The sequence below is a fragment of the Bos mutus genome, chromosome 27 (assembly GCF_027580195.1).
Source record: "Bos mutus isolate GX-2022 chromosome 27, NWIPB_WYAK_1.1, whole genome shotgun sequence".
Lineage (NCBI taxonomy): Eukaryota > Metazoa > Chordata > Mammalia > Artiodactyla > Bovidae > Bos > Bos mutus.
Genome location: NC_091643.1, coordinates 28,538,962 through 28,611,050, shown reverse-complemented (window position 1 = coordinate 28,611,050; position 72,089 = coordinate 28,538,962).

Genomic DNA, 72,089 nt, shown 5'->3' with positions numbered 1-72,089 from the left:
AGAATGGTAAAGAATCTGCCTGCCAAGCAGGAGACCTGGTTTGATCCCTGGATCAGGAAGATTCCTTGGAGAAGGAAATGGCAGCCCCCTCCATTATTCTTGCCTTGGATATCCCATGGACAGAGGAGCCTGGTGGGCTACAGTCCATGGGGGTTGTAAAAGAGCTGGACATGACCTAGTGACCAAACTTATCCTGATGTGTTTAAGAATTTGCATTAAACACATCAGGATATTTCCAAACACAACATGCATATGCCATAGCTCTGGATATGTATTAATTTCTTTAGCACAAGGTTTTCAGTAAAAACCTCATAGCATTTGTCTTCCCATTTTTAAGTCACTAAAATCTCATTGTTTTTACAGCCGTTGTCCACCCCAATCTTTTTCAATAAAAGATACAGATTTTGCTGCCTCATTCTGGAGGTACAATTATTACCATGTCCTTGAGCTCCCTGGGGCTTTGTTTTCAAAATTATTGTTTTAATTCTTAAGTAAATTGGTTTTCTCCTCCCGGTCTCCAGAAGGCATAATATAAAGAAATAGAAGTTTGGCTTCTACTTGAATAGGAGTAAATACTATGCTAATATAGCATGTGTCCACCTTCATAATGCTGCTTTAAGCTATCTAGAGGCATCTTTATTTCTCAATCCATGAATATCAAAGTTTGTTTTACAAAGTAATTTCTAAGTAACTCTAGAAACACATGTATCATGTTCCCATTTGGTCCTTGTTGGATATCTTTTTAATCCTAGTTTTGGAAACTTAAAATCATGTGTGAAGTGAAGTGAAGTTGCCCAGTCGTGTCTGACTCTTTGCAACCCCATGGACCATAGCCTACCAGGCTTCTCAGTCCATGGAATTTTTCAGGCAAGAATACTGGAGTGGGTTGCTATTTCCTTCTCCAGGGGATCTTCCTGACCCAGGGATAAAACCCGGGTCTTCCGCATTGCAGGCAGACGCTTTACCATCGGAGCCACCAGGGAAGCCAAGGGCTGATAATGGGTTGACATGTTTCTTTCGTCATATAAATGCTGGTTTTGTTTGCAGTGGAGAATTTACAAGTAGTATCAGATCTCTTTCTCACCCAAGTCTTGAGTTAGGATGTTTATCATTTTTCTAGCCAACTAATCATTTAGAAATAAAGCTTTTTAAACCACAAAAATGAAATTTACTGGACTTTCACCCACGATAGTGAACAGGTCACAGGGCACCAGTGAAAACTGCCATAGAAAGAACAACTGTAAGTGTTGCATATATTTTGATTAATGCCAAAGCAGTTGTGATCCAACCTATATTCACGTTTTAAGATGACAATAAAATGTTCAGAGATCTATTTCTCAATCAGTCACTGGGTAACTCATCTGTAACCCAGCCAATACGGGATATGAAGGAAATCTGTTGTAGCAAATGAGAATAATACCTGAGATTATTTAGACCCAGAAATGAAGAAACAATAACAACAATTGTACATATATTGTAAAAACCATTCCAAGAAAGAAGAGAACTCACATTTTACTCAACATTCACCTAATATTCTTCTAGGTGCTGCAGATGTTAAATAATTTAACCTTCACAGAACTAACGAGCAGGAATTCTTTGTTTTCTCAGCAGATAAAAAAACTGAGGACAGTAAGTCTGTTTTATCTAATTCTAAAACTTAACTTTGTTTCACCACACAATGGCAAGGATCATTTTGATCTTAAAATTGCTTCAAGATTTTTGGCATGTTGATCTTTACCTTCCTAAGTAAATGGAAAAATCTGATATTCTGTACATGTTCATCCCCACATAGCAGATAATAAAAGGTTTTAATTTGTCTATGAATTCCTTAATGGCAACACTTATAATAATAGTCTGGACGTAAGGAGGGATAACTCTTTTCAGCTCTCCGTGCAAAAATCCAGACAACGATTTCTCTTCCGTTTCTAATTCTTCATCTGTATGTGATATTTAAATTGAAGTCATCAGCAGATCATAGTGGAAATCAGTTTGTGCCACAAGGCAAAATCAATTGACCGTATTAGAAGAAAGGTTAAGTCACCTTCACAAACCGCAGCTTTGGTACCAGGTTTATTATCACCCTTGAAATAGAACCGGCATGATCAATTTCAAATATCAGAACATAACACACACTCTACGGGGAACCCATAAAAGAAAGCAGAGGAGGCAATAGCTCCACAGTTAGGAAAAACCACAGTTTTGATCGTGCATGGAAAACATCAAATTAAACCTGGAACTTGCTTTGACTCAGCATACCAGCTTCTCCCAGTGTTCCAGCTGAAGTTTAATCTTGGGCTAACTACCCAAAGTGAGGCCTCTGCTCCTGTGGCACCCTTGCTGGCAGTACAGAATTAAACAGGTGCCAGCTTCAGGGGAGGCTTATGATTAGTTTCTTCAAATGTGCAAAAATAATGCATATAGGAGAGCACTCATCAACAGCTTATCATCCAAAACAAAATCAAGGAGAATGAGGTTTTCAAGATTTCTCCTTTTCCTATGATTTGATCTCAGATTTGGTGAAAAGTTTGTTTTAGAAAGATTTTTTTTTTTCCTCTGCTCCCAGCTTGGTCTTCAGTCCTCTGTCAAAGTCTTGTACTCATCCACTTCCTTATCCCTTTTATTTCTGCACAGCTCTGTTTACTGAGGCCACAGAGGTCTGCTTTCATGACATCTAGACTGAGGCCGTGATAGACTTCTCTTTGTGTGCAGAGAGGCTGGAAGCAGAGAAGGTAATGTTGAAAGGGTCAAAGTGATCAGGGTGAGCTAGAGAAGGTGGCCAACTTACTTACGGCTGCCAGACCTCAGGTGTACCCTGGAAATCCAGGAGATAATATCATTGCACAGATGCCAAGAAATAGTGCATTCTCATACCATCGAGGGTCATTACTTCACCTTGTGGATGGTGTCAAGAATGTTTATTTTAGGTGAATAAGGTTGACACGTTCTACAGTATTTGAGGAAGGCAGACTTGTTGAATGAATGGATAAGAAAGACAGTGAATTCCGCAGATAAAGGCAGATGTCTACAGAAAGCACTGAGAGAGAATCTTCGATCACTAAATACATATTAAAAAAAAAAAAGCTCAGCGAAACCTGAGCAACCAAACAGAGCTGATATTTCCTAATAACTGTATACTTGGCACCATGCCATGTACTTGACATGTCTGATTTATTTAAATGCCAGCCACCATCCTGGTAAATATCTTCTGGTGGCCAGACTTGAAGATGATTCCCCCGTGATCCTCGCCTCCCGGTATTGGTGTCTCTGTGCAGTCTTGTCTTACAGTGAACAGGGCTGACCTGTGTAACTGGTAGGATACTGCAGAAAGGATGGTGTGTGGCTTTTGAGGCTAGGTGACACAAGCCACGTGGCTTCTGCCTTGCCCACTCTTGGGTCACTCTGAAGGAAGCCAGCTCCATGTCATTAGGACACTCCAGGCAGTTCTGTGAAAAGGACCACAAACTGAGGAACTGAGGCTTCCGATCAACAACCTGCATTATTTGCCCACAATGCAGAAATAAGCCCAGAAATAAAGCTTCAACCCTAGTTAAGCCTCCGATGAATGCAGCTCTAGCCAATTTCCTAAGTGCAACCTCATGAGAGCCTTTGGCTAGTAGACCCTGGTGCTACGAACCCAGCAAAGCCAATTCCAGATTCCTGGCACCTAAAAATTATATGAAATAATACACTTTTATTGTTTTTTATGGTTATATGCCACTAAATTGGGGGGTCATTTATTATACAGCAGTAGATAGCCAGTAAAAGCTTTTTTACTCTCAATTTACAGATGAAGAAATGAAAACTAAGAGAGCTACAGTTACAAAATGCTACTTCTCTTTTTTCAGTATATGCCAATACAGACAGATCATAGGGACTGCATAAAGTATGACATGGGAGCTGAGGAGGAGAGTAATCAGGAATGGACCAAGAGGCAAAGTTCAGTTATTTATTTATTCATTCATTCAACAAATAAATTCTTGAGAATCTACTATCTGCCAGACACTGTTCTGAGCCATGAAGATTCTGCTATGACCAACATCAAGGATATCCCCTGCCTGCTGTCTTGAAGCTTACGTTCTAGTGATGAGTGAGTATGTAAAACAATACACCAAAAGGTAAATTACAATAGGAATGGAAAGAGAAGCAGGTCTAGGGAAGAACAAGACCATGAGAAAGGCAGTCTGCCATTGTTTCCTTCCTGCGTTGTGGCTTCTTATGACAAAGTCCTGTATTTCCCAACCCAGGGATCGAACCCAGGTCTCCCGCATTGCAGGTGGGTTCTTTACTGTCTGAGCCACCAGGGAAGCCCCTTATCTGAGGTGGCCTGAGTGTGCTGCTCTGCTCTGTGACATGACACATGTTAGACGTGGGTCATTTTTCTCTTTTGTATACTCATGTATCCCATGTGCCTAGAGCTGAGCCTGGCTGTTAATAGGTGTTTAGTAAATATTTATTGCAATGATTTAATGTCTTAGAAGAATAAAAGTTTTAGGGAATTTAGTTGCCTAATAAGCTGTTCTAGGTTGAGCATGTTACTTAAGACAGAGTGAATTCTGCCAGTGTAACTCCTCTTCCATTTTCAATAGAACAAAATGCATTGTGTAATAAATATGATTTTCCTCTCAGTAGCCATGGCAATGGCACCCCACTCCAGTACTTTTGCCTGGAAAATCCTATGGATGGAGGAGCCTGGTGGGCTGCAGTCCATGAGATCGCTAAGAGTCGGACACGACTGAGCGACTTCACTTTCACTTTTCACTTTCATGCATTGGAGAAGGAAATGGCAACCCACTCCAGTGTTCTTTCCTGGAGAATCCCAGGGACGGGGGAGCCTGGTGGGCTGCCATCTATGGGGTCACACAGGGTTGGACACGACCGAAGCGACTTAGCAGCAGCAGCAGCAGCAGGCATGCCAGAAATTAATTTGAGTGCGCAAGATCTTACAATCTAACCCTAATGCCGTCAACACGCAGTCAGGATTCTAGGATCCTCCTAGAAATCAAAATACAATTCCTCAGAATGTGAGTCTACGCTTAGAGGTGAACCAGGATGTATGGTGTATGCCTACATTGCAAGGAGATGGGGGACTCAGACTTTGAATGCAGGTGTAACCATAGCCTTCTTAGAATTAGTCATCGTGGGATTAGAGTGGCTTCAGTCCTGGAAACATCATGGGAGTGGATTTCGCAACAGCCAACTGCAAGGTGAATCCTTGGAAATCAGGATGAAAAAGCTTTCCTTCCCTTAGACTGATTCAGAAACCTGATTAGGTGTGTGGATGTGTGCTCATAAGTGGGTTTGTATGTGTACATATGTGATTATATGCCTTTGTTTTTTGAAACAGAGGTGTGTGGTGAACACCTTATTAGAACAAGTAGGTGGATAAAGTATGACACAGCAGCCAAGGTAAAAACCAGGGAAGTGAAGCAGAAGAGCTTAGACTTAATTTTGTGCATTTAACACATGACTTGTTTTGTTTAGGAGTATTTATGAATTTGCCTGTACATTTATTATACAAAGTGGTAATTACTTGCATACATAGGTTATATAGTGCTCAAATATGCGTGGTTTATACATATTTAAATATGTCAAATCTTTGAGTGAAAATACTGGACTACTAAATATTTATACTTCTAATTGTATTAGAGTGGGGTATATCTGTGTCTGTGTGTGGTTGGCAGAACAATGGCCTCTTAGAAAAATGCCCTGACCTAATACTTGCAACCTTTGCATATGTTAAATTACTTGGTGAAAGAGGAGAGTGAAAAAGTTGGCTTAAAGCTCAACATTCAGAAAACTAGAATCATGGCATCTGGTCCCATCACTCCATGTCAAATAGGTGGGGAAACAGTGGCTGGCTTTATTTTTGGGGGCTCCAGAATCACTGCAGATGGTGATTTCAGCCATGAAATTAGAAGATGCTTACTCCTTAAGCATCTTACTCCTTAAGGAAAGTTATGACCAACCTAGACAGCATATTAAAAAGCAGAGACATTACTTTGTCATCAAAGGTCCATCTAGTCAAGGCTGTGGTTTTTCCAGTGGTCATGTCCGGATGTGAGAGTTGGACTATAAAGAAAGCTGAGTGCCGAAGAACTGATGGTTTTGAATTGTGGTGTTGGAGAAGACTCTTGAGAGTCCCTTGGACTGCAAGGAGATGCAACCAGTCCATCCTAAAGGAGATCAGTCCTGGGTGTTCATTGGAAGGACTGATGTTGAAGCTGAAACTCCAATACTTCAGCCACCTGATGCAAAGAGTTGACTCATTGGAAAAGACCCTGATGCTGGGAAGGATTGAGGGCAGGAGGAGAAAGGGACGACAGAGGATGAGATGGCTAGATGGCATCACTGACTTGATGGACATGGGTTTGGGTGGACTCCGGGAGTTGGTGATGGACAGGGAGGCTTGGCGTGCTGTGGTTCATGGGGTCGCAAAGAGTCAGTCATGACTGAGCGACTGAACTGAACTGAAATGGGAATTAAGGTAGCAGATGAAGTCATATTTGCTGATCTGCTGGTTTTGAGATAGATTATCCTGGATTGTCCATTTGGGGCCAGTGTAATCACCAAGGTCCATAATACAGAGGAAGGCAGAAGAGTCAGTGTCAGAGGAATAGGTTATGAGTGGACTGGCCATTGCTTGCTTTGTAGATGGAAGGGAGCCAAGCCATAAGGACAGCTTGCAGAAGCTAGAAAAGGCAAGGAGACAGATTCTCCTCCAGACCCTCCAGAGAGGAGCAAAATGCTTCCAACACTTTGTCTCTAGCCCAGAAAAACCATTTCAGACTTCTGACCTCCAGAACTCTTAATACATTAGTTGTATGCTGGGAACCACCAAGCTTGTGGTAACTTTCTATAGCAGCAATGGAAAAGTAACTCAATGCTATATGCATTTGTAAATTTTATGAAAACACACACGATTTCAAAAAGTGAAAGATTCAGGAGTTGCCTTGGCTTATAGACTGAAAAATTCCATCTGGAAGTCAGATCCCAGGAATAGTCCTTTTACTCTAACCAGTATCATAATCGATAATCCTTAACGTTATCTCGTGTGTACTTGTTGACGCCTTGCAAAGCTGCACACCACGCCATATATTTCCTAAACAGCAGCATTTAGAGCAATCGTTTCCATTTAAATGCTGCTTTCTACAACCATTTGTGTCTTTTTTCTTTCTTTAATGCATTTTAATTAAAGGTAAGAGAATAAAAAAGATGAGAGAACTAACACAGCTGCAGTGTGTAGGTGTAAGATATTGCCGCCCTAAGCCTTATGCTCAGTTTGAAGGTAGAAACACAGTGATTATAGATACATTTTTACATGAAATTCTACATAAATCCTTGCTTTGAACATGAGACTTTATGGAAGGCAAACCCACACTGCGTCTTTGTGAATGCACACTGATATTTTTTATGCCTAATTAATTCTAATGATGGAAATCTATATTGCAAGTACTCATTCAACAGAAAGGTATTTTTTGAAATATAAATAATTGCACAAATAATTGTTGGGTAAATTCTTGCAGTTACTGATAACTGTGCCAATTTCGAACATAGTATTTTAGCATACAGAATTACTTGCCCTTGCCAGGCAGTAAGAAAAATTGCAAAATCAAACAGTCAGTGTGAGAATTTAAAGCCATACAAAGGAGAGTTAATTTAAATATGGCTTCCTTCAGGGACTCTGCTGTATTTAGACCAGCTGAAATGTGCTTTAAAACAGGAAACTCGCTTTAACATTAGCATAAGTAAAACAAGTCTGCCTCAAAAACATTCTCCTGTGAAAGGTCTGTGGGTCACCCACTGTCTCCAGTAGATGGTGGTGTCTCTTATCACCATTTAGATGATCACAAGTGATACTGAAATCTGTTAAAATATATCACTAGTAAATGTAGAAGTCAATAGCAAAACTAGAATAAATAGTATCTTGTTTCCTACATCATTTAACTAACAGAAAAGACTTTGTAGGAATCTGCTGGTGTATTACTGTCATTCATTATTAATGGTAATAATTTTCTTGCCTTATAACTAGTAGCTGGTTTTGTCTTTTAAAACAAAGTAAGTCCCATGGCTCTCTATCTACTCGGTGTTCAACTCTACTATTTCCTTATGTTCTAGCCTCTTTCTTTTGTAAATTCTACTTAAGCCTTTCAGTATCTTTATGGAAATTAATATCTTACCAAATAGAGTTGAGGGAATTATTTTTATTTATCCCATAAATTTGTACACATACAAAGCTAAAACAAACATACTCATTTCAGTTAAATTATTTAACAGTCAAAGGGGACTTAATCCGTGAACTTGATATTAAGAATAAAACTATATCTAGCGAGAGAAACTTGAATTTCAATCCTGCTCCATTCCTATGTAGTCTTGTGGTCTATGACAAGTTACTTATTGTATTTGAAGCTCAGGGTTTTTGTTGCTGTTGTTAAAAAAATTAAAATCTTCCCCTACCTTGTTGTATTAAATATGTTCATCTAAATTAGGCACACTATATTGCCAATCTAAAATATCCTACCTCTGACCCCCTTCTTTCCCACCAAAACCCTGATTTGGTTCAGGTTACTTTGATCTTAGGGTACAGAGGTATGTTCAAGAAGTAGGTATAACCTCCACTGGACAATGAGATAAAACAGGAAGACTTCTAGGGCCTCCCTGCAAAGATAGAAGGGGCGAGGAGACTCTTTCTTCCATGCTGTCACCTGCTGGGTACCTTTGCGCACTATTGCATGGAAATACGGTACTTAGGGTTGCTCCCCCATCTAGTGACGGACAAGTCCTCGTGGCTGCTGGACTGATGGGACAATCCAGAGCACCCCAGTGCCAGGATGAGCCCATACCATCTTACAGGCTAGCCTCACACTGACTAAGGCGCATCTCGTTTCTCTTAGAAATGAGAGACACACCAAGCACCTTTAGGCCCAGCAACAGAGCTAGGGAATGTAAGATCACGTGAGCTGTTGACTCCATCCTGTCCCCTGGCTGGCTCTGAACAAAACCAGAAATAGAAAAGACAGGACTTACTCACTGTCACATAGTATGTCATAATCATGTCATCGATTTGGGAACATTTCAACTCTGTCAGATTTTCCAAACGTTTATCTTTTTTGGGTTTTTCCCATCCACATTTTTAGAATTTTTCTATTTTTTGGTGGAAGTCTATTTTTGATAAAAGCACATCTTTGATTACCTTGGATAATTAGAAATAAAAATAACATTGAAAAGAAATTACAGTGTACCTAAGAATAGGCAAGGATTGTGGAAGTTGTTAAACATGATGATGATGGGTAGTATTATGATTTTGTTAGGTGATGTTATAAGGGAACAATATTAGATCCTATTATTTTGCAAATGGGAAATTTGCTCAGAGTTACAGATTAGTGAGAAGTGAAGTTAGGATATACCTTGGTTCTGCTCTTTTTTTCTGTATGGGCAACTCTGTATAGATCAGTACTTACCACATTGGGTGGAAGATAAAGTAAAAACAGAGAAAGGGGGAAAAAAAACCCTACAGTTTAAATCCAATCAAATATTTGATTTTTAATCAAAGAGATTCAAAAGAGGTCAAGAACAGAGGTATCACTGGATTGCTGCCAAAGTAACTGATCCTATTTTTTTATTCTTCTTAAGCCTGTGCATTTTAAACACCCAGTGAAAGAGAAGTTTAGTGATATACTGGCATGAAAATAGAAAATATTCAAGGTCTAATATATTTACCTTTAGATAGAAAATATGGACAACAATTACTGGCTTCATGTCTACTATGAACCAGGTATATTGTTAGACAAGAGGATGAACATATGGTGCTTGCCTTTACTTGAGTATATCATGTCCCTACATTGTGAAGTATAATTTTTCACAGTATTTTCAAACAGGTGAAATAGATATTAACACCAGAAAATATATATTTGGGATCAATTCTCACTTGGTAACACTGACAATTAAGGCATGAGATAATTAATGATTTTAGAAGAATAATCAATGTTTAGTTTTAAAGGATTTTCGAGTAAAGACTATTTTAGGCTTTAAAAATTATTGTTTAAATTTTTTAAATTAAATGTGAACAGTGTGCTTATGCTTGTAGTTTTAGGATTATATGATTTTTGAATAGCCCCAATAACCAAAAATCAATCTCAGTTGATTTTAAATATTTGGCATAGTTTTTAGAGCAGCCAGTCATTTCATGACTTCATAAAATGGAAGTCATAAGTTTTCAGTAGCATGGTTTCAGGTCTGCAGTGTACATCTAAATTGCATTCACCCATGATTTACTATTTAAGTTTGATTAACTTAAGTGTGTGGTACATTCTTTTTGCAAAAGTAAATGCAACAAATTAGTGTTCTAAATAGAAGGGGAAATAAAATTAGAGGAAGCAACCCAAATATCTGAGGTTATCTGGGCCGTTTTTAAATGCTTTTTTTCTTCTGTTTAAGTGAAATCTCGTTTCTGTAATTGAATTTAAAAAGCTTGTACCTAAATAATTAAGTTTCCCCCAGTTTGTATGTTCCTTTAGTAACATCTAAATGTTAGTGTTTTATATATACATACATACATATATATATATATATATATATATATATAGTCAATGGGTGGTGTGAGAGTCTTTTAGAGCAAGTAAGATTTATGCTTTTAATCCCCTCCCTCATCCCATCAGATTTTGTTGCCATAATATAAAAGTAGAATTTCAGATTGCTCGAATTTTTTTATACTGTACTTTTTCTACTTCTGGAGGATGAACTTGCATCATTTTTCTTTGTTTTTTTTTTTATGAATTCTCTGAACATTTTAAACATAAAAATAAATAGATCCTTTAAAATCAGAAAAAAACTTCTTCGGTTTTGAAAACAATCATTTTATTATTAAAACTTATCAGAGTGATGTAGAACACTTATCCTTTTAATGTGGAGACACATTATTCATTGAGGATGACTTGTTAGGGAAGATTAAGTCCATTATCCTCTAGGGTTAACCACAGTGTTGTACTGGGTAGATCAGTGGATAAACTCTCACGCCCTGGCATGGATACTCTCAAGCTCTGCCACCTGTTATCTGTTTTACCTGGGGCAAAACAGATACTCAGTGCTTTTTCTCCTTAGCTTCCTCTTCTGTAAATGGTTATAAAAATAGTAGCTACTTGGTAGAGTCGGTGTGAGGATTCAGTGCATTAATCTATGCAAAGCCCATAGAACAAAACCTGACATTGTATCATGCTATATTCAATGTCATTAAGACCCTGATGCTGGGAAAGATTGAGGGCAGGAGGAGAAGGGGACGACAGAGGATGAGATGGTTGGATGGCATCACCAACTCGATGGACGTGGGTTTGGGTGAACTCCGGGAGTTGGTGATGGACAGGGAAGCCTGGCATGCTGCGGTTCATGGGTTCGCAAAGAGTCGGACACGACTAAGCGACTGAACTGAACTGATGCGCCATAATAGAGTATGAGGCTTCTTGGTGGTGCAGTGGTAAAGAATCCACCTGCAATGCAAGAAAAGAAAGAAAGAAAGTTGCTCAGTTGTGTCCGACTCTTTGTGATCCCATGGACTGTAGCTACCAGGCTCTTCCATCCATGGGATTTTCCAGGCAAGAATACTGGAGTGGGTTGCCATTTCCTTCTCCAATGCAATGCAAGAAACACAAGTTCAATTCCTGGTCAGGAAGACCCACTGGAGAAGAGAACGGCAACCTATTCCAGTACTCTTGCTTGGGAAATCCCTGAACAGAGGATCCAGGTGGGCTACAATCCATGGGGTTGCAAAAGAGTCAGACACAACTTAGTGACTAAACAACAACAACAGAGTATGAAACACTCTTGAAAAACTAAGTCCAAAAAAAGGTTATTCCGGAAATATTACGAATAATTGAAAACATTCTGTGGCATTTTCTCAGTCCCTCTTCTCTGTGGGATCACACAGCTCCAGAAGAGAGGGCAATTGAGTGTTTGCCCTAAGGATGAAGATGGATAATGCCAATGGATCCATGAACACCAGAAACATGCGGATAACTTAGAGGAAAGGAAATACAAATGGCCGATTAACAATGAAAAGTCTTCAACCTTAATAATAACCAAGGAACTGCAAATTAAAATAAGGACAAGATATGATTCACTTATCAAATTAGCAAAGATTATCAAATAACATCTAAAATCCAAGGTTTCAAGGGTCAGAAGCATATTTTTATACTCCATTGATGAGAGAAAAAGTTAATCAGCCCTTTGAGACCTATTTAGCAATATACTGCTAAATCGGCTTCCTTGGTGGCTCATATGGTAAAGAATCCACCTGCAATGAAGGAGACTTGGGTTCGATCCCTGTGTTGGGAAGATTCCCTGGAGAAGGGAATGATTACCCACTCCAGTATTCTTGCCTGATTCCAGGGACAGAGGAGCCTGGCTGGCTACAGCCCATGGGGTTGCATGGAGTTGAACAGGACTGAACAACTAACCCTAGGAATAGAGGAAACATTTAAATGCTCATAACCTGTGAATGACTTCCCTGGTGGCTCAGAGGGTAAAGTGTCTGCTTGCAATGTGGGAGACATGGGTTCAATCCCTGGGTCGGGAAGATCCCCTGGAGAAAGAAATGGCAACCCACTCCAGCACTCTTGCCTGAAAAATTCCACGGACAGAGAAGCCTGGTAGGCTACAGTCTATGGGGTCGCAAAGAGTCGGACACGACTGAGCAACTTCACTTTAACCTGTGAATTAACAGTGCTCTTTTTGGGGACTTATGCTAAGGAAATAAGAAAGATATTCACACCAGCAATACTTACAACACTAAAAACTTGAAATAATCTAAATTTCTAACAAGATGTGATTAGTTTAATAAGTTGGAGTACAACCACATGATGAATATGGTACAGTGATTATGGTGATTTTCATAAGTAGTTTGTAAAGGCTGAAATGAGACCAGGAGTGCTACTTAATCAATACTGATTAAGTTCCCTCTAGGTGCAGGGGACTCCATGGTTGTTGGCTCCTGGGTTTACTTGCCCTGTTCATTACCCATGCTGCTCCTAGTTACCTAGTAACTTGGAGTCATAAAACTGAGCATGATCTACTCAATCCTTTTTCCCTTTGGGTATCTGGCTGCTGGAAGACTTCTGTTTTCTTGTTTCTTCCCAGTAACAGAATCTTTCTCCAGAGTCCTGTTCTTTCCAGCTACATGAAAAAGCCTGTTTTATCCAGTACTGTCCAAGACAGGATTCTCCGTTTGCCTACCTCTGTGACTCAGTTGAAAGATTATGCAGCTATCATACCAAGCCACATACCAAAGCTTAGCTTTTATTAATAAAAAGGTATGTTGATTTCCCATCTCCCAGTCCTGTTTCCTATCTTTTTCAAAAACTTCGTGGGGAAGAAAAATGTTACTTTCCAGGGGACTCTCTACACTCTCCTATATTGAAATTTCATAACGACTTCCATCAAAATGTAGAAATTATTTTAAATCACAAACACTTTTTAATGTCATGGTTTCTGTGGATGAGGAAATTTAAAGTGAAAGTGAAGTAGCTCAGTCATGTCCAACTCTTCGTGACTGTAGCCCAGCAGGTTCCGCTGGCCATGGGATTTTCCAGGCAAGAATACTGGAGTGGGTTGCCATTTCCTTCTCCAGGGGATCTTCCCGACCCAGGGATTGAACCCAGATCTCCTGCATTGCAGGCAAATTACCGTCTGGGCTACCAGAGAATCCCTGTGGATGAGGAATCCAGGCACAGTTAATCTGAATGCCAATGCGACAAAGTCTCTCAAAAGGTTGCAATCCATTTGAACTGCATCTGTGGTCTTACGTGATGGTTCAACAGGTAAATTCATTTTCAAGCTCATTCATGTTGTCATCAGAATTCAGTATCTTGTTGGCTGTTGGCAAGAGGTCTCCCTCAGCTCCTTGCCACAAGGAACCTCACCTAACAGCTCACATGTGGCAGGCAGCTGGCTTGGCTCAGAGTTTAAGGAGAGAGCAAGAGTGTGGTCCCACACAGAAGCCACAGTCTCTTTGTAACCAGTTCTTGGAAGTAGCATCCCGATTACTTTTTGCTATATTCTTTTCTCTGGCAGTGAGTCACTAGTCACTTCTCTGGCATTGAGTCATGGTCCACACTCAAAGGTAGGAGATTACACAGGATGCAAATACCCGGAGGCTAGGATCACTGCAGACCATGTTAGAGGCTGTCCACGCCCCAAACTAACATTCACATACCACCAGCCAAGCGCATAGATTATCTCGCTTAATCTTTTTAACAGGCAGTTATGTGATTAGCCTATTTTTAAAATCAGGAAGCTGAGGCTCAAAGATGTTAAGTATGTGACTTAAGAGCTCACATTTCAGTAAGTGGCAGATCAGGGATTGGAACTGTGGCTGTCTGCTTTCAGATTGTATTCATTTAACTACTTAGAAACTATTAAGGAAAAACAAACTGCAGGCATAGGAGTTACATTTCATGCTCTTATTTATGTTAAAAAAAATACACAGAAAAGGGTGGAAGAAAACATGTTAAAATGTTTTTAAAAAACCATTTAACTTTTGGGTGAAGGGATTATGAATGGCTATTTTTAAATGTCAATATTTATTTTCCAATGCTTATACTGCCCTTAAATTTACCTAATGTAGGGGGAAAGCCATGAAAAAAAACCAAAAGCTATCTCTGTTCTAGTGGGGTTTGCATTGATGCACTAAGGGTGAAGCAGAGGGATCGTTCATCCTGAATGCAGGTAATAAAGGGTGCACTGTCTGTAGAGAATTAAAAAACAAACAAACCAACCACCAAAAGTCAATCATTTTTAATATCACTCAATTCTGAACAATTTCAGTGATACTCTTTCTTCCTGGAGCATACTGCCGCCACCATCACTTCCCTCTTACCCATTTTATTAGTCTGGGGATAAAGAAATAAACACACAATTAAGTTACACACAAGTAAGTCAGATAGAGGTAAGTTTTACAAAAAATAAAGCAGGGCCAAAGGGGAGAGCAGATAATGGGAAAGGGTACATTTTAGCATAGGCAGTCAATGAAGACCTTCTCCAAAGGTAATATATAGAGACCTGAATAAGTTGAGGGATGATGGCACCCCACTCCAGTACTCTTGCCTGGAAAATCCCATGGACGGAGGAGCCTGGTGGGCTGCAGTCCATGGGGTCGCGAAGAGTCAGACATGACTGAAAGACTTCACTTTCACTTTTCGCTTTCATGCATTGGAGAAGGAAATGGCAACCCACTCCAGTGTTCTTGCCTGGAGAATCCCAGGGACGGGGGAGCCTGGTGGGCTGCCGTCTATGGGGTCGCACAGAGTCGGACATGACTGAAGTGATTTAGCAGCAGCAGCAGCATTGTTTTTATAATCAGAGAAATAGAGAAAACACTGGCTGTTGTTCAGTTACTAGGTCGTGTCCAGCTCTTTGTGACTGCACCACGTCAGACATCCCCGTCCTTCGCTATCCCCTGGATTTTGCTCAGACTCACGTCCATGGAGTTGGTGATGCCATCCAGCCATCGTATTGTCTGTCACCCTCTTCTCCTCCTGCCTTCAGTCTTTCCCAGCATCGGGGTCTCTTCCAATGAGTAGGCTCTTTGCATCAGGTAGCCAAAGCATTGGAGCTTCAGCTTCAGTATCAGTCCTTCCAATGAATATCAGGGTTGATTTCCTTTAGGATTGATGTTGCTGTCCTACAATCTGTGGAAATTTTACCGTCCATTCATTTCTACACTCAGTCCCTTAATCATTTCAGTTAATCCATTTTTATGGAGTGCTTACTATGTGGCAAGAACTCTGCTAGACAAGGGGAGTTTAAGAATGAGTATAACAAATATGGTTTCTTCACCCACTAGTTTCGGAATAGAGTGGGGAGCACAGTTCATCAGTGGGTGACTGAGAAATATACACTGATGAATGAACACGAAAAAAAAAAAAAAAGATGTCCTTTTCATCATAGGGGACTGGAATGCAAAACTAGGAAGTCACGAGATACCTGGAGTAACAGGCAACTTTGGCCTTGGAGTGCAGAATGAAGCAGGGCAAAGGCTAAAAGAGTTTTGCAAGAGAATACACCAGTCATAGCAAACACCCTCTTCCAACAACACAAGAAAAGACTCTACACATGGACATCACCAGATGGTCAACACCAAAATCAGATTGATCATATTCTTTGCAGCCAAAGATGCAGAAGCTATATACAGTCAGCAAAAACAAGACTGGGAGATAACCCTGGCTCAAATCATGAACTCCTTATTGCCAAATTCAGACTTAAATTGAAGACAGTAGGGAAAATCACTAGACCATTCAGGTATGACCTAAATCAAATTCCTTATAATTATATACTGGAAGTGACAAATTCCACTGTGGAAGATTCAAGGGATTAGATCTGATAGACAGAGTGCCTAATGAACTATGGACAGAGGTTTGTGACATTGTACAGGAGGCAGTGATCAAGACCATCCCCAAGAAAAAGAAATGCAAAAAGGCGAAATGGTTGTCTGAGGGGGCTTTACAAACAACTGAGAAAAGAAGAGAAGCAAAAGGCAATGGAGAAAAGGAGAGATATACCCATCTGAATGCAGAGTTCCAAAGAATAGCAAAGAGAGATAAGAAAGCCTTCCTCAGTGATCAGTACAAAGAAATAGAGAGAAATGATAGAATGGGAAAGACTAGAGATCTCTTTAAGAAAATTAGAGACACCAAGGGAACATTTCATGCAAAAATGGGCACAATAAAGGACAGAAACAGTATGGACCTAACAGAAGCAGAAGACATTAAGAAGACGTGGCAAGAATATACAGAAGAACTGTACAAAGAAGATCTTTATGATCCAGATAATGACAGTGGTGCGATCACTCCCCTAGAGCCAGAGGTTCTGGAATGCGATGTCAAGTGGGTCTTAGTAAGCATCACTATAAACAAAGCTAGTGGAGGTTATGGAATTCCAGTTGAGCTATTTCAAATGCTAAAAGATGATGCTGTGAAAGTGCTGTACTCAATATGCCAGCAAATTTGGAAAATTCAGCAGTGGCCACAGGACTAGAAAAGATAAGTTTTCTTTCCAATCCCAAAGAAAAGCAATGCCAAAGAATGCTCAAACTGCTGCACAGTTGCACTCATCTCACACACTAGTAAAGTAATGCTCAAAATTCTTCCAGCCAGGCTTCAACAGTACGTGAACCGTGAACTTCCAGATGTTCAAACTGGTTTTAGCAAAGGTGGAGGAACCAGAGAGCAAATTGCCAACATCTGTTGGATCAAAGAGAAGGCAAGAGAGTTCCAGAAAAACATCTACTTCTGTTTTATTGACTATGCCGAAGTTTTTGACTGTGTGGATCACAACAGACTGTGGCAAATTCTTAAAGAGATGGGAATACTAGACCACCTGACCTGCCTCCTGAGAAATCTGTATGAGGGTTTAAAAGCAACAGTTAGAACCTGACATGGAGCAATGGACTGGTTCCAGATTGGGGAAGGAGTGCGTCAAGGCTGTATATTGTCACCCTGCTTATTTAACTTGTATGAAGAGTACATAATGCAAAATGCTGGGCTGGATGAAGCGCAAGCTGGAATCAAGACTTCCGGAAGAAATATAAAAGACCTCCTACATGCAAATGACATCACCCTTATGGCAGATGCGAAGAGGAACTGAAGAGCCTCTTGCTGAAGGTGAAAGAGGAGAGTGAAAAATCTGGCTTAAAACTCAACATTAAAAAAATGAAGATCATGGTATCTGGTCCCATCATTTCATGGCAAATAGATGGGGAAAAAATGGAAACAGTGAGATATTTTATTTGGGGGGACTCCAAAATCACTGCAGATGGTGACTGCAGCCATGAAATTAAAAGACACTTCTCCTTGGAAGAAAAGCTATGACCAACCTTGAAAGCATATTAAAAACCTTACCAACAAAAGTCTGCCTAGTCAAAGCTGTGGTTTTTCCAGTAGTCATGTATGGATTTGAGAGTTGGACCATAAAAAAATTGAGTGCTGAAGAATTAATGCTTTTGAACTGTGGTGTTAGAGAAGACTCTTGAGAGTCCCTTGGATTGCAAGGATATCAAACCTGTCAATCCTAAAGGAAATCAGTCCTGAATATTCATTGGAAGGACTGAGGCTGAAATTGAAACTCCAATACTTTGGCCACCTGATGCAAAGAGCCGACTCATTGGAAAAGACCCTGGTGCTGGGAAAGATTGAAAGCAGGAGGAGAAGGGGATGACAGAGGATGAGATGGTTGGATGGATGGTTGGATGACTTGATGGACATGAGTTTGAGTAGGCTCTGGGAGTTGGTGATGGACAGGGAAGCCTGGCGTGCTGAAGTACATGGGGTCACAAAGATTCGGACATGACCGAGCAACTAAACTGAGCCGAACCAGGTATTTCTTGACTTCCTATTTTTGCATTCCAGTCCCCTATAATTAAAAGGACATCTTTTTGGGGTGTTAGTTCTAGAAGGTCTTGAAGTTCTAGAAGGTCTAAGTTTTAAAAGCACTTTTATATGGTTTTATTATTTTTATCCCCATGACAAGCTGGTGAGGTTGTCAGAACATACGTCAATCAATTCCCGTGCTTTATCTATGGAAACACAGTGTCAGTCATGCTAATTCAGTTCAGTTCAGTTGCTGTGTTGTATCTGACTCTTTGCGACCCCATGGACTGCAACACACCAGGCTTCCCTGCCCATCACCAACCCCCGGAGCTTACCCAAACTCATGTCCATTGAGTCAGTGATGCCATCCAACCATCTCATCCTCTGTCATTCCCTTCTCCTCCTGCCCTCAATCTTTCCCAGCATCAGGGTCTTTTCAAATGAGTCAGTTCTTTGCATCAGGTGGCCAAAGTATTGGAGTTTCAGTTTCAGCATCAGTCCTTCCAGTGAATATTCAGGACTGATTTCCTTTAGGATGGACTGGTTGGATCTCCTTGCAGTCCAAGGGACTCTCAAAAGCCTTCTCCAACACCACAGTTCAAAAGCATCAGTTCTTCAGTGCTCAGCTTTCTTTATAGTTCAACTGTCACATCCATACATGACTACTGGAAAAACCATAGCTTTGACTCGATGAACCTTTGCTGGCAAAGTAATGTCTCTACTTTTTAATATGCTGTCTAGGTTGGTCATAGCTTTCCTTCTAAGGAGCAAGCATCTTTTAATTTCATGGCTGCAGTCACCATCTGCAGTGATTTTGGAGCCCCCCAAAATAAAGTCTGCCACTGTTTTCATTGTTTCCCCATCTATTTTCCATGAAGTGATGGGACTGGATGCCATGATCTTAGTTTTCTAAATGTTGAGTTTTAAACAAACTTTTTCACTCTCCTCTTTTACTTTCATCAAGAGGGTCTTTAGCTCTTCTTCGATTTCTGCCATCATGCTATGTAGAAAATATCAAGAGACCCAGATCTCTTGAGTATGGTGCCAGTGCATTTTTAATATCACACTATATCTCCCTAGTCTCCTAAATCCACTAGGTGTAATGATGGAGTTCATAGCTTTAAAAAGGGGTTGAAGACAGTGAAAATACACCAAGGGCAAGGTTTGGCTCTCTTACATCTTGAGGCCCGGTCAGATGTTTTCTTTACAGTCATGGAAAGGAAATTAAATATAATATACAAAGTATGCTTATAAAGTCCACTTGTAATGTCTTTTACGTGAATTGAAGAACACTGTAAATACCTGTCTGCTCTTAAACTTTTTTTCACTGGTCTGCCTTCTCAGTATAGTTCCCCTAAACCAGCTCTGTTCATGGAGTTCACTAGATAGCAAGGAGGTGAAACCAGTCAACCTAAAGGAAATCAGCACGAATATTCATTGGAAGGATTGATGCTGAAGCTGAAAGTCCAATACTTTGGCCACCTGATACGAAGAGTCAACTCACGGGAAAAAACTCTGATGCTGGGAAAGATTGAAGGCAAGAGGGAAAGGGGATGACGGAGGATGAGATGGTTGGATGGCATCACCAACTCGATGGACATGAGTTTGAGCAAACTCCTGGAGTTGGTGAGGGACAGGGAAGCCTGCCGTGCTACAGTCCATGGGGTTGCAAAGTCGGACACGACTGAGTGACTAAACAACGACAAACCAGCTCTGGATGTCAGAGCTTCTGGAATTCTGATACCCTCTGGCTCTGAATAGACCTCTGTGCCCCACCATGCATCTTGCTCAGTAAAATGAGCAGCACAGTTTAGACAGCATCTGCAGTTTGATGGGAAAAGGAAATGGCAACCCACTCCAGTGTTCTTGCCTGGAGAATCCCAGGGATGGGGGAGCCTGGTGGGCTGCCGTCTATGGGGTCGCACAGAGTCGGACACGACTGAAGCGACTTAGCAGCAGCAGTTTGATGAGATTATGTATATTTTTACTAGATGAGTGTGTAAGAATATTCTGGAGAGAAAAGTGCCAAGCTATATGGAGGTAAGAACACAAGTGAAATTAAATAATATTAATGCTTAACAGGCTGAGATGGTGCCATCCCAGTGCTTTTGTTTTTTAATGTAGTCAAGAACACAGCACTGATTCTGTTATCAAACAAACACCATGGCTGTTCCATATGTGTAGATATGGATTTCCTTGGAAGAACTTTTTCCAGCAGATAACGAGGGTCCTAGAAGATAACTGCACTTGTTTCCAGCTCATCACTTTGCTCAAAGACACACTGAGAAGCCAGTCAGTCCTTCCCCATCCTCTTCTCCAGTCTTGCTGATCTGTGCCACCTTCTCTTTTCATTCTTGGTATTTGTAAATCCTTTTTGCTCTTCATGGAAATCACTTCCTCTCTGCTCCGAAACCCGTCTTGCCCTCCATTAATCTGCTTAACTCCAGTTTACCCCTGCTCTGACCACATTTCCTCCCAAATCCAAGGCGGCATGCAGAGTCTCCCATGCCTTTCCATAGGGCTCTCTGTCTTCCTTCCCCCACCTTAGCTGGGAGTCAAAGTACTAGGAAGTTCTTGAGGACAAAATTATTATCTCAGTCCGTGTTCAATGTCCAGGGCCTAGAACAGTACCATTTAGCCTTTGAATCCAGGACTGTCGTCGGGCCTTAGACGATTGTTTGTTCCATCTCACACTAACTGCATTTCCCTTTAAAACAAACAAATAGTATCTACTTTTGAAGGCCCTGTAAGAGTTAGATAGTGCTCATAAAACACCAACTTGTCATCATTTCATTTGGAAATTGTTTTACTTAAACCAGTGGTTCTCAACCAGGACAGGGGCCTTTTGGCTGTGCCTGGAGATGTTTCTGATGGTCATAATTGGGGGATATTAGTATCATGTGAGTGAAGGCCAGGATGCTATTAAATATCTCACAATGCATAGGACAATGGCTCACAGCAAAAGATGTTAATCATGACCCAAAGTGTTAATAGTGTAGAGTTTAAGGAACCCTGCTTTAAGACTATTTTCAGTCTTCCTTTTTAATGTGGGCCCATCATTTTTTCTTTGCCACAACTCACCAGCTCTTTATGGCATGCACTGGCCTTATTTCACATTGCACCTACAAGCCTTGCTAGGGTAACAGGCCAGGTGTGGTTGGCAGTGAGATTTAGTGCATAAGACTAATGCACTTTGAACTGGGCTATAGATTCAAGCTTTTTTTTTTATGGATGGAGTAACTGTTAAACATGAGTATTCTAAAATAATCACATACAAAATGTTGCTGAAATTGATTGAAATAAACAGATGTTCTGTAAGAGTTAAATTAATTCTTTTCACTTACCTTGGATTGGGTAGGAAACAGAAGCAGCAGAAATAATAAGATTCAGTTTACACCTTCTTTCTATGTAGGCTGTAGGGTGGGGATTTACTTCTGAATGCTGTTGCTGTGCTAAATTTTCCAAACAAGCATGAGGAGAGCTTCTCAAAGCACTTGAAAAATATATTTTATTTGACTTCCAGTCGTATAAGGAATGCTGCTAACCCTTGTGCGCTGGCGGATAGGTCACTCTGTAGTAGATATGTTTGAATCCTGCCTCAAAAAGGTTTGGCTCCTAATCATCTTGCAGTGATTTTATAGTTATTCTTGATTTTTTTTTTTTTCTGTTCTAATCTATGAATTGTACAGAAACCCCTTTTTTACAGAAGGCAGCATTCTGCCATTGAGGGTTGGTTATTCCATTTGCTACCATTTTTCTCTCCCCACCCTGATTCTTTTTTCTTCTATTAATGCAACTAATTGTCTTACAAGCAAATGCCTGGCAGTTCAAAGCAGGTTGAGTGTTTACCTGATGCCAAAACTACGGGTGGTTTGGTTAATTCCACCAGACCACTCTAGTGTCTGAGTGTTCTTATTACAATTAATTTCAGTGACTAGCCATATCAGTCAAAACAGCAGCTTTATTAGCCAGTGCATACAGAGGAATATATGAGATATAAATCTTGAAATCTGGATTATGTGCCCTATTTTCACATTTATAATGAATGGTTTTCAAATATAAATAATGAAAAGTAGGGAGAAGACTGGGATAAGGAAAAATTCAATTATAATAGAAAGCCTATATGAGACACAGCTATATTGATTCAGCAGCACACTGCTGTGTATGAAGGAACCGGTTCTTTCTACCTCTCCTCTTTGCCTTCTATTATGTTAGACTTGCATAAGACTGGCTGCCTCCATGACAGCAAAATGCTGAAGTCCCAGGCTTTTTCTGTACATTACAGACAGACTAGAAGAGGAAACATTTCTCTTGAAAGCTCTAAAAGAGTAAGATTTCTGTCTCAGAAATCCCAGCCAAACTCCCCGTGTGTCTTGTTGGCCCTATAATATATCCTGTGCCCTTTTCTAAAGCAAGGTCTGATCAGGGTAATGTCAGAACTTTTTGACTTAAACCTGGATAACAGAATCAGTTTTAAGAACAAGGTGATGGTATTACCCTGATTGACCCCATCAGTCAGTTCCCCTGGAAGTAGGGGTGTGTATCTTGATCTGTGTTCTATGACCATTGCCCATTTTGTGTCTCTATCTATCTAACTGAGTGTGAATTCATTAGATCAGGGCCCCTGACTCATTCCTCTTTATATTTCCAGATCGTAGTTCACATCCTTTTGCATCATAGACGTTCCAAAGGTTTGATCATTGTGAACAAACTAGCAGTTTCCAATGTAAACTGCTATTGGGTTTCTTTCCTCTCGTCGATTCCAAGATCATTCACTTGGCACCTACATGATACCAGGTGTATGGAGGTCCCCTGGGAATAAATAGATGATCAATGAATGACCCAGCCTCTGATCTTAAGGAACATACAGTCTTAAAGATAAAAAAAAAAAAAAAAGATAAGTATATAAACAGTTTCAATTAAATGCAACTGTACCACTGCAGAGTGGAGCAGAGCTCACAGTCCAGGCTCCCTGGAGCTTACTAGGCTGCCCTGGAGCTGAGGAGGCGGCCCTGAGAAAGCCACATCTGAATCTTGATCTGGGATATTTATGGAATTTCTCCAGGAGAAGAGGGGCTGGAGGAGGTGCAGGAAGAAGGATGGTTCACTTTGAAAAAGGATATGACAAGACCTGTTACGATGCTTATGAACTTTACAAAACCTCCCTGGAGCTGGTGAAGTACTATCCATGTTAGATGGGAATGGCCAGTTGCTTTAATGAGGAGCTCGCACTTCAGGGTGTATCCAGTTGATGGGGAAGATCATTCTTCAGAAGCAGCTCCTACAAGTGTTTCAGCTTGGTTATTTCCCATCAACAGCTAAGGGGCTTGTTGTTGCTGTTCAGTCGCTAAGTCGTGTCTGACTTGTTGCCACCTCAAGAACTTCAGCACACCAGGCTCCTCTGTTCTCCACTACCTTCTGAGTTCAGTTCAGTCCCTTGGTCACATCTGATTCTTTGCAACCCCATGGACTGCAGCACGCCAGGCTTTCCTGTTCATCACCAATTCCTGGAGTTTACTCAAACTCATGTCCATTGAGTCGGTAATGCACTGTCTCTTGAAGTTTGCTCAAATTGATGTCCATTGAGTGATGGTAATGCCATCCAACCATCTCACTCTCTACCGCCCCCTTCTCCTTCTGCCCTCCATCTTTCCCAGCATCAGGGTCTTTTCCAATGAGTCAGCTCTTCGTATCAAGTGGCCAAGGTATTGGAACTTCAGCATCCACCCTTCCAGTGAATATTCAGGGCTGATCTTGCAGTCCATGGATGGGACCCTCAAGGGTCTTCTCCAGCACCACAATTTGAAAGCATCAATTCTTCAGCACTCAGCCTTCTTTATGGTTCAACTCTTACATCTGTACATGACTACTGGGGAAACCACAGCTAAGACTATATGGACATTTGTGGGCAAAGTGATGTCTCTGCTTTTCAATACACTGTCTAGGTTTGTCATAGCTTTTCTCCTAAGGAGCAAGCATCTTTTCATTTCATGGTTACAGTCACTATTATTTAGTATAATTAACCTTAGAAATGAGTTTTCATTGGTAAAATTTGAGATGTGCAGGATAACATAGTGGGTGTTAGAAACTTACATGGGTAACATTAGTGGTATTCAAGGAGTGAGTGGGCAGAAGTGTGCTGGAGACATTCCCACCCTTGTAAGAACACAGTGTAGCTGTGATTCAGTCCTGTTTACCTGTTCCTTTAGGGATGATGCTTGTGGCCTGACTCATTGATGGTTCTGTGTTGGACTATTATTTAATAGGATATGAACTTTAATATGAACTGGCTCTTACCTCTAACATAGAGTGACCTTTAAGTAGTCACTTTCCTGACAGTGAACATTTCATGAATAGTATAGTGACACCAAGCAGGACAGGAAGCTGGGAATTAGCTTATACAACACATAGTAAGGATGGTTTTGAACCTGTTATCTGTCACTCACCTAACTCTATCTATTGACAATAATTGTTATTAATAATAAGAGCCCCAGAATATTTTTTTGTGAGCCAGCTGACTTAGGACATTTTCAAGAAGCCTGGAGTCAAGGAAGAACATGACATTATCATTATCATAATGTCATGATAATGACATTTGTTTATTTGTTTTGTTTTTATTTGTTTATTTTGGGGTTTTTTTGGAATTTAATTGCTCTACAATGTTACATTAGTTTCTGCTGTACAACAACATCCATCAGCTATCTGTATACATACAGCCCCGCTCTCCTGGACCTTGCTCCCTGCACCCTCCATCTCAGCTCTCTAGGTCATCACAGAATACAGCCTGTGTTACACAGAAGCTTCCCACTAGCTAGCTATTTTACACATGGTAGTGTATATAGTATGTATATACACTGGCTTTTTAGAATAGGAAACACAGTATGTGAGGTTACAAGGAAAAGAGGATGGTGTGGCAGGGAACTCAAGCGGAGGGGGAATTACCAGGATGCAGGGTCAGATGCTGCAGAAAAGTTTGAAAATGTCAAGCCTGAAATATGCACATTAGATTTAGCAACTTGAGGACTGCTGATGACCTGAGCAGTGGAGGGCAGTGAAGTGAAGAGTAACAATAGTTCATCGTGCATAACTGATAATTGCTGTTTGCTATGTCCGGCACTTATCTAAGTGCTTTAGCTGTGTCAACCCCTTTATTAAGATAAGTAGGACTGTATTCCCCAGCTTTCAGATGAAGAAGCAGAGACACAGAGGGGTTGAGTCACTTGTCTAAGGTAGCAGACATAGTGAGAGGCAGACCCTGAACCTCACCCCCAGCTCTCTGGCTCCAGAGCTACTATTGCAGACACTATTACTATTACTGCTACTATTGCAGCTACTGTTGTCGGTGGGAGGTTCCCTTCAGAAAGCCTGGCATGGTCCTAAGCTCCAGAAAGACTATCATAGTAGGAGGGATGTAGGGGGCTAAGACATACTTTTTTCTAATTGGAGAAATTTGAGAATATTTACAAACTAATGAGAAGCTAGTATCAACACAGGAAAAAAAAAGAGATAATCGAACAGAAGTTTCTCAGGAGGCAGAAGAAGGTAAGATCCAGGTGAAAGGGGAAAATTTTGTACCAGGAAGGAAGAAGGAAAAATTAGAATGGAAGGATGTGGGGAAATTACAGGGTACGTATGGCAGGGTGGTGAGAGAATTGGCAGATGATGTAACTATTTTCTTTATGAAATGTGACCAGAGTGAAGGAAGGACTAGAGTAAGAAGTTTGAGGAGAATGGATATTTTGGAAAATAATTCATGGAGAATGGAGTGGAAGGTTGATGATGAAACTAAAAAGGATTATCTAGTAGAGAAGAGAGCCCAGGTGGGTATGGAGAGCAAAAAAGTGGCAGTCGTGTGTAGGTACATTGGCTCTTTGGGGAGAAATGAATGTCTTGATTTGTGGTATTTGTCAATTTCCCGACATGTGTGATGTCAATGGTTTAACAGTTCACTTGCAAAATTTCTGAATATTGCTTTTCGCTCAGTCGTGTCTGACTCTTTGGAACCCCCTGGAGTGCAGCACACCAGGCTTCCCTGTCCATCATCAACTCCTGGAGCCTACCCAAACTCATGTCCATTGAGTCAGTGATGCCATCCAACCATCTCATCCTCTGTTGTCCCCTTCTCCTCCTACCCTCAATCTTTCCCAGCATCAAGGTCTTTTCAAATGAGCCAGTTCTTCACATCAGGTGGCCAAAGTATTGGAGTTTCAGCTTCAGCATCAGTCCTTCCAATGAACACTCAGGACTTATTTCCCCTAGGATGAACTGCTTGGATCTCCTTGCAGTCCAAGGGACTCTCAAGAGTCTTCTCCAACACCACAGTTCAAAAGCATCAGTTCTTCGGTGCTCAGATTTCTTTATAGTCCAATTCCCACTTCCATACATGACTACTGGAAAAACCATAGCTTTGACTAGATGGACCTTTGTTGACAAAGTAATGTCTCTGCTTTTAATATGCTATCTAGGTTGGTCATAGCTTTTCTTCCAAGGAGCAAGCGTCTTTTAATTTCATGGCTGCAGTCACCATCTGCAGTGATTTTGGAGCCCTCAAAAATAAAGTTAGCCACTGTTTCCTCATCTATCTTCCGTGAAGTGATGGGACCAGATGCCATGATCTTAGTTTTCTGAATGTTGAGCTTTAAGCCAACTTTTTCACTCTCCTCTTTCACTTTCATCAAGAGGCTCTTTAATTCTTCTTCACTTTCCGCCATAAGGGTGGTGTCATCTGCATATCTGAGGTTATTGTTACTTCTCCCAGCAATCTTGATTCCAGCTTGTGCTTCATCCAGCCCAGTGTTTCTCATGATGTACTCTGCATATAAGTTAAATAAACAGGGTGACAATATACAGCCTTGACGTACTCCTTTTCCTATTTGGAACCAGTTGTTCCATGTCCAATTCTAACTGTTGCTTCCTAATCTGCATACAGATTTCTCAAGAGGCAGGTCAGGTAGTCTGGTATTCCCATCTCTTTCAGAATGTTCCACAGTTTATTGTGATCCACACAGTCAAAGGCTTTGGCATAGTCAATAAAGCAGAAATAGATGTTTTTCTGGAACTCTCTTGCTTTTTTGATGATCCAGTGGATGTTGGCAATTTGATCTCTCGTTCCTCTGTCTTTTCTAAATCCAGCTTGTATATCTGGAAGTTCACAGTTCACGTATTGCTGAAGCCTGGCTTGGAGAATTTTGAGCATTACTTTACTAGCGTATGAGATGAATGCAATTGTGCGGTAGTTTGAACATTCTTTGGCATTGCCTTTCTTTGGGAATTTAATCGCTAGCTCTCAGGAGAAGAATGATCTGCCTCGTGCTATTACTACACTGCATCTGTTTGCATGGCTTCCTCCCCAGCATGATGTGGGAACAGAAGGAAGGTTTCTGGGTTGGCCCAAGATTGTGGTTTGGTCCCGGTGAATGGTACAAAAGGAAAAAGGAACAAGAAAGGTAAAATATTACTAAAAAGCGAATGTTTACTGTCATTTGATTATAGGGAATTTAGACTGGATAAAACAGCAGAGGTGCTAGAGACTAAATTTTTAATAAAATTGAGAAAGAAATGTACTAGGAATAGTGAAAGTGTTAGTCACTCAGTTGTATCCAACTGTTTGCGACCCCATGGACTGTAGCCCAGCAGTCTCCTCTGTCCATGGGTTTTTCCAGGTGAGAGTAGTGGAGTGGGTAGCATTTCCTTTCTCCAGGGTCTCTTCCCAACCCAGGGATGGAACTCGGGTCTCCTGCATGGCCGGCAGTCTCTACTGTCTGAGCCACCACTGGGTGTCGACAATGGGGGAAGGCGGTTACTTGTTTAAAGAATGAAAATAACCTTTAGGTGACCAAGATCAAGCATAAACCCACCGCCCGCACCCACCAGATCTCCTAGTGCACTTCTTTAGATTTCGGACTTTTCGTTTTATAATTTCTTTGATAAATTCACTGCTTTAATTTTTTTCTGTTTTCTTTGTATCCCCGAATCTTGCTGTCTTTGTGCTTTTTAGTTTAAATTTCTTCCATTTGTTTTTTAAATCCTGTTGAGTCCTCTTCAGCTATTGTATTTAAACATCTCTTATTCTCCATTTTTATAGTATCTTGTTTCAAGGATGTATTATATTTTAAAATTTGTCTAAGAATAGGAATCCAGCTTTTATTTTTTTCTGGTGTCGTCTTGTCTAAATTAAGTCTCTCTACTCCAATGTGAGCTATTCTTTTTCACATTGTTTTTTTAAAATTTATTTTACCTTTGTGTATAAAAGTAAGAGTAATCTATGAGTCTCTTCATATATCTCTGTGAATGGGACAAATTTCATTCAGAAAAGTGAGACAGGAGGTAAGTGAACAGAGGAAATTAGAAGCTTACAAAACCATAGGAAGCACTGGAGGTGTGTTTTAGGTCCAGGAAGTTGGTCCTGGTCTTTAGAAAATCAGCACATTTAGGGACCAGAGCACTGAGTGACTCGCAGGAGGACCCGTGAGCCAGGTTGGCAGACGCTCACTTCCGCCGTCTGCAGAAGCCATGCCTGTCTTCTTCTCCCCTGCCTTCCAGAGCTTGTGCAGGTGCCGCCTCTGAGTCAGTCTAGGAAATGTACTTTCCAGGCTTCCTGCCTGTGCATAAAGGGAAGCAGACACGTTTCTGAGAGGCTCACAAGCAGCTCACACAACTGCTGTTGAATTTGCATTCTAATCGGCAGGTGGGAATCTGGTGAGAACTTCACTTGCTGCTCTTTTCTAGCCTGGTCTCCCACCCGACTGAAAAACATGACCGGGGACCTATGAACAGAGGTGATGTCATGCTGATTAGTAAACCCTCTTTGCAGTGAATAGATAAGGAGCTAGCTGTCAAACTCCAAATCCCCCAGGAACAGAACAAAGAAAGATTTATTCTGGAATGTCAGCATCCATGCTGCGAGCAGTAGCTTTCCCCAGATACTTTCTATTTGTCCAGAGAAGAACTAGGGTTTGACACTGGGGTAATAGCAGCTCTCAGCTGCTTTCCATATTGGATAAAGATGGAGGGAGGTAAGTGCTGATTCGATTCGTCTCTTTCTCTCTCTTTGGCTGCACCCCACGACCTAAGCCCTCAGCAGTCCCTGCAGACCCGAGCCTGGGACCTTTCAGAGCCTCATGGGTGGACAACCCTTCCCCTGGTCTCAGCCTCATCAGCACACAGCAGTAGAGTAGGCTGTGCACACCCTGCCCCTCAACAATTTCCACAAGTCTGTTGTGATCACTTTTTATGGCTGATGCCCAATTGCATTGTTGTTTTTCATAGTTTAAGTTTATTCCTTATTGTATTTCTGGACTTTTATATCATTGAGGCCCTAGAGTAACAGAGGGCAAATGCAAATGCCTAATCTGCCATTTATCTTAATAAGTTTTGCCCACTTTGGAAGGCGTATTTGGCTCCTTGATATGGACCTCTGTCTCATATTCGTAACCTGGTTTCCACAGCCATACAGCGCATATGCGAAGTCCCATGTCTCCAATAGAAACCGAATTGTCTTCTGAGCTGAGATGCTCACTTTTGACTGTTTCTTTGTAGACCTCAAAGACCATCCTCCCCACTGTCTTCTGTGTATGTGAACAGTCCATCAAGGCCACATGAAATCTAGTTTCCTTTCTCAAGGTGAATCCAGCTAATTGCAACTTTCTCCCTTTTTTGAATTTTAATTGGAGTATTATTACATGATAAAGACGTGTGTGTATACAGGACACATGTGTCTATATTACATTTAGTGCCACATCTATACAAGATGAAAAGTGAAAGTGAAAGTCGTTCCGTCCTGTCCGACTCTTTGCAACACCATGGACTATACAGGAATTCTCCAGGTCAGAATACTGGAGTGGGTAACCTTTCCCTGCTCCAGGGGATCTTCCCAACTCAAGGGTTGAACCCAGGTCTCCAACATTGCAGGCAGATTCTTTACCAGCTGAGCCACCTGGGAAGTCCAAAAATACGGCAGTAGGTAGCCTATGCCTTCTTCAGTGGATCTTCCTGATCCAGGAATCAAACCGGGGTCGTCGTCTTTGCATGTGGATTCTTTACCAACTGAGCTATGAGTGAAGCTCAATGCAAGATGATGTGGCACTAAATGTAACATACTTTTTATGATATAATTATTCATGCTGCTAAGTCGTTTCAGTAGTGTCCGACTCTGTGCGATCCCAGAGACGGCAGCCCACCAGGCTCCGCCATCCCTGGGATTCTCCAGGCAAGAACACTGGAGTGGGTTGCCATTTCCTTCTCCAACGCATGAAAGTGAAAAGTGAAAGTGAAGTCGCTCAGTCGTGTCCGACTCTTAGCGACCCCATGGACTGCAGCCTACCAGGCTCCTCCGTCCATGGGATTTTCCAGGCAAGAGTACTGGAGTGGGGTGCCATTGCCTTCTCCGATAATTATTCATAGAGTCTGATTAATTAAGTAATGCCCTAGTTGATTCCAGAACTTATTTAGGGTAAACCATATAAAACTGCACTATAATTGGATTTAATGTGCTGAAATCAGTGCCTTTTTTTTAGGGCATAGCATGGTGCTGGAGATACAGTAAAATATCAGTATACATAAGGGGTATGTGTGTGTTCATTCACTCAATCATGTCTGACTCTGCGACCCCATAGACTGTAGCCTATCAGGCTCCTCTGTCCATGGGATTCTCCAGACAAGAATACTGGAGTGTATAGCCATTTCCTTCTCCAGGAGACCTTCCTGACCCAGGAATCAAACCCATGTCTCCTGCGTTGTAGGCGAATTCTTTACCACTGAGCCACCAGGGAAGCCCACACATATGATCAATTTAAATTCACCCTGTAACCAACTTATATCTCCCCTAAACATACTTTATTTTTAATTATCTTGCTCATCTTTTTTTTTCTTTTATGAATCTCCCAGGGAATATAGCTGAAGATGTCAAAGAAATCAGAAGACAGTGAGAAGAAAATGGAAACAATTTTAAAAGGTATTAATAATTGATACCCAGTTAGTCCCTCTCCTCTTCCTTATTACTTTCATAAATTACGTTTATCTTTCTTTGTATAACAATGAGCATTAGCCTTTTCCTATGGCAGTTTGGTGCAAGGTGGTTGAATGAGCATTCTTATAAGGCTGAAGCAATTTAATAGCCTGTACTGTTAAATTCACATAACTTTAGTGAGCTTTCCAACTTGAACATGTTCTGTGTCCTGTTTTTAATTTTTATAACAAAGAATTGTCCATTGAGAAACAGTGAAGTGAAACTTTTTGTTTCAATGACTGGGGAAAGAGTTGGGAGTAGCATTTCCAGTGTTAGAGAGAGTACATCTCTCTGGCCAGACACCAAATGACATTGCTGTGGGGTTTTGACAGACTTGTTACATTATTAAAGTCCATCTCTTTCCTAGGAGCACACACCATTACAACAATAATCTCTGTAGGAAAACCTTCTTCCTGTTTTTGGCTGGAGGCACCCCTGCATCTTTGACACGATTATTTTGGTTGTTACTCAGAAGTTCCCTGAAGAGCCAGCAGCTTTCCCTATGGTGTTTGAGCTTTGACCTTGAGCAATTTTTATGACATATTATTTAATGATCTTTAAAGGTGTGCTTTATTCATTTTCCTTATCTAATAGTCACATTGAAACTAAAACTTAGAAATGAATGACAAGAAGGGAAAATTTAAATGAGGGCCCAAATTTAGCTTTTTTACTCTGTTTAAATATTTTTCATTAGCAGAGGTGTTATTTTGTGTGAATTTTCTTAAGTTTTTCCTTCCTCTTTCCAGGTGTGGATTAAAACTTTATATAAAAATTAAAGTACAATGTGCATTAACAGATAATGGTAAGTCATTATTTAAAAAATAATACATAGAATTTTAAGACATGAATGCTACCATATAAGTATATTGTATCCTTATATCTGTCTAACATTCATCTATAACATGAATGATGTGACTGTATATAATGTTCACATATTATATATCTCATGTACCAGGAGATTTAGAATTAGACCTGGATATTCTCAGAAAGCCAGCTAAATCCCTAACTGAAATAAACACTCTAAGCAACTAAGGATTATCACTCCCTGTGATAGGAAGCATGCAAATGACTGAAATAAGTGGAAAAAGTAGATCCTTTATTTTCCCTTTTCTTTTGGCCTTTGTTTTAGAGTCTTAAAAATCTATTCTTTGCAATATGTAAGTAAGCCATAATCATATTCTTTTCAAATTTATTTTTTTAACTTTAAATTCTAAGTTTTAATGCTATAGGCCAGAACTCTCCAATGGAACTTTCTGCAATAATAGAAATCCTGTATAGCCACACTAATAAGGTAACCACTAGCCACATGTAGTTAGTGAACACCCCAGAAACGTGACTTCTGTGATTGAGGAACTGAATTTTCATCTCTATCAAGTTTTAATTCATTTAAATTTAGTAGCCACCATATTAGCATAGCTGTAGACTATTGGAGAAGAGAATGGCAACCCATTCCAGTATTCTTGCCTGGAGAATCCCATGGACAGAGGAGCTTGGTGGGCTACAGTCTATGGGGTCACAAAGAGTTGGACATGACTGAGCCATTAAACCACCACCACCACCAGACTATTGAAAGTATCAATTTTTCAGTGTTTAAGAGTGACTGCATGAAAGATGCTCAACATTGCTCATTATTAGAGAAATGCAAATAAAAACTACAATGAGATATCACCTCACACCAGTCAAAATGGCCATCATCAAAAGTCTACAAACAATAAATGCTGGAGAGGGTGTGGGGAAAAGGGAACCCTCTTGCACTGTTGGTGGGAGTATAAACTGATACAGCCACCATGGAAGACAGCATGGAGATTCCTTAAAAAATTAGAAATAAAACCACTGTATGACCCAGAAATCCCACTACTAGGCATATACCCTGAGGAAACAAAAATTGGAAACGACACATGTATCCCATGGTTCACTGCAGCACTACTTACAATAGCTAGAACATGGAAGCAACCTAGATGTCCATCAACAGATGAATGGATAAAGAAGTTGTGGTACATATACACAATGGAGTATTACTCAGCCATAAAAAGGAATGCATCTGAGTCAGTTCTAATGAGGTGGACGAACCTAGAACCTGTTATACAGAGTGAAGTAAGTCAGAAAGAGAAAGATAAATATCTTATTCTAATGCATATATATGGAATCTAGAAAAATGGTACTGAAGAATTTATTTATAGGGCAGTAGTAGAGAAACAGACATAGAGAATAGACTTATGGACTTGGGGAGAGGGGAGGAGAGGGTGAGATGTATGGAGAGAGTAACATGGAAACTTACATTACCATATGTAAAATAGATAGCCAACGGGAATTTGCTGTATGGCTCAGGAAACTCAAACAGGGGCTCTGTATCAACCTAGAGGGGTGGGATGGGGAGGGAGATGGGAGGAGTTTCAAAAGGGAGGGGAATATGTATACGTATGGCTGACTCATGTTGGGCTTTGACAGAAAACAACAAAATTCTGTAAAGCAATTATACTTCAATTAAAAAAAAAGTAGCTGAAGTGCAAGATGTTTCTTAATTATACAAGGATAATTTTTTGAAAAGATATTAAGAACTTTTTGTCATGCATATATTGAACTAATTTTAAAGCACTTTTAAAATAGAGTAGCATATATAAATATGTATTGAATATACATATTCATGCATATATATTTATATATAAACCAGAAAGAAATTTGCAAAGCTTGGTTATGTAGTAATATTACCCCAAAACTGAAGAAGTTGTATGGCTGAAAAAAACATGTTGTCAGTGAGTACTGGTACATATCTAGCAATGAAACACAAAAAATTTAATTTAAAAATAAATCCCACCATACATGCAATACCAAAAAGGACAGGTGGTACTGAATTTTAATGAACCTTGATAACTAAAAATGTAAGGCACTGTAAAATAAGTTTGATTGAATTCTTCTGAAGGTAACCATAATTCTTGAAGACAGTTCCCCAAGAAGAAGTGAACTATAAATCGAATAGTAATTTTGAAGAAAATTCAATGTCATGCTCTGGCATTCAGAAAAGTAAATATTGTATACCTACTAACAGGTGAATGAGAGTAATAACTTGCTGATCTAAATTGTTAATAAAATCACTCAAACTTTATCTCCGATCAGTCTTGTGAAATAAGATATACTGTTCAGTTTTAGGAAAACAGAATGACCAACAAGCTCTGAAATCTGTGTTTGTGGAGTGAGGGTACATGGTGCTTCTTGCCGTCACCAAGGATAGCATATCCCCCCTCACCTTTTATCTTTGATGCTGAGCCTTGCCTTGTCAGTATTTGCTCTGTAGATATATAATAATTTGGAGAGAAATAGGTCTTATTCACTGGGAAATACATAGATGTATAGATTTTTCACATACACCTAATGCTTCAGTCAAGGTCTAAGCATTACTGTAGGTTTGCATGTTATGTGGGTGAGGGGTACATTTGGGAAAAGGAAGGTAGAAGATGTTTTTATATATATATACTTTTACTTATTTTTGGCTGTGCTAGGGCTTCATTGCTGTGCTGGTTTTCTCTAGTTGTGGTGTGCAGGCTTCTCACTGCAGTGGCTTCTCTTGTGAAGTACAGGCTCTAGGGAGTGTGGATTTTAGTAGTTGGGGGTCTGTCTCTGGAGCACAGGCTCAGTAGTTGTGGGCCATGGGCTTAGTCGCTCTGCAGCACATGGGATCATCCTAGATCAGAAATCCAACCTGCATCTCTTGCATTGGCAGGTGGGTTCTTTACCACTGAGCTACCTAGGAAGTCCCGGAAGGTAGAAACTGTTTAATCTGTGAGAGTCACGAGTTAAATGATGCAGGTCTGAATCCCATTGCATGTGCTATTATGATAAGGAGCAAAATCCAAGACAATGTGATAGGTTGTATTTAAAAATTATTTATTGAACCAAGCCGAATCTTAATGTACATTTGGCACAGTAAGGCACTAGCTCCTGTAGCTCTGAATATATTTCTTCATTGCTGCTAAATCTATAACTGTAGTTTGACAGGATGATAAAGAATTATGTTTTTGTTCTTTCTACCATTTGTTTAAAATTTGTTTGCAAGTGTGTGCATTACAAAGAAACACAAATCAAGTAGTCAAGAGATTGTGTTATTCTTCTGACTCTTCCCCTTTATCTTTCTGTGATCTGCAACAAATAATGTTCTTGGATCTCAGAAAATTAGATAGATGTTCTCTATGATGCATTTAATTAAGAAATAATTCCCCGAGATGAAAGAGACAAAGCATTATACAAGCAGTACTGTTTCCAGAAGAGACATCTGTATTAGTTTGCTAGGGTTGATCTAACAAATTACCACCAACTAGATGGTTTAAACCAAAAAAACTTATTCGCTCATATATTGTATGTGTTCGTTGTTCAGTTGTGTCCAACTCTTTGTGATCCCATGGATATAGCCTGCCAGGCTCCTCTGTCTGTGAGATTTCCCAGGTAAGAATACTGGAGTGGGTAGCCATTTCCTTCTCCAGGAGATCTTCCTGATCCAGGGATCGAACCTGGGTCTCCTGCATTGCAGGCAGACTCTACTGTCTGAGCCACCAGGGAAGCCCTCTCGCATATACTGGCTTGGCCAAAAAGTTCATTCAAATTATCCATAAGATTTTATGGATAAATACAAATGAGCTTCTTGGCCAACCCAATAGTTCTGGGAATTGGAAATAGAGATATTGACAGGGCCATGCTGACTCCGAAGGCTTTAGGGGAAGATCCTTTCTCGCCTCACCCTAACTGCTGATATTGATGGTGATTCTTGTTGTTCTTTGGCTTATAGTTGCGTCATTCCCATCTCGGTCTCTGTCTTCTTGTAATCTTCTCCCTGGGTGTCAATGCCTCTGTGTCCACATTTCTCTCTTTTTATAAGGACACCATTCTAATCCCATATGACCTTATCTTACCTTGAGCACATCTGCAGAGACTCTATTTGTAAATAAGTTGCCTTCACAGCTCTTGGGGTCTAAGAATTGAATGCATCTTTTAGGAGACACAGCTGAACCCACAGGAACACCAGAAGGCACAGTCTATTTCTGTTGAAGGAGACACAAGTCTCAAATAAAGGAGTGATTAAATCCTGATATCTAGACACAGTGAGGGAGGAATAATGGACACATGATATGAATATATTTCATATCTATTAGTATAAAAGTATGTACACATACATAGATATAAACTGACCTTCATTGTGAATGCTAGAAATATGCAGTAAAACAAAAAACCTATTTTAGTTTGAATGAAATCAACTCATTTCCATGGAAAGACATGAAGGAGGTCGCAGCAGGGAGAAGTCAGCTGAGCCTACATGATCTGACCTTTAACTTGGACTCACCACAGGCCCATGACTGCCCTCAGTCTTGAATTCTTGGAGAATGGGATCTTAGTAGTATTTCCCAATTGTTGGGACTCCCTATGTGCAATCTTAGGTTAGTGTGGTTCAAGGAAAGTGAATATAGCAATGCAGTGTCCCATCCATTTACAGTAACACCCCTTAGAGCCAAGCTGAAAAAAAACTAACAGTACTTGATTCAGAAAAGTTCAGTCACTCAGTTGTGTCCAACTCCTTGCAACCCCAAGGACTGCAGCACGCCAGACCTCCCTGTCCACCACCAACTCCTGGAGTTTACCCAAACTCATGTCCCATCAAGTCGGTGATGCCATCCAACTATCTCATCTTCTATTGTCCCCTTCTCTTCCTGCTTTCAATCTTTCCCAGCATCAGGATCTTCTCCAGTGAGTCAGTTCTTCATATCAGGTGGCCAAATGTTGGAGCTTCAGCTTCAGCATTAGTCCTTCCAATGATTATTCAGGACTTATTTCCTTTAGGGTTGACTGGTTTGATCTCCTTGCAGTCCATGGGACTCTCAAGAGTCTTCTCCAACACCATAGTTCCAAAGCACCAATTCTTTGGTGCTCAGCTTTCTTTATATTCCAACTTTCACATCCATACATGACTACTGGAAAAACCATAGCTTTGACTAGATGGACCTTTGTCAGCAAAGTGATGTCTCTGCTTTTTAATATGCTGTCTAGGTTGGTCATAGATTTTCTTCCAAGGAGCAAGCATCTTTTAATTTCATGGCTGCAGTCACCATCTGCAGTGATTTTGGAACCCCAAAAAATAAAGTCAGCCACTGTTTCCACTGTTTCCCCATCTATTTCCCATGAAGTGATGGGACCAGATGCCATAATCTTAGTTTTCTGAATGTTGAGCTTTAAGTCAGCTTTTTCACTATGCTCTTTCACTTTCATCAAGAGGCTTTTTAGTTCTTCTTCACTTCTGCCATAAGGGTGGTGTCATCTGCATATCTGAGGTTATTGATATTTCTCCTGGCAATCTTGATTCCAGCTTGTGCTTCATCCAGTCTGCCATTTTGCATGTTGTATTCTGCATATAAGTTAAATAAGCAGGGTGACAATATACAGCCTTGACATTCTCAATTTGGATCCAATCTGTTGTTCCATGTCCAGTTCTAACTGTTGCTTCCTGACCTGCATGCAGATTACTCAGGAGGCAGGTCAGGTGATCTGGTATTCCCATCTCTTGAAGAATTTTCCACAGTTTGTTGTGATCCACAGAGTCAAATGCTTTGGCATAGTCAGTAAAGCAGAAGTAGATGTTTTTATGGAACTCTTGCTTTTCTTATGATCCAACAGATGTTGGCAATTTGATCTCTGGTTCCTCTGCCTTTTTTAAACCCACTTGAACAAGTTCTTCGTTCATGTACTGCTGAAGCCTGGCTTGGAGAATTTTGAGCATTACTTTGCTAGTGTGTGAGATGAGTGCAATTGTGTGGTAGTTTGAACATCCTTTCGCATTGCTTTTCTTTGGGATTAGAATGAAAACTTGACCCTCTCCAGTCTTGTGGCCACTGCAGAGTTTTCCAAATTTGCTGACATATTGAGTGCTGCACTTTCACAGCATCATCTTTCAGGATTTGAAATAACTCAGCTGTAATTCTATCACCTCCACTAACTTTGTTCGGAGTGATGCTTCCTAAGGCCCACTTGACTTCGCATTCCAGGATGTCTGACTCTAGGTGAGTGATCACAGCATCGTGCTTATTTGGGTCATAAAAATCTTTCTTCTATCGTTCTTCTGTGTATTCTTGCCATCTTGTCTTAATATTTTCTGCTTCTGTTAGGTCCATACCATTTCTATCCTTTATTGAGCCCATCTTTGCATGAAATTTTCCCCTGGTATCTGTAAGTTTTTTGAAGAGATCTCTAGTCTTTCTCATTCTGTTGCTTTCCTCTATTGCTTTGCACTGATCACTGAGGAAGACTTTTCTTATCTCTCCTTGCTATTCTTTAGGACTCTGCATTCAGATGGGTGTATCTTTCCTCTTCTCCTTTGTCTCTCACTTCTCTCCTCCTGTACAATGTCATGAACCCCTGTCCATAGTTCTTCAGGCACTCTGTCTATCAGATCTAATCCCTTGAATCTCTTTGTCATTTCCACTGTATAATCCTAAGGGATTTGATTTAGGTCCTATCTGAATGGTCTAGTGGTTTTCCCCACTTTCTTCAATTTAAGTTTGAATTTTGCAATAAGAAGTTCGTGATCTGAGCCAGAGTCATCTCCCAGTTTTGTTTTTGCTGACTACATAGAGCTTCTCTATCTTCAGCTGCAAAAAATATAATCAATCTGATTTTGGTATTGACCATCTGGTGATGTCCACGTGTAAAGTCATGTCTTGTGTTGTTGGAAGACGGTGTTTGCTATGACCAGTGCGTTCTCTTGGCAAAACTCTGTTAGCCTTTGCCCTGCTTCATTTTGTACTCCAAGGCCAAATTTGCCCGTTACTCCAGGTACCTCTTGACTTCCTACTTTTTCATTCCAGTCCTCTATGATAAAAGGACATCTTTTGGGGTGTTAGTTCTAGAAGCTCTTGTAGGTCTTCATAGAACCATTTAACTTCAGCTTCTTCTGCATTAGTGATTGGGACATAGACTTGGATTATTGTGCTATTGAATGGTTTGCCTTGGAAATGACCAAAGATCATTCATGTTTTTGAGATTGCACCCAAGTACTGCATTTTGGACTCTTTTGTTGACTATGAGGGCTACTCCATTTCTTCTAAGGGATTCTTGCCCACAGTAGTAGATATAATGGTTATCTGAATTAAATTCACCCATTCCAGTCCATTTTAGTTCACTGATCCCTAAAATGTTGATGTTTATGCTTGCCAACTCCTGTTTGACCACTTCCAATTTACCTTGATTCATGGACCTAACATTCCTGGTTTCTATGCAATATCTTCTCTTGCTTGGTTAGTACATTTTTTAGAGAGGGTTGTCTCCTCCTGTCAGAAGCTACACTGGAGCCAGATGAAGTATCTGAGTCACCTGCTCAAGTGTTTGAGGACATTGGGTCTTGCTAGTAAGGTGCATCTATCTCCCCCGTAGACAGGTATTTATTTACTTGAGTCAATGTGACCTGTCTTCAGAAAAGTCAATGATTTGGATCAAATAACCACATAGAGTATAATTTCAGAATTAGAATGAACATCTTTTTCTCAATGCTTTCTGAAATGGTGCTTGTGGGTGAGAGAGGGTAAGTTAGTTCTCGGCGGGGAGGAGGAACCTAACTAAATTATATCAGAGTCCTTGATATGGAACAAAGACTAAGCACATACATATCATTCTCAGAGCGTATGTGTATCCAGTTCTTGCTCTCAGTGGATGTCAGAGAGAGAAGGATTTCTGAAGCAAAGTTGAAATACATATTTGCACAGTTCTCATTATCCATGGATTCAATTTTTTCAAATTTGCTTACTCACTAAAATGTATTTACGTGTGTGTTTTTAAATTATTATTTTTGGCTGAGCTGGGTCTTTGTTGTGATGTGTGGGCTTTCTCTAGTTGCCCATGGCATGTGGTTCCTGATCAGGGGTGGAACCTGTGTCCTGTGTTGGATAGCAGATTGTTAATCACTGGACCATAGGGAAGTCCCACTAAAATGTATTTGTAATCCCGCATCAATACATGTGGGGATTTCATGGTCGTTTGCAGAACCAGGCAGAGTAGCAAAACATTTCAGTCAGTCTGTGCACGAGTGCCCAAGTAAAGTGGAACAAGGTGACTCTCTGCCTTCATGTTTCTGCTCTTGTAACTGGACACAAGTGTCCTTTTCACAGTCCAATTAGTGCCACCTTTTCCTCATTTTTTATATTTTTCATTGGTGATTTTTCTGTTTAAAATCACCCCAAACATTGTGCTGAAGTGCATTCTAGTGTTCCTAAGAGCAGGGCTTATATTATAGAGAAAATCAGTATGTTAGATAAGCTTCATTCAGCCATGAGTCACAGTGCTGTTGGCTCTGAGTTCAACATTAATAAATCAACAATGTACATTGAATAGGGTGTCTTTAAACAGAAACACACATAATACAAGATTATGTATTGATTAGTTGACAAAAATGTGACCACAGGCTCTCAGGAGACTAATCTTGTATTTCTCCTAGAGCAATGGCTCAGTATTCCCTAATTCAGTGTTTGTAATGACTGTGTAGAACAAAACTTCCATGAATAATGAGAATTGATGGCCTACACACACACACACACACACACACACACACACACACACATATATCCATATGCAAAAAATGAAATTGAGCTCCTACCTTATATCATATACAGAAATTAACTCAAAATGCTTAAAAACTTAAATGGGAGAGCTGAAACTAAAAAACTTGGAATAAACCTTAGGGGAAAATCTTCATGACATTGGATTTGGCAGTGATTTCTTGTATATAGCACCAAAAGCACAGGTAACAAAATGAAAGATAATTGTGCTGTATGAAAAATTTAAAACTGCATCAAAGGACACCATTAAAAGGGTAAAAAGACAATGCATGGATTGGGAGAAAATATTTGCAAGTCATGTATTTAATAGGGGTTAGCCCCTGGTGGCTCAATTGGTAAAGAATCCATCTGCAATGCAGGAGACCTGGGTTCTATCCCTGAGTCGAGAAGATCCCCTGGAGAAAAAAATGGCAACACACCCTGCTTTCCTTGCCTGGGAAACCCCCTGGACAGAGGAGCCTAGCGGGCTATATTCCACGGGTTTGAAAGAGTTGGACACAACTGAAGCGACTGAGCATGCATCATACGATTCAGCGATTCTACTTCTTGGCGTAGACCTAAAGAAGTGAAAGCAGGATCCTAAAGAGACGTCTGCACACACGTGATTATACCACCATTACATACAATAGCTGAAGGAAGCCACCCAAGTGTCCCTCCACAAACGAGTGGATGCAATGTGACGTATACATACAACGAACTATTATTCAGCCTTAGGAAGAAAAGTCGGATGCATGCTGCAACATGAATGAAACTTGAGGACATTGTGCTAAGTGAAATAATCCATCACAAAAAGATAAATATTGTACAGTTCTACTTACATGAGGTACCTAGAGTAGGTCAAATTCATAGAGACAAATGGAATGGTAGTTTCTAGGGACTGGGGAGGGGGAAATGGGGCATTATTATTTAATACGTACAGTTTCAGTTTTGAAAAATAAAAGGTTCTAGAGATAGGTAGTGGTGATTAAGTACAATGTGAACGTAATTAGTGCTACTTAACTGTACACTCAAAAATGGTTAACAGGGCGAATTTTATGTCACAGGTATTTTGCCACAATTAAAAAACACATAGCTTACTATAGAGGAATTTAACGCTATAATACATTCTTTTTAAAAAATTTTTATTGGAGCAGAGTTGATTTACACTTGTTTTACTTTCTGCTATACAGCAAAGTGAGTCAGATATATATATATATATCTACTTTTTAAAATATTCATTTCCCATATAGGTCATTACAGGGTATTGATACATTCTTATTCTATCATTTTAACCAATACAGCTGCTCAGTCAGTTTCAATGGCATATAACTGATAAGAGTATGGAAAGCAAATTTTTAAAAATCTATAAAATGTAATGTTTTATACAAATGTTTTCCAGAGGCCAATAAAATTAAAGGGAAACACTTATGTTTGAAAGAAATGATACATTTCTTTTTAAGAAGAAATGACACTTTCTTACCTCACTTCTAGCACACTGGGTTCTGAGAATAAGGTTCAGTGTTTTAGGAAAGCTTAGGTGTTTGAGAAAAACATTTCTGCCACAATCTGCCATTTATAGAGAATTTTAAGAAAGGTAATACATTACTTTCAAAACACACACGTAAAATATTCACGTACCCATTAAGAGCAGCTGTGAAGTTCTTGGAGCTGAAGAGATAAAACATGAATGTCCTAACGCTTATTTTACAGTTCATGCCTGTGTGACCTCAATTTGCATTTGCAAAAGACTTGTTTTTGGAAAAACAGTTTGTGTGCTCAACTATTTATTTTGCATATTTCAACTGGTACAGGACATGCATAGCAGTCAGTGCATGGTACATGACTGTTACTCAGGAGCTGAATTTTGCAAGTCTTATCTGTTAGATGAACGTCCCTTTGGTCCACTGGTTTCCCCTCTGCTCAGTCGTGAAACTCTGGTAACAGTGAAGGGCTGACCTCTGTGGACTGAGTTAAAAGTGGCGTGGCATATGGAATGCTTTCTTATCTTCGGTGATTGCAGGTGAAATGCCTCTGGGAAGGCATTTTCTCAGGTTACAGACTACACTTTAGTAGTTTGCGGAATGATCTGAGGTGAGGGAGAAAAAAGCCAGTCAGGGCCGCTATGACTGTATTTGTGTTAATGTATTACTTCACAGCTTCAGTATGAGGCCCTGGAGGCACGTTTTCAGGAACGCACAGTGCAGTGGAAAGAACCCGGGCTTTGATGACAGATAGCTCGGGGTTTGAATCTGGCTCCTTTAAAGACCCCGTGACCTTAGTTCAGTTAATTAACCTCACTGGGCTTCCCTGGTGGCTCAGATGGTTAAAAAAAAAAAAAAAAAAAAATCTGCTTCCAATGTGTGAGACACGGGTTCAATCCCTGGGTCAGGAAGATCCCCTGAAAATGACTACCCACTCTAGTATTCTTGCCTGGGAAATCCCATGGACAGAGGAGCCTGGTGGGTTATAGTCCACGAGGTCGCAAAGCGTGGGACACGACTGAGCAACTAACATACATACATACATACTGATCTTCAGGCTCTTTAAGCTGGAAATAACAAGACCTGTATGTGAAAGATTATGGTGTGGTAAGACAATATATGAAAGGAACATGATACATGAAAGATGATAATGATGTATAAAGAGAGATACTATATGAAAAGCGAGTGAAGTGTTTGGTATGTAGTATCTGCTCAATAAACGATGGCTGATATTGCCGTTTAGTTAGGTTCCTATTGCGTTTGAGAAGGGTTTCCAGGGAAGGTAAGATGTTCTTTGAGAGTTCAAAAAAGACCCCTCATCCTTGAGGGATGAGAGAATCACGAAGGGAACTTCAGCTCTTTACTTCCTATGGCAGTGAACCCCCAAATAGTGATTTGATTGATTCCCAGATTTTTAAAAACATTATCTCCATAAATGTTAATTGAATAAACATTTTCCACTGCTTGATTTTTGGCTTTGCTGGGTCTTTGCTGTTGCTTGGGCTTTTCTCTAGTTGTGGCAAGTGGGGGCTACCCTTTGTTGCCATGTGCCAGCTTCTGGTTGCTGGGGCTTCCCTAGTTGCTGAGCATGGGCTCTAGCGAGCATGGGCTTCAGTAGTTACAAGCAGACTCCGTAGTTGCAGTTCCTGGGCTCTGGAGGACAGGCTTAACAACTAATCCTGTGGGGTACACAGGCTTAGGTGTTGCACAGCATGTGGAATCTTCCTGGATCAGGGATCAAACCCATGTCTCCTGCATTGGCAGACAGACTCTTTACCACTGAGCTACCAGGGAAGCCCTGATTTGGAGCTTTTATTTACAATCTGATAGTTTCAGAAGAATGCCAAAAATAAGATGGAAAATTTGAGAGACTACACTCTCTGACCCTAGGTTCATCTCAAAGATGAAACAGAAATTCCTGGAGGGCAGACTCAAGGCTGTTGGTATCATTATTATTTTTTATTCACAACTTTCTTTCCTATGTTGAGTAAAATATACCCTGTTAATTGAACAGGCTTGAATTCCCAGGGAAGACTCAGAATGAATTACTCATGTTTTTGCTACTAGAGTTGCATAGAGATGTAAACTTACTGCTTTACATGAAATCTGCTAGAGAGATTTAAAATTTATCAGTCCTCTTAGCTTTGCTGCTTTTAAGACCACAAAAAAATGACCTGTCTCGGAGAAACTTGCATATTACAATTCAGTTTTTAGACATGGCAGGAGCTCATTCACAGTGGAATTTATTTCACATTACATTTGGGGCATGCATGAGATTTAAAAGCAATGCTTTTTCTCTAAAGTACTCACTACAAAAGATATATCACACATACTCAGGCTATTTAAAACTCAGCAAGGGGAATATCAACAGATTTTTCTCCAAGAATGCTCTCTGATCAACCGGGGAAATAAAATCTTTCTTATGGAAAGCAAGGAATTGAAACAATTCTGGTGCATTAAAGCCTAGGGGTACCTATCCTGTTGGTTGGAATTTTCGGCAGCTTCAGATATAGAGATAGTATTTATATAGGGGTATGTGTATTGAATGCTATTTTTGCCTTTATGAATGGTTTTCTCACTTAGACACCTTCAGTGTTTTAAGGAATATTTATGTTCCCTGATAGCTCAGCTGGTAAAGAATCTGCCTGCAATGCAGGAGACCCCAGTTCGATTCCTGTGTTGGGAAGATGCCCCAGAGAAGGAATAGGCTACCCACTCCAGAATTCTTAGACTTCCCTCGTGACTCAGACAGTAAATAATCTGCCTGCAGTGCGAGAGATCTGGGTTCAGAAGATCACTTGTGCTATTTTTCTATATAGAAATCGATAGGCTCTTCAATTGGGACATTCCAGGGATGACTAGCTTCAGATATGGTATGATCTGATTAAAAATTATCATCAAAAATGCCTTTTCTCCAGGGAATCCTTGAGCACTGTTGATGGGAATGTAAACTGCTGCAGCCGCTATGGAACACAGTATGGAGGGTCCTCAAAAGATGAAAAATAGAACTACCTTATGATCCAGTAAGTCATTCCTGGGTACACATCCAAAGAAAATGAAAACAGGATACCAAAAGATATCTGCACTCCCACGTTCATTGCAGAATTACTCACAACAGCTAAGGTATGGAAGCAACCTGAGTGTTTGTCAATGGGTGAGTAGATAAAGAAGATGTGGAATATGTAAATATATTCCATTGTGTGATGTATATCAGAGTGGAATATTATTCAGCAGGAGGCAAGAAGGAAATCTTGATATTTGTAACAACATAGGCCTGGAAAATCCCATGGATGGAGGAGCCTGGGAGGCTGCAGTCCATGTTGCGAAGAGTCGGACACGACTGAGCGACTTCACTTTCACTTTTCACTTTCATGCCTTGGAGAAGGAAATGGCAACCCACTCCAGTGTTCTTGCCTGGAGAATCCCAGGGATGGGGGAGCCTGGTGGGCTGCCATCTATGGGGTCACACAGAGTCGGACATGACTGAAGTGATTTAGCAGCAGCAGCAGGTGGGCCTTGAAGGCTAAGTGAAATAAGCCAGATAGAAAAAGACAAATACTACATGCGATCACTTACATGTAGAATCTGAAAAAGATTAAAAAAGTCAAATTCGTAGAAACAGAGAGTAGGAAAGTGGTTGCTTTTCTACTGGTTGGTAAAAGGAGGGAACAGAGGTTCAGCTATAAGAGAAATAAAACATTTGGAAACAGGTAAATATGTAAATAGGTGTGGTGATGAGTGTGGTGATGAGTGTGCTAATTAACTAGATGGGAGCAATGCTTTCATGATGTATCCTTTAAATATCTTACAATTTTTTGTGACAATTAAACCTCAGTAAAGTTGAACAAATACTTTTTCCCCTTCCACTCTGAATACATACATATATGTGTATGTATCTTACTGGTTTTGTTTCTCAGAACGGAGTCAGCAGTAGAGGGAAAAGAGCATTGTTTATTTTTCTGTATATGTTTTTACATATATTGAGAGAGAGAAAGGAGGGATTTGTTATATTCCCCAGGAAGCATGCGCAGTATTTCCTACTTTCCAAATGCTGCGTTGTTTCACTCTTTCTTTCTTTGCCTGAATCCAGTTCACTTTTGTGATTTTTTTCTACTGAGGGGCTCAGTCACAGAAAACTGCCTTGTTATAAAATCTTTTCTTAACTTGGCCTTCAGCATTATTTTTCCTTTTGGGGATAAATAAAATAAAATGGTAATAAATGAATAAAAACTATTATCTGAAGGCTGTAAATAATAAAACCTGAAAAAGTAGACTAATCACTTCCTTTAATTCAGTTTCTGAGCTGTGAGATTGGTCTAAACCAGCCATTGAATTGGCTACCAAGCTATAACTTCTGCCTCTAGATCTATGACACTCTAATTCTGTAGCACTAATTCAGTGTCCTGTATTATTACTATAACATCTTTTTCTCTTATTCAGGAGCACTTTCTCAATTATAGAGCAATGTATTTTTTTTGTTTTTAACGCCAGTTGTTTATGTGGTAGGTTTCCAAGAAATAATTTTAAAAATTGCTCTAACTGGTACATTTTAAAAATGAAGATATAATGAGTAGGCCCTTATGATAACAATTGTGAACAGCTTTTTATAATTTTTAGAAATCTAAGTATAATTTTCCAAAGACAGGATTTTTTTTTTTTTACTTTTCAAAAATTTGAAACATTAAAAAGGGATTGTGTCTACCGGTACAAGGTCTTTAAATACACCAATTTATTTAAACTTCCGTTTCCCTTCTCTAGAGACAAAAGTGATTCTCAGAACATCTGAAGACCCTTCCCTTAATCTCAGATCAAACTCAGGGGATTCAAACTCAGGTCTTCCCAGACTAAAAGCACTTGCTCTTTAGGAATAACAGTCCCATGTTCTACTATCATACACAGAAAATACTCTTAATTTGCCTTCAAAATTAATACTTCTGAATATTCATATTAAGAATTCTGAAATAAAGTACAAAAACATGTTGAGTGTTTAGAACATGGAGTTACTAAGCTCTGGGCAAGTCATTTAAACTTTTCTGAATTTCAGTCTATTATAAAAAGTTAAAAGTATATATATATATGTGTGTGTGTATATATATATAAAGCTTGCTTCACTAATTTGTGAAGATGAAATGAGATAAATAAAGTTAATTTCTTTGTTTCATTCTCTGTGGGAGTTTGGATGAATGGCACTCTGGTACCATAAAAGCCACCACTCAGACGTACCATCTCCATATATTACAAATTAGAATTCCTCCTGGGAACACAGGAAGTACTTCAGGATGTAAACATCCACCAGTTGGAAGGTTAAAGATCATTTTTCATATTCTCATGGGCAAATTATTAAAATCACATGAATATACATACTGGCATAGGATCTCTGAATGGAATGTTTTATAGTAAATAAGTAGAAGTGGATAGGAGTCTGGGTTCCTGGTTGGGGTGGGGATGACTGATTTCCTTGGGACTAATGTCTGGGTGTTTTGTGTTGTTGATCGTGGAGAGAAGAGAACATAAAAAGAGGATTTCATGGAGGAAGATGAACACGGCCAGAACAGAGCTGTGCCTACATTGCATTTGTGAAGGCCTGTGGGGGGCCGGTACCCTCAGAGCTGTGCATGCTGCCCTTAACCCCCCTCTCTGCACAGCAGTGACCTCCTGGTTGTAACGGCGGTGGAAAGGACACAGGGCTTTCTCTCAATCATGTCCTCTGTGCAAACTGGTCTAGGGGCCTGCTGTCCAGCCTCCCCACTTCAAGTCAGTGTTTGCCTGTCTCCTCTCCTTTCCCCTTGTAGAATATTTGGTCTTGGCCTGAACACCTCTAGATGCTTAGTTCATGCCAGTATGTATGATGGTGCTATCCAAAATGCCCCTAAGACATTTGATCCATTTACCTGATAAATTTGTTGTTGTTTAGTTACTCAGTCATGTCCAACTCTGCAACCCCATGGACTGCAGCATGCCAGACTTCCCTGTCCTTCACTCTCTTCTGGAGCTTGCTCAAACTCATGTCCATCGAGTCAGTGATGCCACCCCACCATCTCATCCTCTGTCGTCCCTTCTCCTCCTGCCTTCAATCTTTCCCAGCATCAGGGTTTTTCCAAGGAGTCATTGGAATGAGTCATTCCAATGAGTCTTTGAATCATGTGGCCAAAGTTTTGGAGCTTTGGCATCAGTCCTTCTGGTGACAATTCAGGGTTGATTTCCTTTAGGATTGACAGGTTTGATCTCCTTGCTGACCAAGGGACTCTCAAGAGTCTTCTCTAGCACCAAAGTTCAATGCTCAGCCTTCTTTATGGTCCAGCTCTCACATCTGTAGATGACTTCTGGAAAAACCATAGCTTTGCCTGATAAATAGTGGTACCCCAAACCTCATTTCTCACACACTATTTTAATTGTGGTTGTTTTGGCTGAAGCATTCTCATGAAGGAAACCAGACTCAATGTGATTAGAACATTTGTTTTGTCCTGTTCTCAGGACCACAGTGGTTACACCTGGAGGAGACCTCTGGTTCCTGTTTTACAGGAAAGGAAACTCTTCACCATGGAATGAAGTGAACAGTTCTGGACAGATTGGGGCCACAGTCCAGACGTGCTGGTCATTCCCATATGATGCTGCTATTTTGGTGGTGCTTCAGAACCAATAACCTGTCTGTCACGAAAAGGGCCAGGTTCGATATACTGAAATTTTATTTCAGTTTCCATTTGGCAAGAATTGTGAAGGTCTTAACTGAAACAGTACTATTAAACAAGGCTCCAACTCTCTCCATCCATCAAATCTGAAGCTATTTCATTAGGGCTACTACTGAACTTACTCAGGAAACCTCATCAGCAATAAAGAACCTGACTGATCAGTGGAATATGAATTTTACTGCTGTGTGGAGACATGGGTTTATGGTGCCATCAGGGAAAATCAGGTCTAATTGGGAAATGAGTGACTTATAGCCCTCCTTGCATCATTCCTCCTATCCATGCAGGCGCCACGCCAGAGACTGCTTCCTCTTAGACTCAATCTGATTTTTAAACTTTTCCTGGATTTCTTGTTTCTCTTAGATCCTACATCCGGCATAAATCTAATGCGTCTAGCATATTTTTTGGCTCCTTCACAGTTCCTGAGAAATCCTGTTCTTTTTTTTTTTTTTTTTTTTGGCTGAAGGTTGTGAAAAGACCAAAATGGGCTGGGGAGAGACATTTAGACCATGTATAAACTGCAGTTCAGATTGTCCATACATGCAGAAGGAAGAAAGCAATCCATCAATACTTCAACACTAAACATGTAATCCTATTTCAATTATATGATTTTTTTTTTTTTAATCCAGAGGAAATCTGGCTCCTAGATGAGGACTCCAACTTTCCCTGTCCTGAGAGAAGTTGTTGGTGAAGGCTCCACTGGAGTACATGGGATATTGCTGCTGCAGCCGTGAAAGGAGCCGGAGGAAACTGACCAGAGAACAGGTCCGTTTCCAACACTCTGTCTTCTGTGCTCACATCAGAGTGGGTCTCCTATCAAAGTGGATGTGCTCCTGAGCAGGGCAGCATTATCAAAATGTCCCTTTCCTCTGGCACGCTACATCTTCAGATGGCTTCTTTTGTGCCTCATCCAAGTCCAGTCCCTCTCACACCAGTGGGTCAGAAAATTAGGCTTATTTCTTTTGGAATCAGTTGTTTCCCACTGCGCAGACATATGGTACATGATATTACATTTTACAGTTTACTTTACATCAAGAAATTTCGATGCCCTGATTCATATGTTTTGTGTTGGAAAAGTATGATGGCTGCATTACGCTGATGGAAATCATTGCTAAGAGGCACAAAACCCGATTTCAAATTTTGGACAACAAATCTATCTAATTAACCTTGGTGGATGCAAAAATCTTTGGGTAAAACAGAAATGTTTTCCTCTGGTGTGGAGCAGCTGAACATGTTTTTAAATGAAGTGGGAACAAAAGAGAGATTTCCAAGTGCGTCCGGAAAAGAAGCAGATTTGTTTTACACAATCAGACTCCAAGGAGAACCTCTGAGAACAGACTTGGTCATCCCCAGAGATTTTGAAGTTACTGGCAGCAGTCAGGTGGAAACAGGACATCTTATTTGGGAAATGCACTTAAATATCTTCTAATGTAATAAACAGGCAGGGACATTTCTCCCAATTTGACATGTACCATTGGAAACTGCAAAGGGAACCCCTGCAAAATGCAGGTGACGGGAGTCAAATCCAAATGAAATACCAAGTCTGGGAAACCGAAGCCAAGCACCGAAATGTTTAATCAATGGAAAGTGCACATGCAGACCCTTCATGAGGTTAGAACTCACTGTTACAATTAGAGCTGAATGGAGATAAACCAAATGGTTTTCTAAGAACTTTGATATCATGCGATTTAAATATTTTTAAGTTTTTTTATATTACAGTATAAAAAGCAACAATAAAAGCAATAAAAGAACATTTCCCTCCTTCTGTAGAATCACACCAGATTTTAAAGCAAAAAAAGGTACTATCAAATTAAACTTCAAAACAAAGCAAACAGGATTGAGAAATACCATCCTGGTCAGACGTGCATGTTCAGCCATGTCTGACTCTCTGAGACTCCATGGGATTCTCCAGGCAAGAATACTGGAATGAGTTGCCATTTCCTCCTGCAGGGGATCTTTCTGACCCAGAGATCAAATCCCCGCTTCTTGTATCTCCTGTATTGGCGGGTGGATTCTTTACCACTGAGCCACCTGGGAAGCCCTAGGAAATAGAATTTTTAAGCTAGACATTAGTAGTATGAAAGTAAATTGAAAAATAAAGTCGTCTGGTGTTGAAAAGCTCTTTCAGGGGTTGGAGGAACTTAACTCCAGTTTCTGCTCTACTAAAGAAGTTATTCTTCGATCTTCATTATATCACTTAATCTTTTCAAGTCCAAGGTTCCCTATCTACAAAATTAGGGTATTAAGACCCAGTGCCTTCTGGCACTAGTATTTTCCTGATTTTTGAGATGTTATATCAAACAAATATTGGCTCAAATTTAAGGAATCTCATAGAACTTTTTATGAGAAGGGGGTAGGAAGGTTGGCCTAAATTATTCAGAAATCTGACTTCATATTACACATCATTTTGAAGGATAAATTAAAAACTCATGAAGAGAAAGAAATTGTTAGAAATTATTTAACTCATTTAATTTACATTAATTATGAATTCATTTGTTGTGTGCTGGTATGAATGTGGAACCATTGTACCAGTGGAACAAGTACCCCACATTTTATGAATATTAATTGATGGGGATATTTCTTCAAATAGACTAAAGAAGAATCGAAAGACCATCCAAAGCTATGTGGATACGGCTGTCTTTCTGCAGTCTCTTAGTACACAACCAAGGACTTATGGTGAGGAATGTGTCCTCAAAGATACCTAAATTTAGGGCACATTTTTACCACAGAGATGGAGGAAACACAAAGCAAGGCTTTTTTTTAAAGTATAATAGAAATATCCTAATGATTAACTTCTCTGATACTGATAGTATTTATGTCACCTCAAACCCTTGATTTTCATATGTGCTTGACTAGTACCTACCAAAACAGTGATATTAAATGATTTTCCACCTGAGGCTTTTTGTTTTCCTCTTCAGTGAACTGGTCTGTAAAAAAACATGGGAGCTGTTTTGCTAGCCTTTTGCTTCTTCCTTTAACTCAGCAAATAAAGTTTAACCTGGGGTGTGTCCTTACATATTTTTATCAAGCATGTGAAAAACTTCCTGTTACAGTTTTCTGACCAGGAGAAGTACTTTTTTTCAATTCTGATTTCCCACACACACAACCCCCACCCCCACCCCCACCCCCACCCCATTTGAAGGGAGATCCGTAGTTGTAGCTGTGCTGGACTTTCTCAACTGCCAGTGGAACAACTTATCTGATTGGTGAGTTTGGAGAAATCTAGAATTTTCTCTTAAAAGGAAGCCTGGCTATAGAAAGTATACATTTAACTCTGTTCCTTCAAACTTGCAGTGTTCTGAGGGTTGCCTGTACCTGAATAAGTGTTTCAAACTGGAATTCAATTATAGGAGGCCCACTTTCCTCCTGAGTTAAGTCATATCCTTCAGCCTAAACTTTGTCCACAATAAAGGCAAAAATTTGGTCTCCACCTGCTTTAATCTATTGTATTGTTTCTTAGTTGGCTAGGAAGACAGTATATTTTTAAAAATTGGATCCTCTTAATGATTCCTTAAAGTATCTATATACTCCTTCGTGAAAAATTGGAAAATAGAAAAGATGAAAAAGTCTTATTAGATTCCCAATTGTCTAATCTTTATGGCCATGCTGTGAATACAGACTAATCCTCCAAATGAATTATTAAATGACATGCTTTTAAGGAATAAGAAAGATGCCTAATTCTCTATGGATTGTCCTGGTTTAATGCAATTTGGCAAATAGGAACTATAGAATCAGCCAGACTTGAGTTTTAAATACTGATACTATAACTTAACAGCTGTACAGTGTTGGAGATGACTCTTGATCTGAACTTCAATTTTTTTCAACAGTAAAATGAGAAGAATACTAATGAGTCCATAATTAAATGGATGCATATGAGGAGATCAATAAGTGTTAGTCCAAACTTCTCTCATATATACTCCTTTTCATCAAAGAAATTGTACAAAATTTAATTATGAACTGTAGGATCATATTTTGGTAAACATTTTCTAAGGGAAGCATTCTTGAGAATGAGATATGACAAATATAAAAACAGGAAAATATTTACATGAAGGGTATATTACAGAGAATAGAAGTTTGTCTAACTGAAAGTGTTATTCTTTTTTTGTAAAATTTGCAAACAGCAAAAATAAAAGTCATCTCCAAACTTAATTCTTGCAGAACAAAGTTGATTGGAATAATGCTTTCAAGTGTACAGTTCTTTGATGTTCAAAGACTTCTTACCATTAAAGAGTGTCCTTTCTGTAACCAGTCTTGTTCATTAGAACATCTTGAATGATTTGAGTTCCCCTGAAAGGACTGCTGAGATGATCTGGAACAATCCCCTCAAATCTTTAGTCCGTCTACCCTTAGAAGAGCTAGTTAGTTTCCTGTGGGAAATTTAATCCCTTCTGTTCACCTAAATTCAGAGATGCTCAACTTTGCTGTTCATCTGAAACTTTTATGAATATTTTTTCAAAATATGTACCACCAGAGATTCTGATTCAGACATTCTGGGAAGGGCTATAAGTATGGATAATTTTTAAAAATTCTCAACAGACAAGTTTGAGAAATAAAGGTTCTTTATTTCACCATTGCTGCAAGTTTTTCAGTTTGTATTGGATGGATTCAAGGCCGTCCAAGAGAATCCCACAGTGATCATCAAGCAGCATCCTGAATTCTTGGCGGAACCCAGAACTAATCTTATTTGACAAATTTCTATAGGGTATATGCCAAGATTCACTGCCATTTCTGCAAATTAGGGGGTGTGCCAGGCTAGATTTTCCCTATGTGGTATCCGAGAGACTAATCCAGAACTAATTTTTTCCCTGGTTTGTAAAAAGTATTGTAGTTTTACGTGATTCACTTATTTGATTCCATCAGTCACCATTGCTTTTCTTTTTTTCCTGAAACTTCTCAGCAAAATGTTGAATAGAACTCAAGAATGCCATAAATATTCCTTGACCACTCACCAATAACACTGTGTTCTTTCAGTTACAGACAGAATTTAGTAAAGAGTACGCCTGCAATGCAGGAGACACGAGTTCAATCCCTCTGTCTGGAAGATCTCCTGGAGGAGGAAATGGCAACCCACTCCAGTACGGTTGCCTGGGAAATCCCATGGACGGAGGAGCTTGGCAGGCTACAGCCCATGGGGTTGCAAAAGAGTCAGACACAACTTAGCGACTACACAAATTCCCACCTGGTTTACTTTGCATGTGGATAAAATCTGGAGGTGGTGGAGGCTTATTCAAAGTCTTTCTCCAGATTTGACTTAAATCCTATAGGGTTTAGACCTACAAGGAATTCAGCAGGGTGGAGAAACAAGAGACAGCACATCTGGTGAGCTCACAAGATGGACCTGATATTGCCTGGCAGTCTGGATTGAGGGACAGTGAGGAGGGTTCGCTTTTCAAGGTAGGATGTGGTCGCTCCATCTTGCTGCTGAACACAGACACCCTTGGAGGTGGTGGCTCTTCAGGGAGGTATGATTAACTGAGCAAGATCGTTCTCTGTTGTGGTTTTGGAAGAACAACTGGGTATGATCACTGTGTTTAAAGAGCACATTTGTTTGGTCTAAATACCAGTGTCTGTCCATAACTACACCCACAGCTTAGATTAGTAATTCATTTCATTTCTGATTTAAATGCATTCTCTGACTCTTAGGAAAACTATGTCCGGGGAGGAGAAAATTACCAGGGCATCCACCCTCCCCCCAAAACCTTTCGGCAACAGAAGACTTTTACTTGCTTAGCACATGACTTTAGAGAAACACCCCCCCAAGCTTGAAAATACTAATTTTTTCATTAAAGCGCCAGAAAATTCAAACCAAGAGTTTTAAGCCGTGGTTTTCACATACTATTAAAAGCTCTATAATAAGCAACTTTTGGAATCAGGATGAAAGCTAATTATAGAAGTTCTTTGCTATGGCTGTTTCTATTTACATCTTCAAAACCACAGAAGCAAATATTGTAGACTTTCCTAACACATCAGCATCTTCTTGTCCTTAAATTTCTGACTTCTTTGAAGCTGCTCTTAAATCTTCCCCTTGAAATCCCATTGTGGTTGACTATTTCCAGTTGAAGGACAATTTCAGTTTATAGTTTGTAGTTCAAGTGAAATATTCTTTCCCTATAATACTGAATCTCGAGACAAACTCAAATCAGACAAAAGAGCAAAGCCATTGTGCCTACAATGCATGTTATCCAGGTCATTTCATGTGTGTTTAATCTTTCTGTGATCATTTGCTTCATCAGTAGCAGCAAAATACAGAAGAAATATAGTCAATAACATAAAATATCTGTTATGGTATGATCTTTGCCACTAGGAAAATGCAAAGGTAACATTTGGGTTGATTTTTAAGAAAAAGAAAATTTTGAAAGTGAAAGTAACTGTCCAGAGCAAAAAAATCTCAAGATATTGCAAAGTCTAGCTGAATTGGATGCTTTGGTTCCAGTCTTCAGAGGCTCTGTAGCCAGTTTACTTGGTGGCAAGTGACTCAGTTGGCTTGGAGAGTCAACTGATTATGAAAGTCTTTCTCTCAGTGCCCAGCCCCACAGACACACCCAACTGACCCTGAATTAATCAGTACCCACCTACGCCATGATTCTCAGTCTTGCTTGCACATTCGAATCACCTAGGGAGCTCTTAACACTCCCTGTACCAGGTAATTAAATCAGACCAATTAAATTACCATCTCTGGGGGGCGTGGTCCGGTCATGAGCACCTTTTAAAATTTCCCAGGTGATTATAGTGGGCAGCCAAGATTGTAAAACCACAACTCTTTGTCTAGAGAGCATCCATCCATGAGACTCTGATTACTTTGGCATTTCTGTTTTTTCATTTTATGTAAAATGGGGTAATAGGCTGCCTAGCGGAGAAGGCAGTGGCACCCCACTCCAGTACACTTGCCTGGAGAATCCCAGGGACAGAGGGCCTGGTGGGCTATAGTCCATGGGGTCGCTAAGAGTCGGACACGACTGAGTGACTTCACTTTCACTTTTCACTTTCATGCATCGGAGAAGGAAATGGCAACCCACAGTGTTCTTGCCTGGAGAATCCCAGGGACGGGGGAGCCTGGTGGGCTGCCGTCTATGGGGTCGCACAGAGTCGGACACGACTGAAGCGACTTAGCAGCAGCAGCAGGCTGCCTAGAACTCTGAGAAAGTGTTCCATTTAAAAAAAAAACTCTGACTTGGACAAACAGACTTACAGAAAATGAGCAAAAGACAAAACGTCTACCAAAGGTTTATAATTTCATAAATCTTGATTTTGTAATTGTACATTTTTCTAAAGGCAAAAATTGTATGTACCAATGATATGGCAATAATGATAAAGAATGTAATTCTCAATTCCTTTGGGATTGTAGGAAAAAAGGTATTTCTAAAAAAGTTTTCAACTGAGTAGAGTTGATTTACAATGTTGTGTTAGTTTCTGGTGTAAAGCAAAGTGATTCAGTTACATATATATTTCATATTCCTTTCATCATTAAAGGATATTGAATATTGTTCCTTGAGCTATAAAGCAGCACCTTGGTTTTTATCTATTTTGTATATAATAGTTTATATCTGCTAATCCAAAACTCCTAATTTATCTCCCCATCCCCTTTTCCTGTTTGGTAACCATAAGTTTGTTCTCTGTGTCTGAGTCTGTTTCTGTTTTGTAAACAAGTTTATTTGTATCATATTTTAGATTGCACATATAAGTGATATCATAGGATATCTCCTCACTTCACTTACTTCACACAAACAAAAATTTCTTTTCCTGATCCTTTTAAAAACACATGCAAGTATCTATTCTAGTGTCTGGCTTACTAGATACGCCAAAATATTACTATTGCTATTATCTGCTAGGAACTCTTCTTTTCCTAGGAAATACTTCCATGTGCTAAACTGGGAGATTCCATGTTCTTACAGGATCCAAACTGGCCAATTAAAATTCTTTTTCCTCTTCACTGGTATATGAATGGATATGTGATCCAAATCAAGCCAATTAAAAATCCTTTCTGGGTTTTTTGTTTGCTTGGATTTTGGGGGGTGTGTGTGTGTGTATTTTACTGAAACTGAATGATCCAGTCCCCTTTTAGTTTGGGAAGCTATGACACATAGAGTTTAGGAGATGTTAATGATCATAAGGCCAAGTGTCTATAAGAAAATAAGCTATTGTCATGTGAAAGAGACTGAAGCAGAAGCAACAGGTAAGGGATATTCTGGCCTAATTTTATCCTGTCCCTTCTTCTAACTTTTCATAAATGTATTCTTTGGATTCCACGAGCCAGTGAGGTATTTCAATTTGCAACCTTAACTCTAAATTCACAAAATTTTTTTCTAGCTTTTCCTGTTCTTATGTATAGTCATAAAGTTATGAGAATCAAGGACCCTAACATATGAACAGAATCTGATGAAACCCGATAGATACAAAGTGTTCTTCAGTCGTGATTTCTGTTTTCTTCTTTTCCCAGCCCACAGCAGAAGGGAAGGAGTTTTCAAAGATGCGCAGGACAACAGCAGCCAGAAATAAGAGCTCCAGTCTGATCAGAAGAGGCACAAACAGAAAAAGCAGCTCTAGCGGTCCTTGCTCACTGCTGAGGCTTTCAGTGGGTCCCAGAACCGGGAGAACGTGAATGCCTGGTACATTTCTCCCAAGTTGGTCAGACATGCTAGAGACTGTAGAACACACCTCCCCAAAATAAAGAAGATGAGGAGAATATGTTGGAGTAACTAGTAAGACTTGGCTCAGGTTAGAGAAAAGCCAAGGTGTTCACATGACAAGAAATGAATGTATTTGAAGGGCTCAAATTAAACTCCTTCCATGTATCAGAGCCAGCAATCTCTTTCAGTACAGGGCCAGATAGTAAATATTTTCAACTTTGTGAACCACATGAAGTTTTAGTCACATGTTTTTCTTTTGTGTGTGTGTTTTGCCACACTTTTAAAAATGTAGAAAACATTCTTAGCTCACGGACACCCAAAAGCAAGTCTTGGCCCACGGACCACAGTCTGCTGACTTTGAGCAATGGCGTACTGTAGGAGATGACAGTCAGGTGTCTTTTACAAAATTACATAAATTTACATAAATTAATGGGACAGGTGTATATGTCTGCATTTCAAGTCATCTCAGAACTACACTCCCTGTCATTTTAAATAATGCAATCATTGGGGATGATTCATGTAAATGTGCCTCTACTTATAAACTGGATTTCTCATGAACCAAAGTGGTAAGTGTGGAAAGTAGGACTCATACACACCTGAGAGAAAAGTAAAAGCATGTCACAAAATAAGAGCTGGTATTTATTGTGAAGTTACTATGTGCCAGATAGCGTATACGTAGTCACTCTGGACTGAATTGTCTTCTCCTAAAATTCATATGCCGAAGCCCTAAACCCTTCTATGACTGTATTTGGAGCAGGGCCACCTAGGAGTCCTGTATTTTTATAAATAGATCCTTACTGACTAGAAATATTTAAGAGAATGTTAGTCGCTCAGTCGTGTCCGACTCTTTGTGACCCCATGGACTGTAGCCTGACAGGCTTTTCTGTCCATGGAATTCTCAAGGCAAGAATAGAGGAATGGGTAGCCATTCTAGGGATTCACTATTCCAGGGATCGAACCTGGGTCTCCTGCATTGTAGGCAGATTCTTTACTATCTGAGCTACCAGGAAAGTAATAAGGTTACAACGGGCTCACAAGAATGGAGCTCTAGTTCATTAAGACTGGGGTCCTTCTAAGAAGAAGGTACCCCAGGAGTGTATGTACACAAAGAAGAGGCTGGATGAGATTGCAACGAGAAGGCTGCTGTCTGCAAGCCAGGAAGAAAGTCCTCCCTGGAAACCAACTATGCTAACACATGGATCTTGGATTTCCAGCCTCCAGAATTGTAAGAAAATAAGTGTCTGTTGTTTAAGCTACATGGTCTGCAGTACTTTATTGTGGCTGCCTAAGCAGACGAATACAGCATTATTTAAAATAAGTTAAATCCTAAGATATCCCTGAAGGAAGGTGTTATTGTTATCCTTACAGAGAAAGGTTAAGTAACCTTTCAGTCTTGACTAGTCAGTCAGTGGCAGGGGTGGGATTTGAACCCAAGCAATGTAATCCAGGGCTTAGGTTCTTTCAACCAAAGTGAGCTGGCCACGCTGAGGCTCTTCTCTGTTTTGTATTTAGGATGGCTCCCCACTTAAAGAAACAAAACCCAGAGGAATAGCTAACTAACGTAGAACAGTGGTCCTTAAAGTACTCTAGCCCATGACCACCTGAGGACTTCTCTAAATCTTAATCGTACAAATTTCACTGCTTCCAAAAGGAGCAAAACAAAGTGGAGATCAAATAGCCTATTGCTTGGGGGAATGGTTTTTGGAGTCGTCCCAAAGGTAGAAATACAAAGCAGATTTTATTTTTCTCCTTATACATAATATATATGCACTTGTAATGTATACCATGGCAACTTTGGTATAGACATTTTTATATAAACCATTTTTTCCCAAAATGTGATGTATACTAAAGATTGATTTTCCAAAATAAACTGGTCTTCCAGATTTTTATAGCTGTGAAGGGGATAAAGCAGACATACTCATGCAAGCCAACCTTTATTTTGGCAGTCCTTCCTTATGCTCCCCCTCTCTCCTCTGCTGGTCCTGATCTCTGAACTTAGAATCCAGCTTTGGCTAATCTTCAGCAGTGGTACACTAGAGAAATGCTCAGACTTCTAGATTAATTCTGAACTGAATTAAATTCTAACTGATTACACAGTTGAACATCATCGCAATGATGGGAAAACCATGGCTAACATGGGCAGGAATTATCACGATAGGATTCCCGTACTGTCAACACCTGTGCTCACCTGGCCTACAGTTGAATAATCAAACATATAGCCTCCATGGTCTCGAATGGGCTCATCTGAATATTCGGAATGAAAAATGCCAAACCAGAATGCCTCAGGAGTGTGTGCAAAGATTCCACATACCAAACCAGCCCTCTTTGGAGCAGTAATAGATAAAATGACATTCATTTCACTGAGTCCCCAAGAGCCTGCAATTTTCGTCATACAGAAATGGCTTTCTGAAATGTCTAAGTAGGCATTTTTTATTACTTTTCTATAAAACATGCCCTGAATACTGATGATAAATATCCATTTGGATTATAGTAGAAACAAAGCCTGAAACATAAATGTTAGGCTTTATCATTTATTAGAAAAGGAGAAATTTTTTGAGAAACCTTAATTATGTAAGCCTGACTAACCCAGTACAAAAATAATTATTTTTCTTTCATTCTTATAAGATTGATATTCAAAAATGTTAAATCTGTGACGGGAGTCCTTTGTTTGATGCTAAAAAGAAATGAAGCTGTGTGACTGTTGTGTATGTATGAAAAGACAAGTGTAGCTTGTGTTATTGATAGTATCAACAATAATAGCCAATAGTTTTTCATTCAATGACCAACCCTTAAGAAGTTCCAAAAATGTGTTGAGCTATTTAGCTAGCTACTTAACATATACCAGTAAATAAAGCAAAGAATTCTGCCCTTGGGGAGCTTACATTCTACAGATGGGAAATGAGCAGCGAGCATGACAAATAAGTAAATCCTATTGTATAGGAAGTTTTGGAGGAAGATTCTAAACAATTGAAAATGGCCCATGGCGGGGCTTGGTGTTTTGAGAAAATATAAAGTGGTTGGTCTGATGCTGGAGTGCAATGTGCAGGGGAAGTAGCAGGAAATGAAGCAGATGAGATGGAAGAGTTGGCAGGAAAGATGAGGCTGCACGTTGTCGGATGAGTTTCAGCATAGGATTTGATGGAAGGAAGCTATTAAAGAGTGCTCCATGATGAGGGATGGAATGTAACTCACATTTTAACTGTATCACTCTGACTTGTTTGTGAGGAAGACCTTAAACGAGCAATGGAGTGAAAAGCAGCACCTTTAGGGGGCTTTAGTGGGGTCTGGGGGACTGGAGGAGAGGTGGTTAATTTTGAGTATAGTTTGGAGAGAAGCCAACAGGATTTTCTAATATGTGAGGAGTAAAAGGAAGAAATACTACTCAGCCCTTAAAAAAAGAAAAAATCTTGACATTTGCAACCAGCAGGACAAACACAGTGATCATTTTGTAATGTATAAAAATACTGAATCACTACGTAGTCACTTGAACCTTACATACTATTATAGGTCAATTAATTTTAAAAATAATAAATTTTAATTTATTAAAAATTAATAAAAAGGGAAAAAGATGAATTTATCTGTAATAAAATCACCTTCTCTTTGGCATAGGGAAGGGACATGGAGAGGAGAAATGTAGTTAGTCTTCTCACCCATGTTAATTATGACCACAAGCCCAGGGAACTACACACCCAAGAAGCATTTGGGCAGCATTTTAGTTTTATGCTATTTTTGAATTCACAAAGAAATGGACCGAAAAGGCAGGGTGAGTGGTAGCATTCAGTATTGCTTTTTCAAGGATAATAAGGTTTGCCCCCCTACTCCCAAAAAATGTGTTGATGGATGTGGGACTGGAGCCTATATTCAGGCTGTGAGCCCGTGTTCTGTCAACAATGACATTATCCTAAATTATATTGACTTGAACACATGATGCCTTAGGAGAATGGAAAATAGACTTTTGCATTAGCCTAGCAGGGGAGGCTAGTTTCATCACACAGATGAAACTAGAAAGACCAGCTGGAAATTTTGCAACTATAAGACATAGAGTTTTAATGCCATGAATGCTAGATCACTGGAGGGTTTTAAACAGGAGACTAGTATAGAGAGATGTGCTTTCAAACAATCCCTCTACTGAAATGACAGATTACATTTTATACCGATGCTTTTCTTTCTAAACTTTCTTGTAAGTGATCTCCTATCTACCAGATGATGAACGACAACCAATTGCCTGCCAAAGGAGAGCTGCGTCACTATACCAGAAATGTAAAGAGAAAAAAAGTGAGTATTGGTGTTTTGTTTTCTCCAAAGTAGTTTCTTGAAGCTCACCCAGCTTCCCATCAATACTTTTGAAAGACAAAACAAGTTCCTTTGCAAAAGATGGATTTATGGAAAGAAGATAAGATTCCTGAGAATCAACAGCAGGACCTTAATAAAGAAAGAACTGAAGTTTATTTAAACACTTTAAACTGGGGAAAGAGCAGGCGCGCACAGTGAGGGTCACTTCTGATAAGATGAGGTATCCTGGGAGAGGAGACGTGGATGCACTGCTGTGTTGGAGGAGGGCAGGACCAAAACTTGCCCCTTGCACTGTGCTGTCTGGGCTTTTTCTTTCAGTAGGTTAACACACTCAGAGGCCCTTGGATGCAGAGTAGGAAAACCTTGAGGAATTAGTGGCAGCGAGGGCAGTGAGCCCTCCCCCAGCTCCAGCACCTCAACTATGGGTGAGTCAGGACCACAGTGTGAACCCAGCATCACTTCCTTCTGCAACCACTGGGCTCCCTTTTGGCTGCAGGGTTGAAGAGGAGGAAGAGAAAAGAAGGCCATACTGGGGAATCTGTTGAAGAGTCTGGTTACTGAAGGCTTAGACTGAGGCACTGGAGAGGCCGCATTTTCAGAAAAAATATATTTCAGGTTTGTAGTTTACCAATTTTGTCAATTTTATCTTGAAGATTTTAAAACCTAGGCTGTTTTCCCCTACTATCCATGTAATATGAAATAGCTTTTTCATTGGCATGGGAATTAAAAAGAAAATTAGTCTAAGCAAAACATAATTAGAAAGATAAACATACTTCCTTCTTAAGCATATGATATATGCAAAAGCCTAACAGAAAATAGTCTGCTGTCTTTGCTATTCAGTATTATCTGTGTCGCAGCTACCCATTCCCACCCCTCCCTCTGAGACCCATTACAGAAGATAATGAGTTGACTAGATACAGCGAAGTCAAATTAAGCAGTGATATAACCAGTAAGAGTTACATGAATTCTTTCCTTCCCACTCAGCAGATGATTCTCTCACAGGCTCTTCTGCAAGCTGGTGGTTGGACCAGTTTTGGAAATTAATTAGTCAATTAATTGCTGTGAACCTAGGCAAGAGTGCAGCCTAAAGAGGGATCACCAATAGCCTTCTTCTCTCATCCTTTCCCTCTAACTTCCTCTCCTGGGAGTCTGGCAGGGCATAAAGATGGTTGGCATTCTGATTTAAGGTTTTATGTCTGAGATCTTCCGAAGGACCCATGTTGGATGGAGGATCTGCAGAGCTTCATTACAGAGCATCAGCATGCTCTTTCTGATCACCCAGCAGCATTCCAGGTGCATTCACAATAATTCACAATAACTGGCCCGTGTCAAACATTATTCTCTTTCCACTTACATAGGTATGCAGAGATTTCTCTTGGATATCTTCTTTTCTAGCATAAAAGTTGGAAAACGCATGAGCAAAATTCCCATCTAAGCTTTTTCTAATGTTCTTTTTTTTAAAAAAAGAATAATTTTAAGCATATTTAAGCCAATGTAAATTACATTTTTCCCTAAGCACATTTACATACCAAACTATTCTGTAGTCCATCAAGAAAAATGACACAGTCTACATTTAAAATTATTTTCTACGATTGGGAATGACTGCAAGTTGGTTCCACCCTTATTCTCTGCCAAATCCTGCTGGTTGCAAAGCTCTTGTTTCTGTAAGTCTGTGGGTTGAGAAAACGGGGGATGTTGCTGAAGACTTGAACAGAGAATTTCAGTTACGTTAGCATAACGTTTTGTCATAAGTTTTTGTCCAGTTGAACTTAATAGCTTCATCAGCAGTGCAACATGTATCATTTTTGTTCACTTAATAAAGAGTATAGTGAAGCATCTGAAACAACCTGAATGCCCAACAATGAATGGATTACCTGTTAAATGATGGCACATGAATTTAGCAGCATACTATACAATTATTATGTGAAAATTATAAAGTTCTACAGAAACATAAAAATGCTACAATGTAGGAAAAGGAAGCAGAATAAAAAATTCTATCATTCTGTGTTACAGGTATGAAAAATTATGGAAATGTTCATAGAAAAAGAGAAACTAGCTTATTCATTGAGATGGCACAATTGCTATTAAATTTCTTCTTTAAAATATTTCCATTTATGGGTCTCCTGATTTAATGGACTGAGAAGGGTACAACATCACTTATGGCAGTACCCTTCCATCAAATGCGTCAAAAGTCAAATGAAGTCACTCTGTCATGTCCAACTCTTTGCGACCCCATGGACTGCAGCCTCCCAGGCCCCTCCATCCATGGGATTTTCCAGGCAAGAGTACTGGAGTGGGGTGCCATTTCCTTCTCCAGGGGATCTTCCAGACTCGGGGATTGCAGCCTCCCAGGCCCCTCCGTCCATGGGATTTTCCAGGCAAGAGTACTGGAGTGGGGTGCCATTTCCTTCTCCAGGGGATCTTCCAGATTCAGGGATTGCAGCCTCCCAGGCCCCTCGGCCCATGGGATTTTCCAGGCAAGAGTACTGGAGTGGGGTGCCATTTCCTTCTCCAGGGGATCTTCCAGACTCGGGGATTGCAGCCTCCCAGGCCTCTCCGTCCATGGGATTTCCCAGGCAAGAGTACTGGAGTGGGTTGCCATTTCCTTCTCCAGGGGATCTTCCCGACTCAGGGATTGAACCCGGGTCTCCTGCATTGCAGGCAGACACTTTATCCTCTAAGCCACCAGGGAAGCTCAAGAAATGCATAAACTGACTCTAATCATGAGAAAACATTAGACACACTCAAAATGAGGGCCAGTATACAAAACAGCTGACCTATACTCTTCAGAAATACCAAAGCCATGAAAGACAAAGGAATGAAGCCCTATTCTAGATTGCAGAGACTAAAGGGACATTAAAAAAAAACTAAAAGCAGTGTGTGATCCTGGACCAGAAAAAAAAAAAATTATAACTGACTCTACTAGGACTGGTATACATTGGCTAATTTCAAAGAAAACTCATTTCTAAACAGAAATGATTGAAATTTTAGCTCACACTCACTTATAACAAAACATTTATGTAGAAAATAATTAATGATCAAATATTTTGTCATAAAAATTCAGTATTTAAGTATAATTTGTAAATAGTGATTATAATGGTAAAGTTTTACATTTCAGTATTTTTAACTATTATAAAAATTTTAATTTTATTCTAAGATTTTATTATATTTTTCCTTTGGGCTTTCTGGTCTTTTTACAGTCAAAATTGCCTGAAATAAGTTACCCTATATTGCTTTATATTTTTCAGAAAGTTTAATAATCTTTATAGCCCCTGTCAATATTCCAGGAAAAAAAGAGTAGTAGTATAACAATGGCAAATAATTGGTCAGATTATTGCTTTTTCTTGGCTTAGTGATACTAAATTTGTAGCATATTAAACTTTCAATGGCAGCAAGGATGTTCTTCGTTTGAGTAAAGTAACCAGAATTTAACATATTCATGCTACTTAATGAGAATGATCTAGTTGCAGTTGAGCTAAAAACAAAAGAAAAAACAGCAGCAGCAACAGGAACAAAAGCAAAGGAAATATACTGATATTATCATTTCAGTGTTCAGATCAGATGAGATCAGTCGCTCAGTCGTGTCTGACTCTTTGCGACCCCATGAATCGCCACACGCCAGGCCTCCCTGTCCATCACCAACTCCCGGAGGTCACTGAGACTCACATCCATCGAGTCAGTGATGCCATCCAGCCATGTCATCCTCTGTCGTCCCCTTCTCCTCCTGCCCCCAATCCCTCCCAGCATCAGAGTCTTTTCCAATGAGTCAACTCTTCGCATGAGGTGGCCAAAGTACTGGAGTTTCAGCTTCAGCATCATTCCTTCCAAAGAAATCCCAGGGCTGATCTCCTTCAGAATAGACTGGTTGGATCTCCTTGCAGTCCAAGGGACTCTCCAACACCACAGTTCAAAAGCATCAATTCTTCAGCGCTCAGCCTTCTTCACAGTCCAACTCTCACATCCATACATGACCACTGGAAAAACCATAGCCTTGACTAGACGGACCTTTATTGGCAAAGTAATGTCTCTGCTTTTGAATATGCTATCTAGGTTGGTCATAACTTTCCTTCCAAGGAGTAAGCGTCTTTTAATTTCATGGCTGCAATCACCATCTATAGTGATTTTGGAGCCCAAGAAAATAAAGTCTGACACTGTTTCCACTGTTTCCCCATCTATTTCCCATGAAGTGATGGGGCCGGATGCCATGATCTTTGTTTTCTGAATGTTGAGCTTTAAGCCAACTTTTTCACTTTCCACTTTCACTTTCATCAAGAGGCTTTTGAGTTCCTCTTCACTTTCTGCCATAAGGATGGTGTCATCTGCATATCTGAGGTTATTGATATTTCTCCTGGCAATCTTGATTCCAGCTTGTGTTTCTTCCAGTCCAGCGTTTCTCATGATGTACTCTGCATATAAGTTAAATAAGCAGGGTGACAATATACAGCCTTGACGTCCTCCTTTTCCTATTTGGAACCAGTCTGTTGTTCCATGTCCAGTTCTAACTTTTGCTTCCTGACCTGCATACAAATTTCTCAAGAGGCAGGTCAGGTGGTCTGGTATTCCCATCTCTTGAAGAATTTTCCACAGTTTATTGTGATCCACACAGTCAAAGGCTTTGGCATAGTCAATAAAGCAGAAATAGATGCTTTTCTGGAACTCTCTCGCTTTTTCCATGATCCAGCGGACGTTGGCAATTTGATCTCTGGTTCCTCTGCCTTTTCTAAAACCAGCTTGAACATCAGGAAGTTCACGGTTCACATATTGCTGAAGCCTGGCTTGGAGAATTTTGAGCATTACTTTACTAGCGTGTGAGATGAGTGCAATTGTGCGGTAGTTTGAGCATTCTTTGGCATTGCCTTTCTTTAGGATTGGAATGAAAACTGACCTTTTCCAGTGTTACATGAAGGCAAAAGAGAAAAAGACTCATTATATTGTAACTCTTTTCTTGGATTGAAATTTTCTGTATACATTGGGCTTGGGGTTCAGTTTATTCATCTAAATTATTCTTTGTTTTCTAGTCAATAATGTAGCTGCCATTTTCATTTTGCATATGAAAACTGACTCAATTTTACTTACCCTAACAGCAAATTTAATGGGTTAGAAATTAGAGTTTAACAAAGATGTCATTCTGCTCTGATAGATTATTTTCAGATCAGTGGTAACGAAGAAAAATCCTACCATAGTACCTTATTTAAAGGTTATTTAATGTTTTTTGTTTTGTTCTTTTGGATTAACGATGATTGCAGAAAAGTCTTTATAGCCCAGAATGACAATCATTACAGCTGTGATCGATTTGACAAGTTTAAAACTGCACACTGTTTTCATTCAGATCATCTTGAGACCACCAACTCAGATTTGTTGTTCAGAGTTAAGAGTTGGCCATGGTATAAAGTGGAGATAATTTGATCACCACAGGAATTCAGCTTCTGATTGGGGCCTTTGCTGTGTTCTAATGAACCAAACTAATGAACTATATACACCATACATTTGTCTATTAGGAAGACTTGGATTTTCCCAGAGCCAGTGGTACTCAAGTTTGTCACTATTGTTCATATTTGATTATAAGAAAATCAAGTCTATTCATGCCCATATTAAAAAAAAAATCACTGATTCCATGTATATATATGCCTGTCATTTACTTGCTTGATGTAAATGGACCCCACAGAGTTATACAATATTAACCTCCTTCAACACATAAAGTGCAAAACTTTCCCTGGAATCCTTCCTGTCTTCAGTGACATTTTTTTACACCTAAACTTGCATTTGTTCATGGTGGCATGAAGAAATTGATTACAGCTAATATTTATATATAATTCTGTAAAAACATACAAACTATTACTAGTTTTCTGGCTTGAGAGTATTTGACTTTCCCTGGTGGCTCAAATGGTAAAGAATCTGCCTACAATGCAGGAGGTTCGATCCCTGGGTTGGGAAGATCTCCTGGAGAAGGGAATGGCTACCCACTCCAGTATTCTTGCCTGGAGAACTCCATGGATAGAGGAGCCTGGTGGGTTAAAGTCCATGGGTCACAAAGAGTTGGACACGACTGAGTGACTAAAAAAACAACAAACTCAACAGCTCTTCGTTAAGAAGCTATTTTGTGCCAGGCATCGTGTCATATACCAGAAGACAGGGAATGTGGAAATGGACAAAGGGGATGATTGCAGAGGAAAGGAGAATAACTTCATACTCAACATTTATATTATATCAATTTATATTGTAGATAGAGTTATGGATGTGGTAAAGCTATTACCCTCAGAAGACAACAAATAGATATAAACGTATATTCCTTGGTTTTATTAGTTAGCCCTTAATAAAGTATTGAAGCTTTTCCTTCTCTCTTGGTTCATAGAGACCACTCTGTGAGATGGATTGAAACTGTGACAAAGTACCAACTAATCCCTCCCCAACCGTAAGTACTACAAGAAACTCTAGCCCGTGGACTTAACTTATGTATATTTTTCCAGAGAACTAGAATTAGAAGGGATAGGAAATTGTGGTTAAATGAGGCTAGAAATAGAAGGTAGGGTAGATTTCAAAGTAGGAAGTGAGGTTTTCACATTAAGGTCTTGGAAGAGACTCTTATAGACAAAGCAGACAAAATCCTTGCTCTGGAAGATTTTACATTTGAGGTTTAATATTACAATCTGACTTTGCCATGAGACAGGGAGTAGTTTTGCAAGTTGTTAGATATTCAGTAATACAATGGAAAATAACAGAAAGCTTTTGCAAAGTGAAAGGGTTACCATAGTAAAAGATGCAATATTTTGTGCAGTCAATAAAAGTGATATGAAAGAACTGAGCAGATCACAACAGACCCAACGACAAATGAAAGCCCATCCGTCTATTCCAGCTAATAACTGAAGAACAGGAAAGGAAACAAAGTTGATGCATAATAGGTAAGTAAAACAGAATGACTTAATCATCAAATAATTTTAAAAGATCATGGGAAAAATTGATGAAAACTAAGAATTCTTTTAAAAAATAATAAATGGTTTAATTTTGCTTTTAAATAATAAATGAAGTATGAAATCTTATATCTCTATAACATAATATTATGAGAAAAAATAAAAGCCCAATTCATCTAACTAACATTTGATTAATTTGATTCTTAGAACTAACATATTATAATCTTATTTTTATTAAAAGTAAAATTAACTTATTTTATAATTTACAACTTTTTGACTTTTCATGAGAAAGTCTCAGTAAAACCATTCCCCAGCCCACTCCTCAGTATTAACTGTTACATCAGACTCTGTTATATGGATTTAAGTGGCTTTTATCAAATACCAGTGATCAAGAGCCTTCTTTTTGCATAAGTAGCCCTCTCTGCCTTCTAATTTTGAGGTCCACCTAGGATAGAATTAACTTCATTTTCATTTTGGATGAGCAATTTGCAGAATTACCTACATTTCCTATTATCATATTCATTTCACTGGATCCTAAGAATATCTTTTAATTTATGCTGCCTCTTTTGTAATTTATGCACAAAATTATTAGATAAAGTTAAATGTTTAGTATAAACATACTAATAGATCACTAGGACTAGAATAAAATATTTTTTTACATAAAAAGCTACGTTCACTAGAAATTTTCATATGTTATACTTTTTTTTTAGATTTAAGGAATAAGAAATACCCCCTACCATTCCAATTGTCCAGCATTTATTCCTCAACAGATCCCTGTCTGTCACCCACCGTCCTCCCAGCACTCTCCTAGACACTGAGGATTCCATTGGAACGAAAACAGACAACACAATCCAGTCCTCACAGAACTTACATTCTAACAAGAAGTAGAAAATCAAATAATTGTCTATATTTGAGTCTAACAGTGGGTAATAGTGTGTGCATGCTTAGTCGCTCAGTTGTATCTGACTCTCTGCGAGTCGATGGACTGTAGCCCTCCAGGCTCCTGTGTCCATGGGATTTCCCAGGTAAGAATACTGGAGGGGGTTGCCATTTCCTCCTCCAGGGGATCTTCCCGACCTAGGGGTCAAGCCTGCTTCTCCTGCATTGGCAGGTAGATTCTTTACCACTGTTCTACCTGGGAAGTCCAAGTAATGGCATTATGAAGAAAACCCAAGAAGGGGGTAAAAGAATCTTGGGTGGGAGTCACAAGCTTAAATAAATGGATAAAAAAGGTAATATTTGAACTAGGAGTTGAAATAGGTAAGGTGATGCTGGAGATTCTGGCCAATGCAAAAAATAACTTTTAAAAAGGGACCAAGAGACTTAAGGGTAGAAGTGAAGAGGTACAAACCCTTGTCAGAAGATGCTCTGGTCACTCACATAGAAAATCGACACAAAATAATTCATGTTAATAAGAATTCAGCAAATTTCCAAGAATTAAAGCAAGCTAAAAATCTTTAGCACCTCTTTACATCAGTAAAAACAAGTTAAAACACATAGAAAATTAAACAGCATTCATGTGAATATCTTGATTTTAACAGAGAATGCATAAGACTTATATGCACACATACATGCTTTAAAAGCTCTACTAAAGAACTTTAAAGAAGACCTAAATAAGTGGAAAACAGCATTGTTTTGTGTCAGTTCTCTCCAAATTAATGTAGATATTGATTAGTCAATATTGCTACAAAATTCTAATAAGATTTTACTGGGGAATTTGAAAAGCTGATTCTAAAAATTATATTGAAGATCAATGGCTCACAATTAGGCAGTTTTAATAATAGAAAGCTATTGTATAAGGCTTCCCTGGTGGCTCAGAGGTAAAGAATCTGCCTGCAGTGCAGGAGGCATGGGTTTGATTCCCTGAGGGAAGATCCCCAGAGAAGGAAACGGGAATCCACTTCAATATTCTCGCCTGGGAAATCCCATGGACAGAAGGAGCCTGGCAGGCTTCCATCCATGGGGTTGCAAAGAGTTGGACACAATGTAGTGACTAAACAACAACAAAGCTATTAAGACATCACAAAAGTATATTAAAAGAATATGGCACGGGCATAGAAATAGATATTGAATTAAGAATAGATTTGTTCAGCAAATCCTTATATATGTGAGGATTTGGTATACACTTAAGCTGGCATGAAAACTCAGTGGTAAAGGAAAGAATATTTGTTAAATCACATTGGAAAAACTACGTAGAGAAAAATGACTTTGAGACTACCTCAAAGCATATTACAAAATAAACTCCAAATGGTCTATAGAGCTAAATTTGAAGAGCAAATTTATAATTTTAATGAGAGATATGACTCTTTATCAGTTTTTGTAAAAAGATTTCTAAAAATCATCAGTCAACTAATTTCAAAAGCATCCAAGCTGTGAATTGAAGCTCTCTGTTTTTCTACCTGTTTTTCTAGGTTTTTCTACCTATTATTTCTTGATAATGTTTATATTCAGGAGGTTAGATTTTCTAAGAGAGGGTGTCCAACTCTGTAAAAATAGGGAGAATTGGTTTAGAAGAGGCCAGTAGATTTGGTATTCAGGAACTTGTCTGAAACTTTAGCCAGCTGAGGACATAGCCTTACAGGGAGTTCAGCTCAGTGCTCCATTATGACCTAGGTGGGTGGGATGGGGGTAGGTGGGAAGGAGATTCAGGAGGGAGGGGATATATGTATACATATAGCTGATACATTTCATTGTACAGCATAAACTAACACAACATTGTAAAGCAATTATACTCCCCCCCAAAAAAAAAGGAACCCAAAGCATTTTGGATGTTCTATAGGAGGGCTCAGCTTGACTAAGTATCTGGCAACAAACAAGCATTACTCAGCAAGCCTTGAGAAATACACAACTGTTGAGTTTATTTTTGTTTTATTTAGAGATGCAGACAAACTCCTGCAGCCAAAGCAAAACTTGGATCCACTTTGGATTTTGGTCTCTGAGTTGAGATTCACTCTTTTGTTTTTATGAAAGATTTGACGGTACTTTTGACAATCACTGGTTTTTCCCAGTGTCCTAACTGACATTATCTCCTTTCACAAAATAGGCTCTCAAAGCCAGGCTGTGGTAAATAATTCCTGAAAACACAATATTCATGCCACTCTTGCCTCCTCGATTACTACAATGTTATCTTTTAAACATCCTAGAGGGAAGGCTCTACAAACCCAAGATATCTGGT